The sequence below is a fragment of the Aythya fuligula genome, chromosome 1 (genome assembly GCF_009819795.1).
Source record: "Aythya fuligula isolate bAytFul2 chromosome 1, bAytFul2.pri, whole genome shotgun sequence".
NCBI lineage: Eukaryota > Metazoa > Chordata > Aves > Anseriformes > Anatidae > Aythya > Aythya fuligula.
In genome coordinates, this window is record NC_045559.1 from 82744608 (window position 1) to 82813301 (window position 68694).

At 49.5% G+C, this 68694-nt stretch overlaps 4 protein-coding genes across 6 annotated transcripts; 1 reads left to right on the forward strand and 3 right to left on the reverse strand.

The window, feature by feature from the left end:
* Window positions 1–818: 818 nt before the first annotated feature.
* CD4 (CD4 molecule) lies at window positions 819–5071 on the reverse strand. The gene is made up of 8 exons (XM_032190707.1): window positions 5011–5071; window positions 3147–3308; window positions 2918–3061; window positions 2403–2678; window positions 1698–2057; window positions 1340–1582; window positions 1131–1249; window positions 819–890 (listed from the first exon to the last, which is right to left on the reverse strand). Exons 1-8 carry the CDS (start codon window positions 5069–5071, stop codon window positions 819–821), a joined length of 1437 nt encoding a protein of 478 aa, XP_032046598.1.
* A 15248-nt stretch (window positions 5072–20319) lies between these two features.
* On the reverse strand, window positions 20320–25667 carry LAG3 (lymphocyte activating 3). Its single transcript, XM_032182900.1, has 8 exons — window positions 25613–25667; window positions 25250–25412; window positions 24916–25142; window positions 24436–24693; window positions 23963–24256; window positions 23250–23540; window positions 22865–22980; window positions 20320–20433 (listed from the first exon to the last, which is right to left on the reverse strand). Exons 1-8 carry the CDS (start codon window positions 25665–25667, stop codon window positions 20320–20322), a joined length of 1518 nt encoding a protein of 505 aa, XP_032038791.1.
* Window positions 25668–45979: 20312 nt separating this feature from the next.
* MLF2 (myeloid leukemia factor 2) lies at window positions 45980–53236 on the forward strand. 2 transcript variants are annotated; one of them, XM_032207064.1, is made up of 8 exons: window positions 45980–46287; window positions 47723–47849; window positions 48174–48209; window positions 50303–50356; window positions 51096–51221; window positions 51573–51732; window positions 51825–51990; window positions 52636–53236. In XM_032207064.1, exons 1-8 carry the CDS (start codon window positions 46238–46240, stop codon window positions 52646–52648), a joined length of 732 nt encoding a protein of 243 aa, XP_032062955.1. In that variant the 5' UTR covers window positions 45980–46237; the 3' UTR covers window positions 52649–53236. The 2 variants fall into 2 exon arrangements, with proteins under 2 accessions (XP_032062955.1, XP_032062945.1); XM_032207054.1 differs by having other exon boundaries at window positions 45981–46287; window positions 51825–52065.
* A 7620-nt stretch (window positions 53237–60856) lies between these two features.
* On the reverse strand, window positions 60857–63818 carry COPS7A (COP9 signalosome subunit 7A). Of its 2 annotated transcripts, XM_032190885.1 has the most exons (8): window positions 63554–63818; window positions 63365–63440; window positions 63029–63117; window positions 62750–62952; window positions 62162–62267; window positions 61754–61905; window positions 61374–61439; window positions 60857–61124 (listed from the first exon to the last, which is right to left on the reverse strand). In XM_032190885.1, exons 1-7 carry the CDS (start codon window positions 63713–63715, stop codon window positions 61400–61402), a joined length of 828 nt encoding a protein of 275 aa, XP_032046776.1. In that variant the 5' UTR covers window positions 63716–63818; the 3' UTR covers window positions 60857–61124; window positions 61374–61399. The 2 variants fall into 2 exon arrangements, with proteins under 2 accessions (XP_032046776.1, XP_032046767.1); XM_032190876.1 differs by having other exon boundaries at window positions 60857–61439.
* Window positions 63819–68694: the final 4876 nt, after the last annotated feature.

Consider the following 68694-nt stretch of genomic DNA (forward strand, 5'->3'; position numbering starts at 1 on the left):
GTCGAGCAGAAGTCAAGGTCTGTGTGTTTCCACCTCTTGAACTGGTTCATGCAATTATTTATACTGTCCTTAGTTCTCCACTTGCAGTGGTAAGGTAGCTGCCAATGTTTCTCCACAGCTGCTTCTGAGACCTGATATCACACAAGTTTAAAGACCTGAAAAGGGCAAACCTCTGCTGAGAAGTCCTTGCCCCCGTGAAAAGGGCTAGGACATGGTGATGTATTTCGTATCACCCAGTGTATTAGGGAGAGGGAATGGCTCACAGTGTTCTGTGAACTTCTCTTTCCTTGTTCCCAGGAGATTATTGGTGATTTTCACAGATTGCAGTTCAGCACTGTGATAGCACAACTGGAGCCATATTATGGGCATAATGGATTTTTAAATTAGTTTTTTTTCTTTTTTTTTTTTTTTTCTGTTTTTCTTTTTGTTTGTTTGTTTGTTTTGGTTTGTTTTGTTTTGTCCATGTGGTTGGTTGTGTGTCTTTCACCTTGATCTTTACAACCTTGATATCCAGGTCCCAGATTTACTGGGATTCTAGAGCTCCTGCTTGGGTTTGGCCAACATGTCTCAACATCAAACTCATTCAAGTGAAACTTCTGCTCAAAAGCTTGCCAGCACAATACCACCATGGGTTTGGGATATAACAGGAAATTCATTAAATGTAGCTCATAACTCATACACATAACATGAGAAAGAGCTGAGAGTACTGAAATGCAGCTGTAGTGTAGGCACCAAGCAAGCTTATGCTCCATTGCTCCCCACTTGACTTCCCGTCTCCCCTCTCTTGAAACCAGTCCGCCCATTCCAGGTGCCCTCACTTACTGCTGACATTGACACGTCTTCTTTTCCAGCAAGTACTGTCTTGCTCGTGCCATCCTTTTTGCCCGTTGCTGCCAGGAGAGAAGGGATAAATAACGATTGGATGTTTTCATGCTTAAATTATTTTCCACTGAAAAGGTACTTTCTGACATTGCCACTATCTGCAGACTGCCCATCTCTAACCATTCTCTTTCAGTGTAAGGATTGACCCTTTATCTATTCTGCCCTATCTCCAGGGAGAAAATCAGATTCCTCCTATGGTCTGGGGAGATTTTTCTTTCTTTATCCTTCACAGGAACCAGGGCACTCACCCTTCTCCGCTGCCAGCTCATCCCAGCCATTATGCCCAGGCATGCAAGGACAAACATCAACACACCAGCTCCAATAATCACTCCAATTACTGTATAGCTCATCCAAGCAGGAGCTTCTTCTGTGGAGGGAGAAAAGTCATCAGAGACAGATAGAAAGAGAACTTTAAGGCTTTTGGGTGGAGGTGGGGATACGATGCTCATTTCCATACCCACGGTGTAATTAAGGCTGAGTTTCATGTTATTGTCTTCCATCAGGTGACAGTTCCACATCCCTGCAGCAGTGACCTTCACCTCCACCTTTGTTTCACTCTGTTTTGACTTCTTGCTGTCCATCTTAGTCCCATTAACACGTTCCCAGAGCAAGTGGACATTAGGTGGGATGGGACTGGACACCTGGCAGAGCAGTGTCATCTCAGCCCCTTTAGGGAGTGGCCCAGGAGGGTTAGCAGACACTGGAAAGATAAGAAAATGGTGAGTGAGAGGATGGGAAGATTGGTCCATGCATACTCTTGCGGCTTCCAGGTTTCTTCATCTCCTCATCTCCTAATCCACTTCTGTTTCTCTCACCTTGCATCACCACCAGCTCTGTCTTGCTTTGTATGTATCTTCTGTTGTACAGCAGCTGGCACGTGTACTCCCCAGAGTGCCTCAGCTGGATTTTGAGGATTTTCACTTTTACAGCGCTGTCACGTTTCATTTCAGGTATCTCAAGCAAAGGCTGGCTATGTTTTTTAGTTTCACGCAGCTCTCCATCTGCTGTGGCGTTGAAATCAAGTAGCTCATGAGTGATTGCATTTCCCTGTTTCCAATTCAGTTGTCCTGTGAAAAATTCTTTCCACCCGATCTTCTGGAAGTTCAGATGCCATGACAAGGTCACGGTGCTGTCAACAGCTGCATACATTCTTTCCAAGAGTGTCTTCTCAAATCCTGAATGCAGAAGAGACAGGAATACAGAGGCAAGGAAAGACACAGCTGTCCTTCCCCATTCGCACCCTTGGCCTGGAGAGATGCACCCTGTGCTCAGCTGAAAGAGGACTCAGAGGAAAGCCACAGGATATCTCAGGGAGGGTAAGCAGTTAGTGTCTGAGAATAGGTTTAAAGAGCCAAAGCTGAGAACAGATCCCAAGCAGAGGAAGACCTTTTAGGCCAAGCCTGGAGAGGGAAATGGAAGGAAATGTAGGACAGAGCTGGAAAATGATGTCTTGGCGCAGGAACTGGAAGGAACACCATTTCCAGAGCCTGCATGTAGGTTACATTTTTGTTGTCACATACCTAGTACTTTCACGTTAAAGGAGATGTTCTCACTAATCGATGGAGAGTCTGAGCGCATGTTACATATCCAGGTCCCGCTGTCCGTAGGCTGCAGTTGATTTACCTTCAGGACGTATTTTTGAGGGACCTCATTTTGCACGACGTCGGGTGTCACTATGCTATTGTGACTGTTAAACAGTGTGATGCTAAAACGGGGCTGAGAATTGTGTGAGTTGTGCATTAAAGTCAGCTCGAGGTCATCACCTGGCAGGAAGTGCCCGTTTGAAGAGATGGTCACTGTAAAGAGAAAAGGCCCAGGCAGTGAATCAACTCCTCCTCATGCAGGTGAAGGACAGGCGTCACAGCAAAGAGAGCACTGAGACTTCGTGACCTGGCAATGGAGGGGAAGTGAGCTCTGATAGCCCAGACCTGAAGACGTGCATCTAGATAAAGAATGCCAGCAGAGATGTTTCTCAGGGCTTTGTGGTCTCCTCCCCCCTCACCTCCTTGCGGATACCGTCCCTGCAGTCACTCACATTTAACGACATGCAGTGAGATGCTGTCACTGTCGGAGCCATATTCACAGATGTAGGTGCCAGCATCAGAGATCCTCAAGTTTGACACCTTCAGATACTTGCTATTCTGGTTTATTTCAGATCGATCTGACATTGGAGCTCTGCCTTTTGGAAAAATAAGCTTGTTTAGGAGGGAAGAGATTTCTTAGCCACGTACTGGGGAGAATGGGTCTTGAATTGGAAGACTTACCTTTAAATACCTTCCTTGCTGAAAGCTTTATAATAGTAGTAGAAGATCCTGCATCATTCTTGTACTTCCAGGTCACATCTTTGTCATGCTTTTTACAGTTCAGGATCACCTCCTTTCCCTCAACCCCAATCAGTTGTTGATGAGCCATAATTTGGGTCAGACCTGAAAGCCAATATGCCCTAGAAATTAGCATACATTAGCTTTCTGAAGGATGGTTCAGTGAATACTTCCCATTGCTCCAGGAAGATGCAGATTTCTCTCCTCCCTTTTCCAGCTACTGAGAAGATTACCCTCAGTTTCTGACTTTTTCCTTTCTTTATCTCATCAACCAACCCCTTTCCTTTTCAGCTCCATAGCTTCCCTCCGCTCCACTTCAAGGTTTTTATCTGACTAATTGCTATTCTGTTTTACATATGTTAGAAACAGGGAAAATGCCAGTGGTTATGGTAGATTCACCAACACTCACAATTCTGAGACATCAACAGTTTTACTGAAACAATTGTTTCCCTCTGGACAAGATTAAGTTGTCATGCTGGCAGCGAAAGCAGGGCTGCATGTACCACCTCTCCTTCACTCCCTAGTCAAGATGAGGCAGTGCTGGAAAAGTTGGTCACCCCTTCTTCCAGTTTTTACATGGAGTAAGATTGGAAGCCCAGGAAAATGAAAGGAAGGAAAAAAGAGAGAGAGAGAGAGAGAGAGAGAGAGAGAGAGAGGAAGGAAGGAAGGAAGGAAGGAAGGAAGGAAGGAAGGAAGGAAGGAAGGAAGGAAGGAAGGAAGGAAGGAAGGAAGGAAGGAAGGAAGGAAGGAAGGAAGAGAAAATGATTTGTCTAACATCAGGTTCCTGTTCTAGGGTTGAGGGACATGTGAGAGTAAAAGAAGTAAGATGCCTAAGGCTGAAGAAATGTTAGGAATGATTTTGTGGAAGAACCAATTCCTTTCCTTCACTGGAAAGAAAATTTGGCAGGAGACTGCCAGAAGGAGTTGGGGTTGCCAGAGTTATGACTGGAAATGAGGGGGTTGTGGTCTCCTGCCCGACTGCTGGTGAGCTCTCAGAACTGCCTCGCCTGCATGGGGCTGCAAGTCTCTCAGTTGTTCTAGTGCTGGAGCACCCAAAAGTGTAAAAGGAAAAGTTTACATGAGTTTAAGTGAGGGGTTTCCACAAGTTACACGTTCCCCCAAGAACGTGGATAGTTTGCAGCATTGCCAATAGCAGTTGTTTCAGTAACCACACATTGGGTAATGGAAAATGATTAGTTGGTCTAAAATGGAGAAATTATAAACTTTATTAATACGAGTATCTTGATGTCTTTTGCCATACTTTTGGCTTTAGGGTGCATAAAAGAGTTTCAGACTTTTCACTGCTACCAGAAGAATCAAAGCTGAGTATTTTAGAAATGCAGATTTGGCCTTGTTCAGTCACCTTCCATTACGGGGAAAAGAGCACTAAAAAGTTCACCAATTGCAGTAACATTAGCAGTCAAACTGAGCAAGCTGGTAACATCAAATCTATGATCAGAAATGCACAAGTTTTTGCCCAGGCAGTGTTTTGCACCCTGTGCTCAGCATGTGGGACCTGGGCTGTTTTTGGCTCAGGAAATGGCTCTGCCCAGAGGACAAATTCCTTATCAAACATTTCTTCACATTTATACAGCTTCTGTGAACCTTGAATGGCACAACATCTTCCCCAGCTGGTGGTCTTGTCTTTTATGTCAACGTTGTCCCAGCTACATGTTGGGTTGCTACCACCCCTCCCTGCCTATGATGACAAATTGTGAGGAGCCTAAAAACACCCCAAATGCTGTGAGGCCTGTGGGAAGTCTGTAAGCATCAGCAGGGTGTTTTCCCAGAGCAGATGGGGACTTACCCAGCTGCAGAAGCACGAAGACAACGCGCATGCTGCTCGCTGCTGTACCACACAGCTCCATCCTCGAGGGAATGCTGCTCCCTGCTGCAAGCCAAAGGGCTGGAGATGCTGTCGGTACCAAGGAATGCTATCCTGGAAGACCCAAATGCTCTGTTAATAGTGGTTAATTTTCAGGCCTTGTGATATAGTTTTAGAGTCAGTCCAAATGTAAGCAGGAGGTTGGGCTGGAGACATGCAGAGGTCTCCTTCCATCTATCTCTTTGTGTGTGATTTTATGGCTGTATGATTAACGCCATCTTTAGGCTCTTATTTGTATGTTTTTTAATTGTTTTTGTCTACTTATTTCTTACCTTAAAAATCTTGATAGCCACCCAGTCTGATGTTCTTGGAAAGACGTGCTTGAATTCTCAGGTCTATTCAACAAGAGGTCTGAGGCAAAGGAAGGAATGAGGTCAGGAAGAAGAAATTGCATCGACGGTAACAAAACCTTAAGTGGAAAATCCTGGAACAACTTGTCCCTGGCATCCATGGTCCCTCAGACAGGACCAGATAGAGTGCAAGAGTTGCAGAGTGTAACGGAGAAAGTGGTGTACAGAAGTAGTGTAAATCAGGAACTGGGCAACTCAGAGAGCACCAGGGGGTTGCACAGGAAGCACAGGCTCCATCTAAAGCAAGAGAGGCTTAATACTAAAACAGAACCCGTATGCTGACATTAAAAGGAAGCACATTTTAAACAAAGACTGGGGAAAATCCAACAAATATAGATGAGCAAATTACGTGAGCTACAGCATCCAAAACATGAAAACTTTGTGTCCTCAAATGAAGGGCTGGACAGAAGCTGACAAAGCTCAGAGGACACACAGTGGGGAGCGACCTGAACAAACCAGATCCTGTTTTAATGGAGTATGGGAGAACACTCTGGCTGCTACCAAAGGAGAAATTCAGATACCAGAAGCAGGACTGGTGTGTAGTGGGGACATGAGGAGAGATCTAGACCCATAATGAAAAAAAAAATAAATCACAGCAGTTTTCACAGAACTCAGCAGAACAGCTGATGGGAAGGTCACTCAGCTATAGCTGGTAGCAGTGTGGTGGTTTTACCTTGCTGGGCAGCTAAACTCCACCACAACCATTTTCTCACTCCCCCTCCTTAGAAGAAGAGAGGAAGAAGAAAGTGTGCTGAAAAGACAGAAAGACAGAAAGAAAGAAAGAACGAAAAGAAAACGATAATTTTTTAATACTACATTTATGTGTACTATGTGCAATATTAAGTATAATATATTTCAGTAGAGGATAATTTAATATTGAAATTAATTTGAATGACCAGAACACATCAAACTATCAAAGAGAAGATGAAAACATCAATGTAATGTTTACACAGAGATCAGGTGACTGGCAATCTGACAGCTACATGGATGAACACAAAAAATACAGGTGCAAGAGTAAGACAGCAGCCATGTACACCATCAGAAGAGAAATAGAGGGCAAAGGCACAGACAGAGAAAATTTGCAGCTTCCCTTGTACAAAGTAAAATAAAATAAACATAAAAAAAAAAAAAATCCATCCCCGGGGAATATTTGCGTGAGCTATATCATCCTGAGACCATAGAGGAAACCTAGTCCTTGCTGCAAATAGTCACATCACCTTCTTCCACGCCGGCTTGTCTTTGGGCACGTGGGGACAGACCGCTCCTGCGCCATTAAGATTTCCTTCTTGAAGAGCACCCAGACTTCCTGGACTCCTCTGCCCTTCAGAATCGCCTCCCAAGGGACTCTACCAACCAGTGTCCTCAGCAGCACAAAGTCAGCCCTCCGGACCAGCCCAGCGGTTTTACTGGTCCCCTTCCTGGCCTCGCCAAGAACAGAGAACTCCACCATTTCGTGGTCACTCTGCCCAAGACAGCTTCCAACCACCACATCCTCCACCAGTCCTTCTCTGTTTGTGAAGAGAAGGTCTAGCGGGGCACTGCCCCTGGTAGGCTCACTAACCAGCTGCGTCAGGAAGCTATCTTCCACGCTCTCCAGAAACCTCCTAGACTGCTTTCTCTGGGCTGTGTTGTGCTTCCAGGATATGTCTGGGAAGTTGAAGTCTGCCACGAGAACAAGCGCTGACAATTTCGCAACTTTTGTCAGCTGCCTGTTGAACTCCTCATCCGTCTCCTCATCCTGGTTCGGTGGTCTATAACAGACCCCGACCAGGACGCTAGCCTTGTTGGCCTTCCCACTGATCCTAACCCAAAGGGACTCAACCTTGTCATTCCCAGCCTCAAGTTCCACGACATCAAAAGATTCTCTAACATAGAGAGCCACACCACCACCCCTTCTGTGCTGCCTGTCACTTCTGAAGAGCCTATAGCCAGTCATTGCAGCACTCCAGTTGTGAGAGTGGTCCCACCACGTCTCCGTGATGGCAACCAAGTCATAGCCTGCCTGCCACACGATGGCTTCCAGCTCCTCCTGTTTGTTACCCATGCTGCATGCATTAGTGTAGATGCACTTCAGTTGGGCCATTGCCTTCTCTCCCAGCCTTGCCATTGTTCCCCCCTGGCACAGCTCTAACAAGCCTTGTTTCAGCCCCATCCCCCTTCTTACCTAGTTTAAAGCCCTCTCAATGAGCCCCGCCAGCTCCTGGCCTAGGATCTGTTTTCCCCTTAGAGATAGGGACCCATCTGCGGCCATCAGGCCGGGTGCCGAGTAAAGCACCCCATGGTCAAAAAAAAAATAAATTCTATGTTTGCACCAGCCTCTGAGCCATGTGTTTATCAGGTGGGCTTTCCACGTCCTCTCTGTACCCCTCCCTGCCACCGTAGGGATGGACGAAAACACCACCTGTACGCCCACTCCCTCCACTAACCGTCCCAGCCCCCTAAAGTCCTGTTTGATAGCCTTCAGGCTTCTCTTTTCAACGTCGCCACTGCCAGCCTGGACTATCAAAAGAGGATAATAGTCAGAGGGGTGAACCAGGTTGGGAAGCTTCCTGGCAACGTCCCTGACCCTGGACTCAGGGAGGCACCAGTAGGAGAAGCAAGAACCCACCCTGCAGTGATATCTACAGAGGAAAACATGCCTCAGTGCTGGGTTTCAAATATTTTGAGGCATTAATCTTTATATAAAGCCTGGAGGTGATCAGGTAAAAAATAGCAAAATTGCTGAGTCACATGCCATCATTTTATGTTGTATCATAAATTATCATAATATTATGTTGTATGGGAATCTCCATTTTCCTGTCATCTTATGGCTTCAGTTTGTTCTTCACCTTCTTTCTCTCTGGTTGCTGAACAAAACCCCACAACCGAAGCACGTGCCATGGTACCACTGAACTGCTGACCTTGCGCAGCTCAGTAGATGCAGGTTGAGGCACCTTTCATACATCGTTCTGCTGTTTCTTCCCATGATTTCACATATATATATATATATCCATTCCTTTTCCATTCACACTAATCTCATCTGTGGCAGGTATCTACAACACGGTGATGACCACCTACATGTGATGAGTCAGTGGGGAAAATGGGTTGCCTCCAGCTAGCGTTTCTTTAATATGCCTTCTCTCTCCCTGTTTACTTCGGCTTCTCATTCACACCACTTCTCTTTTTTTTTTTTTTTTTCTGTCTTTCCACCTCCTTCTGTATCCCTCCATGTCTGAGTGTGGGCAGTGGCACTCAGGGGTTCGCAGATCTCAGCGAGTACACCCGCTATGCCAACTTAGCAAGCAGGTCTCATTAGCTGATGCCCGTAGCAGACCTGCAGCCTCCTTACAGGCAGCCCAGCTGTATCTCCTGGTGGCAGTCATAAATTAAGTGGTGTCAGGGAACGTCTCCAGGCCCTGGAACGTACCCACCAGCCCTGTTAAATCACTAGAACATTTCCTGATGCATTTTTGGTCCAGGACAGCTCTATCCCTCCCAAGCAAATCCCAGGACCCATTTAAGTGTTGAGATGGGCCAGCACCACTCCCATTAGGCAGCTGGCACGCAGCCAGTTCGTTTTGGAGGTTAAGTGAGTTTAATAGCCCAAACCATCTCATGCTAGTCAGACTCTGTGCCAGAAACAGCCTGCACACACCTGATTTATTAGCACGTCTAGGAAAGGAGGAGCAGGGCTCCCTCCCAAGTGAACATTGATTTCCATTTCATTTTAACTTCCCCCTCTTACTAAACTGCTTTAATTTCCTTCTTGACTTCTTTTAATGATCCCTGCCTCCCCAGGGGATGGGGAAAAAGAGAGCTGTGGAAGCAAGTGGATTCAGTGAGGGAGTGATGCCTGCTGGACCAAGCCTGGCCTGAAGAACATCTGCTCCAGAGGGCCTCACAGGGTGGTGGCTGCAGAGAGCTGTCCCCAGGCTGACACCAGCATGACACTGTAGGAAACTGAAATTAAAGAAAAAAAAAAAAAAAAAAAGAAAGAAAAAAAGAAAAAAAAAAGAAAGAAAGAAAAAAAAAAAAGAAAGAAAGAAAGAAAGAAAGAAAGAAAGAAAGAAAGAAAGAAAGAAAGAAAGAAAGAAAGAAAGAAAGAAAGAAAGAAAGAAAGAAAGAAAGAAAGAAAGAAAGAAAGAAAGAAAGAAAGAAAGAAAGAAAGAAAGAAAGAAAGAAAGAAAGGAAAAAAAAACAGAAACCACTCCTCCTGCAGAGTAGGCCGTCTCTTCCTCGGTACGTTTGTGAGCTGCTTTCAAGCCTTGTGGTTTCCTTGTTTTCTCCCCTCGCTCTTGCTTGTGGCTGTGCTTTTGATCTTGCAGCAGCAGCAGCAGCTCCACAGCAGGGCAGGGGCCTGCACCCAGGCTCCCACACCTCAGCCCCGGCTGCTGCAACCCGTTTCCCCTGGGGCTGCTGCCAGACAAGGGCTGAGGGATGCAGCTGCCTCTCACGACCGTGCCTCAGTTGGGTGTGAATTTGGGGCTGTGGGGTGCAGCTGCTCAGTAGGGAGCGTGTCACTTCTTCTCAGTTTGTACATCTAAAGCAAAGCTGATCTGGCTCTTTTGCTAATCAGTGGTTCCCTTGAAAATGCTCATTAACATTAAGGCATGTGTGAGCAGCAGAGAGGGTAACAGACCAAATGCTACAAAAACAGCCAGTGAAAGCAAAGAGACAACAGAATTGGAGGTCATTTCATGGGATTCGTGGTCCCACTAAGCCCTGGAGCATGAACCAGCCCAGCTGTCACACAGCACAGATGAGACCAGCTGTGACCCTGCCTTGATTTCTGCTCAAGTGCACTGCCATGTCAGACAAGCAGCGACCTTTCATAGCTGCTCCTAGGAGAATTTGATCGAGCAGGATCAGCTGCCTCCCCTCCCAAACCCCCCGAGGGAGAGGTCCCACCACCAGGATGGGACAGGGTGTCGAGGCCACCACGTGGGAACCACCTAAATTTCATTTGGCCACAAAGTCCTCATGCTCTGGCTGTGTGTCTGGGCCCACACGGAGACCACCAGAAATGGCTCCATATCTGCAGCCCAGAAGAAAGGAAAACAAGACCTCCCTCTACATCACAGACATTTCAGCGTGCAATTTCTGAGCTTTTCCCTTCTGCCTAGCCCCCTTTCTTTCCTTCTAGCCCTCCTCCTTTTGGCTTTGCATGCAGTTTTTTGTCCACAAGTTCACAATTAAAGCCCAGGGGTGACTTTCAAGGAGGCCGTTACTAGCAAACGGCACAAAGACATCCCCCAAAGGCAGGCCCTCCGTTGCCCTCCCAAGCCACGTGCACACACAGCATGTGGCCAGGTAGCACTGATGCAGCTGCCGAAATAGCAACATGGAGATCTTACAGGTAGGCTACTCGATGTGCAGCCTGGACTGGAAAAGGGTCTATATACAAACTGATAACAGCAGCGCAGCAAGGCTGCGTATACCAGCCCCTTCAGAGCAAAAATGTGCCACCTTATACATGGGGTGGCTAGGAGACGTGGTTCCCCCATTAATACACAGTCCCCGTGTGAGGCTGTGGCAGAAAGGGCATGTCTAAGAACAGCGAGTGGGAACGGGATGGTGATTTTGCCCTGTTTAGGTGAGAAAAGTGCTGCTGCATCGCAGGCAGTTTGGGCAGCCATGTTTGTGAAACGCTGGGGAGGATAAGGAAAAAGTTTGTGAGCTGAATTGAGGGTAACGACTTAAAAGGACTGCTTATTTTATAGTGGAGAACATTAAGCAATAACCTGAGCTCAACTTCAATGTACCAAGTAGCGGAATATTTTGGGGTGGCTGACAAAGCTTGAGCAGAATTCACCATCCGAAAGATGAAAAATTTACCCAGAAATGAAACTCCGGTTTTTAACAGTGCGGCAGCCCATGAAGGGATAAAGCTTTTCTGGTGTCCTTAAATTGAAAGGACTCCTCTTTCTGCATGAGATACTGCTCACCCAGCCCTGAGCTAGTGGGTTAGGCTGCATCTGCAGTCTGTGTTACGCAGTGAGCCAGGCAGATGAGATTATCAGAACAGACCTCCATCGTCTTGGTACGTACACATTTAAACAGGCTTCCCTAGTAAGCTAGATATTGGCATCCTTTTATTTTTCAGGGTTTTTTTTTTGTTTGTTTGTTTGTTTGTTTTAGAATAAAGTTCACCTTCCTGAAGGGCATATGGAGAAGGTGATAGCAAGTGGCAGCTGGTGGTGGAAGGCTGCTCCCTGGTGCATTTCCAACCCTTGGGGATATGTGGTCAATGTGGTCATCAGTGATGAGCCCTTCTGTAGGGCATTTCCCAGAACTGTCCCTATACATGTGTGTAAGAGATCTCTGAGATACCCAGTCTACAAAGCATGTTGATCTCTTCGTAGCTCCTTTTTTTTTTTTTTTTATCCCCCTCCTTCATGGAAAAATCCAGGCAGAAAAACACTTCTTAGTTAAAAATAAAAGGCCTTGAAGAATTGCACAGACAGAAGCATTATCAAGCCAAAGGTTCAAGAAGATTTTGCATCAGAACTTTAAGTGGGGCAAGACCTATCCCTTCCTCGTCCTGGCCGAAACAGCAACTCGTGTGAAATAGTAAAGTTTGTTACAACATAAAAAAAAACGAAAACAGATCAACCTCTCTTTTCAGAGAAAAAAAGAAAGAAAGAAAGTTTCCTTACCTCTTTTTCTCCCTCTCTGCCTGCGTGTTTCTGTCTCCTTCTGGTTGTCACCTGCCGTAAGTGATCTGACGCAGCTACAACTGAAAGAAGAGAAGAGTGAAGCTGATGTTCAGCAAGCTGCTCAGCAGATGTTGGCCTTTGTCTCCTCCTCTTCAGCCAGAGCATCAGCAAGGTCTCATCACCAGCCCCGGTTCTGCTGGCATCTGTGAGCTTCTCTAGGTGGATGGTGACTTTCCAAACGCATGTGATCTCGCTGCTGGGTGTGAGCAGAAATGCAGACCATAACGGAAGGCTATGTACTGCGATGCCTGGGGAGAATGAGTGTGTAAAACAGAGAGAGCCTATTGGTCATAGGGCAACTGGTGAGAGGCCATGACAGGGCTGAGACTGAAAAGTGAGCAGTTAGAAACCTGTCCGGCTCTATTGTCATAGAAAGCTTGCAGATTAATATGTTAGCTGAGTGGATCCAGACCTCACCCAGGCCTCTAATGACCTATGAAAGAAAGCTGACCCCTGTTTCCAGGCCTGTCGCTTGCATTGCTGCTAAGAGGAACCATGTCTGAGGAGTGGTCCAGGGGCCCACATCCCCAGGGGATGCTCAGAAAGATAACAAAGCCATGCCACCAGCCCAGCTGGGGCTTGGCCACCACGCCTAGCGGTTTAGAAATGGCCAGGGTTGGTTAGGGCAGAGATAAGGGGGACCCCTTGAGGGTGTGTGTGGGTCATCCGTCTGGAGTACAGCTGAGATTTGGGGTGAGTTTTTATTTCTTTATCTTTGTTGTCTTAGGTAATCTATACCACTACTGAATCTCAGCTGTTTCCCTTCCCTGTAGGGTGGAGGAGGGGGGCTTTTGTGGTTTCCCACCCACATTTGGTGTCTATCTCTCTGAATCCCAGCCTCAGCCAAGACGACGGAAACCCACTGAGCCCCAGACACAGCTGAGATTTCATCTCTGTGCCACCCACTCTTCTCCTCCAAGCCGTCACTTGCCCCTTTGTCTAGAGGATGGGGTTGAGAGGCAGAACCAAGGCTCTGGAGGAGCAGGGGCAGTGCTGAGGTTCTCAAAGTAACACCAGGTGTAAAGGGAACACCACCGATCAGGCCTCAAGTGCAACAGCTGGTCCATTCATCGTATCTTTGGAGAAATACAAAGTTGGCCCATCTCAGGAAAAAGCCCACCTGCAAGAGGCAGAAACTTCCCAGAGGCTGGATCGAAACTATGGGACAGGCTGGGATGGGGTGGGTGACAGCCTGGGCAGTGCCCAGAGCATCTGAGAGCCTCATTTGGATACATGGCTTTCCTGCGAGACCCTGCCACATCACTTCAGTATCTCCCAAATGCTCTCAGATACCCAGATGTGTCCCTTCTGGGCCTACCTGCCAGAGCAAGGCTGTCCTGGGGAAAATGGAGCTCAGCAAAGCCAGGCTGTGACTGTGGCACCTCAGGGCTTGGATAGGGCATCCCGGGGCACTGAGATGCTGCTGCAGCTCGCACGTATTCTGGTTTGCATTTTGTTTCTCCAGCATGCTGTCATGCAGAAACACCAGCTTGTTTTTAAGCAGTTGGTTTATGTCACTGCAAATACCAGCCAGTAATAGCATACCCAGAGGGGGTCAGGCTTCCAAAGCACACTTGAACTCGCTGCAGGGTGGCAAGGAGAAGTGGGGCTGTGGTTATGAGGTGACAGAGCTGCAGGCCTGCCCCCACATGGACCTGTTCTCGATGCAAGGGGAGTTCAGAGCTGATGCAGCAGTACGGTGAGCAGCCCTCCTCTGCCCTGCAGGTGCCTCTGGGACTGGGGGTCACAGCATGCGCCAACGTGTTTGTATCGCTTTCATCCAAGCATCTCAAAGCACTTTGCAAGCATTAATTAAACATCAGAATCCAGGAGGGATGAATAATATTAGTCAGCCTTTCTTCTGAATATAATATTTCTCATAAATATTTAACTTTTTTTTTTTTTTTTTTTTTTGATCCATGTTAGCCTGGTTCTCACCTCACTGGGGCAGTTGCTGTACTGCACCCACGGGGGAACTGGGGCCTATCCAGCATCACACATGGACCCAGTGGCTGAGCAGGATGTAGAGACCCAGCACCACACACTGCTCCCCCACAGACAGATCTGTGACTCTCATTTTCCACGTTTTCTCCTTTGCAGAGACACCCCCCACCCACCCCATGCTGTCTCCCTTTGTTCTAATCCCAACTCTAGCAGTATTTTTTCCAGGCTGGGGTTGGTGAGTAACAGATCCTTGTTGACCTCAGTGGAGAGAGAAGGCCTCCAGGTTATGCTAGGTGGAGGTCCCTGTCTGTAGGCATGTGAAATCTCTCCAAGAAGGTGCAAAAATAGGAAAAGGGGAAATAGGAAAGACAAGAAACCTCCAGAGGTGGTCATTGATACAAGCCAAATTACCTGCATGTTAGTGAGGGCTGGGAGTGTGCCTAGTAACTCTGTCAGGTAGTATATCAGATACCCAGATATACCAGAAAATTGATGATCTCTCAGTGAGTGGAGAGAGGGAAGGACACAGTGTGAAAATCGTACCTTCAAACACCTGAATGTCACAGTCTTCAAAGACCAGCATCCTTCTCTTTGCAACAGAATAGCTGACACCTGTTGAGTTGAAAAGCTCCTTGTTGAGTTGAAAAGCTCCTTGAGGGGCTTTTCTGCCACCAGACATGGGGAGCTAAAACACCCCAGCCATCTGGCAAGAAGGCCTGGTAGTTTGCCCCAACACAGCTAGAGGAAAGGAGGAAGGCTCCTGGGCTGTGTTGTGGGGAGATCCCTGTCTGCAGGCACTTGGGGACTCTCCGAGGAAGCTTAAGCTTGGAAGAGAGGATTCTCTAAACAGGTAGTATGGAAGTTAATTTGCTGATTGTAGTGGAAAATCAGGAGATCTCCAGAGGTATTCTTCACAAGCAAGAGGTCGCCAGTATTTTAGTGAGAGAATTATCAAATGTGTGCATCACCAAAAATGAGGGGGACTAAAGCGAGCCTAGACAAAAACAAGCTGGTGTTAAAGACATGCCAGAAACACCACCAGCAAGAAGGAGGTGGGGGTGGGAGATTTTAAGGACATGCATGGGGCTGCTCTTGCTTACTGCGTTCATGAATGAATTTGGGAAGAGGAAGAGGAGAGCAGCTGGTGACAGCAGCTGATCGGATGGATGCACAGCTGGAGGCATCTCATCAGTTTGGGGGGATCTGGAACCCTGCACTGAGAGTACCCTGAATTCAACAGCGTAAGCAATACGCTCATGCTTTTGAGGAGTAACTGCGAGAATTTTTGCTTTAACTTTCTTAGCCGAAACCAGATGGATGGAGGGACCTGGGTGAATGAACCGGTCACTGGGCAGCTGGGCCACCGACGGTCACGGCACAAAAAGAGCCGTACAGTGCAAGTCCCGTACAGAGGGGAGGGAAGAGGTGGGAGGCAGGGGAAGACATCCCCACCGTCTTTGGACACTAGATGTCAGCATAAACTCGGCCGAGGAGAGAAGGCGCGGGCTGGGCACGGAGCAGCGCTGCCCACCTCTGCGCGGCGCTCCCGTGGGATGCACACCCCAGGGATGCAGAAGGGATGGAGGGGTCTCTGTGTTGGTCAGGAAACCTGGGCTGTCTTCTGTGGAAAAAAGGTAGGTGCTATCTTGTGACAAGAGAGGAAGACACGCAGTGTTCATAAAAGAAGAGGAGCATGAAAAAAAAAAATAAATTATAATGAGAAATAACAAGGGCTTCCAAAAGCAACCCTTGTGCATCCCCTGTCGTTTTTCATAGACACCCCTGTGTCCTATGTTCTCCTACCAAGACCCATGAAAACCCATTCCTTTAGGTGGGAGTGATGACCATTTCAGAGCACATTGTACAGCAGCTTTTGAAAACTGAAGAACGACTTGCACCAAACTGACATGTCATCAAAACAGAAATCTAGGGGTAGAAATTCTGCAACGAAATAGCATTAACAACCATGTAACAACCATCCCAGATGCCTTGGATATCAGTGTGTGGCACAAGAAACAAGCTGAGGTAGTTACAACAGCACTCCTGTAGGTAGACTGGTTTGAAGGAACCTTGGAGGGTAGCATGAATGACCCCAGATGTCTTGGCTTTATTCACCACTTCACTGAAGTGCTGATGAAATTCAAGCAAAGCAGCAATACGTGGTTTTCTTTTGCAGAATTGCTGCTGATATTGCTTCTACCCATTTGCCAGGCAGATATAAAACTCGGTGTACTTTAGTGTCATGGACCATTTGAGATCTGATTCTAATGTTTTATTGTTTTTAAAAGTCTGTGCAGAATATAGCAAGATGAAAATGGACTTGTTCATAGAATTGTTGAACGGTTTGGGTTGGAAGGGACCTTAAAGACCATCTAGTTCCAGCCCCCCTGCCATGGGCAGAGACATCTCCCACTATACCAGGTTGCTCAAAGCCCCATCCAGCCTGGCCTTGCACACCTCCAGGGATGGGGCATCCACAGCTTCTCTGGGCAACCTGTCCTCACCACCCCCATATTAAATTCCTTCCTAATATCTCATTTAATTCTCATCTCTTCTTGTTTAAAACCATTACTCCTTGTCATATAATTACACTCCCTGACAAAGAGTTCCTCTCCTTTCCTGTAGGCCCCCTGTAGGTACTGGAAGGCCACTTTAAGGTCTCCCTGGAGCCTTCTCTTCTCCAGGCTGAACAACCCCAACTCCCTCAGCCTGTCTTCCTAGGAGAGGTGCTCCAGCCCTTTGATCATCCTTGTGGCCCTCCTTTGGACTCATTTTAATACATCCATATCCTTCTAGTGTGGGGGCCCCAGAGCTGAACACAGTACTCCTGGTGCAGTCTCACGAGCACAGAACAGGGAGTATCACCTCCCTCACCCTGCTGGCCATGCTCCTTTTCATGCAGCCCAGGATACAGTTGGCTTTCTGGGCTTCAAGAGCACATTGCCAGCTCATGTTAAGCTTCTCATCAACCAACAATCCCAGGTCCTTCTCCTCAGGGCTGCTTTAATCCATTCTCCACTCAGCCTGTGTTTGTGCTTGGGATCACCTCAGCCCAGGTGCAGGACTTTTCACTTGGCCTTGTTGAACTTCATGAAGTTTGTGCAGGACCACCTCTCTCAAGGTGGACTTGTTGTTTCCAGTTATTGTTGCTCTGCTTGTAATTTCTAGTTATTTCTTTGTCAGATTGTACTATTTGCCAGCAATTTTTTAGCCTGCTACTTGAAGTATCTCAAAAACAATGGATGTAGAACATCTGGACCTATTTTTTTTTTGTTGTTGTTTGCTTGGTTGTTTTGTTTTTGTTTGTTTTGTTTTGTTTTGTCTGTTTTGTTGTTGTTGTTGTTTCTAACAGTGCTGGTCTTTCTTTTCAGAAAAGCTCAGAGAAGATTATTTTGGGATTAATGACCCATTCTTTTTGGAGGAGTCAGATGCAAATTAATCAGAGCACTGGAACAGGCTGCCCAGAGAGATTGTGGAGTCTCCTTCTCTGGAGATATTCAAGACCTGCCTGGATGCTTTCCTGCTCAACCTACTTACTGTAGTGCTTTTAGCAGAGGGCTTGGATTTTATGATCTCCAGAAGCCCCTTCGAATTTCAGATTATGTGATTCTGTTATTTGTAAGCATACTACTTTATTTGCCTTCCTTAGTTTTTCCCCTCTGCTACAAGGAAATCCAGTGGATTTCCTGTGTTTTTCTGAAGATTTCTACCTCTGGTACATTGAAAATACTTTTCTGTACACCTGTAGCTATATCCTTGTGGAAAGCCGTCATTTTTCTTTCCATATTACATTTGCTTTATTTGCTGCTCATGCATTTTGACTCCGCTTGGGGCAGATTTCCAGATGTGTTTGCTTTCCTCTATAGACTTGATCCTTCTGCTCCATTTGTACCAATTTGCCTTGTGCCATCTTGATTCCCTCAGCATTCAGACATATTTTCCTACTTCCTAGTGTTTCACTGATCTTTTTTACTGCAGCATTTGGGAGGGAGAGTTTCCAGTGGCCACAGAGTTATTTCTGCCTTGGTGTCAGCTGGCTTTTGGGTATTTTTCCTTGGTCTGTCAAACACAGCAGCTCAATGGCCACACTTGTCACTTCTGTTGGTACCTGTATTTTGTCAGTAATGCTTAAGGTTGCAACATCTGTGAAGCTTCAGGTGTCATTGTTGGCACCCCAGAGCTGGTGGAATTTATATTTGGCATAAATACAACCATGTCTGAGGCCTTGTAGCTTTTGCAGATGGTGTCACCTTAACCCACACAGACTATACATCTCAGCCACCATAGTCCTGCTCTCTACTATAAAGTCTTTGCAAGATGGGTATTATAATCATTATAGTGATTATAATGATTATTATGACTACTGCATGCTCAGGTCTTGGAGCGTAACCACGTATGACTGTGTATGTACACATAATTACACATAACTGTACGTAATTGTGTATCTGGTCACACTGGCTCCAGGCATCAGTTCTCGGCGAAGATTCATGAGGCAAGAGTAACTGAGTTGTTGTAGATAATCCAGTGCTTGGCTTGAGTTTTGCATCTTTGAAGAGTTCTCACCTGTGGAGCCACAGGGCTAACCAGGGCCATGGACTGACCTTGCAGGGGTGCAGGTAAGAAAGCCCTGCTCTGCTCCTGATGCCAGCTCAGCGGTGGGAAGCAAGGAGTAACCAAACCCAGCTGTCAAAGGCAGCAAGGGGGCCAGCAGTTCCTGACTTAAGGTGTGATTTACTAGTGTTAAGGAGGTAAGCAGGGAAGGACTAAGTGTATAGATGACGTGAAGCTATTTAAATTCATCACAAGGCAAGAGAATGACAAAAGCTTTGGAGACACTTCAGAAAACTGTTCTCATCAGTAACATGAAGGCAAATGAAATTCAGCATCACTGCTCCCAAAGTCATGTAGCTGGAGGGAAAATATAAACTAGGCTTTGGCTTACTCTTAACTTCTGGTGGAAGGTGAGGACCACAGCAAGAAGGCCTCCTCAGTTGCCTGCTTAAATACCAAAAAGATGGCCTGGTAGTGAAGCCCTCTATTGAAATCAAGAAAATAATCCTTTCCTAAACAGAGAGCTTAATTTCTGTACCAATGCCTCCTTGCTTGAGCAACCACATACGGGTAACCCATATGGGAGAAGATATTTGTGTAACTTTTTGCTAGTGAGCCTTTCCTCTAGGTTAGCATTCATCCAACGGCTGTTCGAGAGCAATATTCCAGTCCTCCGTGGCCGTTCAGACTAGAGGCGAGGAAAATCCTCCAATCAGATGAAACCTAAACATATTGAGGGACATGGGAGATGGGATCTGGTGGACTCATGTTAGTAAGTGCATCCTGAGCCTGAGGAGAATGACAGAGCTCTAACATCAATGAGGAAAAAGTGAGTACTGAGAGAAGGAATAAATGAATGAAAGAACAGGGAGAGTCAGACAGGAAAACCAGAACAAAACAAAGCAATGAAGCACAGCAAAAAGGAGAGGCTGAGTCTTCGATCCTTTCTTCTCCGGTAGCATATAATTTCCCCTTCCCCACCATTAAAATGTCAGAAATTAACAGTCAACTTCAGTTAAGCCAAACTGAAAGAGAAAGAGAAGGCAGCAAAGTCCTTAGAAGCTGCTTCACACAGACAGAGGTTCGCCCCACACCGTCAGTAGGCATCCTCCACAAGCACACACAGGGCCCAGAGAGTTTTTTGACCGACGTTTATTTTATGTTCCTGAATGAGTTTCTAATAAAATAAAACGCTCAAAATGTGCAACGAGTACAGTCCTCTGTGGGGTCCCCTCTACCGCTGAATGAATGCTGGAGCAGGGCAGGCAGGGGAGAGGGAGAAGGAAGTGGGCATGGGGAGAAAACACCAGCTGGCTGCCAGGGATCTGGGCTCCGGCCACCTCCTGTGTGTGAGCGTCCCAGCTGTGAAATGCTGTGGGAGAGGGCATGAAGGAGGAGCAAAGGCTGGGAGAGAGAAGTGAAACTGAAGCAGATGATAGCTACTGGCTTGAATACTTCCCACAGCTCCAAAGCGTCTGTGCTGCCGGCCCCATTACTGCAGCAGTGACTCTCATCTTGCCTTGGTATGCAGCTTCCAGCCCCTCTGAAGGTGCAAAGCTCCCGTGGCCTCCTGCAATGTTCATGCCATCCCTAGACCCTCCTCAGAGGTCTGCGTGGTGCTCATCTCTCTGCAGCGTGGCACACAGAGTTTCATCTTCCCATGCAGACCAGGCCTGGTGTCCCTGCTCCCATCAGCACTCAGTTTGCTGGATTGTCTCTTTCTGGCTCTCCTCCACATCCTTCTTATTTGGCACAGTGACTGCAACTATCCCTTCCAGTGCTGGGTAGGAAGCGGGAAGGCGTGCCTGGAAGAGAAGAAAGGGACAATATTAGGTGTTGGAGGAACACAGATTGGCACAAGGCTGGGCTTCCCCCTGCCATGGAAAACACAGTCCTACTGCTGTCACCCACGAGGCTCCCATTCACACCTTGAGTCAGGGAAGAGCCCCATTCCTGCTCTGAAAATATGCAGCTTCTTCTGGGGAAGACTGGCTCAATCCTATCATCTCTGTGGTGTCACAGGCATACGGAATAGCAAAGGCAGGACATCTAAGAATGATCTGGGCAATGGTCTGGCTGTTGTCAGGTTCAACATTAAGCCTGATTTTACAGTACCTTTTCCGAGAGAATAATTAGAGGCATGAAGGTCTGTGCAAAATGAGGTAAGAAACAATTTAAGACAGACCCTCTTTCACATCTTGCTTTAACAAGAGACTTTTTAGACATGGGAAAGCAAGTGGATCTACAAGACCCACTTGTTCCTGGTGGTGATAAAGTATATAGTGCCACACAGACAATTAATACAACTGGAAAATGAGATTAGAAGAATGGCATTGTAGGTGCTATCTCATCTAAGAGGAAGGAACTGGGATTTTGCTGGTAAGTTTCTACCAGGCTTTATAGAAATGGTAAATATGGGTCTTCAAAGCTTGGTTGTGGCAGCAATCATTAATGGCACAGAGAGTGTGAAAGCACTGATAATGAATTCTGTAGATGATACAAAGATGAGGAGCCTCATTTGGAAGAAGGAAGATGAAAATGTTACCGAAAACCAGGTATTTTAGGAGAATGCAACAGTAAGATGAATGATGGTGAATGAAATGAAACAGTACCAACTGCGTGTTGGTAGGCTCAGGAGCTCAGAACAGGAATGCCTGCTGTGTTGGCAAAAGCTGATGAAGGCATATCTGCAAGCCACCGCTGTACAACCAGTGCAAGAAGAGCAAATGTAGCCTTAGAAGATGCCAGCAAAGACAGGGAGAAAAAGAGATAAGAGCTTTTTTTTTTTTTTTTTCCTCAACCTTATCTGCATTCTCACAAAGGATGAGCTGAGTAGGGAGTATGTGCAGAGAAGTGCCTGAGGGCTATCAGTGGATGGAGGACCTGTGCTGCAACAGAGAAGGCTTGCTTACTTGTCAAAGAAAGGCCATCAGGGCATGTACCAATGCTCTGAGGCAGTGAATACCCTGGCTGGATTAGAGCTGTTAAAGCTAACTGAGCTGGACACCCAGGTATCCTATTTTCTGCTGGCTGAGGATTTACATTTACACTGTAAAAAGGTTCCTGTCCAAGGTTTTAGGCCAGAAAGAGGGGTTTTGATCATCTTGTCCCACCTTGCACAGTCTAAAGAGTCACCCAGGGACCTGCAGAAACTGGATTTCTCCCTCAGACTCCCCTTTAACATCAGTGCTGATTAAGAATGGGTGACAAAGAACCAGTCACGAGTCGCGCTGGCACTGCTCGTGGTGTTTTTTCAAAGCCCATCTTGCTTCTGTTCTGATGCTGCATGCTTCAGCTTCCAGCCACAGGGATTTGCTGGAAATCTGCGTCACTGCTGTTATGTCCCTCCTCTAGCTCGGGGCAGGCTCGAGTCACCCAGCCTCCTCACTGGGGCGAGCGCCCCCACTTGAGATCGCTCCGAGCCCTGGGCTTCCCTCAGCACTGGAAGGGGATTTTCACAGTGGGCCCTTTCCAAGAAGCTAGGTGAAAGGCAGCTACATCACAGCTGCTCACGAGAGGTGTTCCTTGTCAGCAAAGGGAAACACAGATGTGAGAATTTGCCATGTAATTCATTTGCAGAGAAACGGTATGAAAAATGCAGAGAAACTGCATGATTTGTTTGCACATTTTTTTTTTTTTTCAGTCGTGTGCAGGGAAGGTATCAGTTCTGGACTGGTCAATAAAGGCAGGGCAGTTTTCTGAAGAGGAGAACTGGAACAAGCTGAACAAATGAAGGGCAGTAAGTTGCCGGAAGCGCACAGCTGAGAAGAAGTGCTGAGCCAGCAACAACAGACCTGCGTCGAATCAGCGTCTGGGTACCAGCAGGCATTTGTATGGGTCAGGAGACTGCTGCATCAAAGCATCCAGACAAAGAACAAGAGAGAGGACACCTACGAAAGCCTGGAAATTAGCCCTTCTTTGTTACAGTGTGGCTTCATCTCTGCAAGAGTAAACAAGGAGCTTTTTGAGGCTGGGCTCCTACCACTCCTCAGAGGTACCTAACCCGCACCACACGAACCCTGGGATTAGCCAGATCTGGTGATGCACAGGATACAACCACACATCCATGCATGCTCAGTAGGCTGCCCGAGTCCCATTCCTTCTACATTTCCCAATTGATCCTCCTGCTGTCTTGTCCTTAAGATGCTCCATCGCTGGCTCTAGAGTACCCAGGGGAAGGTCAACCAAGGGGTGATATACAGAAAAAGTAACAGAAATGGGATGATGAACACTTACCCTTTTCTGTAGGGCCAGAGCCAGAATACAGACCATAAGCAGGAAGAAGAGGGTGACTGTGAGCCCAAAAGTAACTTGCCCACTGAAGATGGTGGGAGGGCTGGAGACCTGGGCACCTATGAGGAGGAAGCACAGTTAGGAAGGAGGGAAAGGTTGATTTTTCACCGGAGCAAGACTGGGACTGCACAAAGAGAGACAAAATGGAAAAGGATGCAAGGAAATGGAAGGAGCAGCAGGAGGAACTGAGAGATAGATAGGATGACACTAAGATGGGATATAAGCAGCCAAATTGGAGAAGGATGGGGTGAGACAGAGAGAAGAAATGACAAGGCAGTTGAACAGGGTGAGAAGAAGGGATTGGTTACAGATGTGCAGGAGGTGGTACCTGTGATCTGCAGCCCATATTCCACTGCTCCCAGTCTGCCTTCTGGGCCATACACACTGCATTCCCAGATGCCCACATCTTTTTGTGACACCTGGGGTATGTCCAAGGTGGGGCCAGTTTGGGATCTGTGGTCCTTCAGGTTGTGGGAGGTGAACGTAACCCCCTTCTTGTTAGTAGGGGCTGAGCTGAGGAGCTCCCACTGGAAACGTTCATGCCCCTGGAGGTGTGTGACACCGCACATGACCAGCAAGTGAGACCCCTCAGAAATTGGTCCAGGGATACTTGGGGTAACTGCAGAAAAGGAAAAAGCTACTGTCAGGAAAGGCAGCAGGCAGGTCCACTTGTCTTCCTCATTCCTCCTATAACAACCCTCCTTCATTACCTCTTCTAATTTATTTTCTTTTTCTTCCTCAGTCTTCAAGAAGAATAATGGAGTTACCCAAGAAAAAAACAAAACAAAACAAAACAAAACAAACAAACAAACAAAAAACAAACAAACAAAACCAAACCAAACCAAACCAAACCAAAACAACAACAACAAAAAAACCACACCTGCTTTCAGCAGAGTGCAGTGCAATGCAATGCCCTTCTTAGCCACCCTGGGGCTGGAACCCACGAGCAGGAACAACCCACACTCAGAGCACTGATGCACAGGAAGACTTATCAGAGAAGGACCCCAGAGAGATGATGCACACCCCTGTCTCTCTTCTCACCTCTAACCACTGCCAAGGTCACATCCCTCCTCATTGTCTTGCTGCCAACAGGGACTGCACAACTGTACCGCCCTGCATCGTCTGGCCCCACTGCAGGGAGATGAAGGGGGAAGCTTCTGCTGCTCTGGTTCTGGGAGATGACCCAGTCTTGTAAGTGTCCTCCTGCGAGGTGGCTCCAGTGAGCTGCCACCACATTGATCCCAAAAGCACTGGGCAGGTAGCTCAGGGTGCATGGCAGATCGGCTGCAGAGCCAGCTGCAGCATAAACCACAGGGTTGGCAGGGCCATCGAAACCTGAGTGAGAAAGACCACAATGCTGAAATGCTCTTTCCAGTGGTGGTTGGAAAGAGCTCCACCTATGAAACGAGGGCAGGATGAGAGCTGGCAAGCTGAAGCTGCTGGTGTTGGCCAGTGGCCACACCAGAGGAAGCAACCTGGGGATGCTGGAGTTGCAACGTCGAGGCTAAGCTTACCTAGAATTTGCAGGTCGTGCGTGGCAGAGACGACCACATTATCGGAGTATCTGAGCTGGCAGTGCCAGGACCCTGAGTCACTCATGGAGGGCTGGAGGATGGAGAGGGCCCCATGCAAGGAGTAGAAATTCTTGGTGGTGGGGACCGGGCGCCCGTTGTGGAACCAGCGTGTCTCCACCAGGCGGGCCCGGTGGCTGGAGTTGCAGCTCATCAGGAGAGGCTCACCTTCCACCACAGGGCCGGGTGGACTGAGGGTTACTTCAACAAAGAGAAAGGAGGAGGTGGAAACTGATCAGAAGAGGGCCACCAAGCCTTCTTTGGTGCCCCTCCTGTCCTAGCGTTGTCCCTCTCTCCAGAGCCAAGAGCAGACAGCAGGACGCTGTGTGCTTTAGGGAGGCTGCTGCCCGTATTTTAACCCCCTCCCTTACAGCCTCCCTGGTACTAAAACCAAGGTTCTCCGTGGTTTCCATCTTCTCCTACCTGTAACAATCCCCAGCTCCACCTGGCAGCTCTGGACCTCCGTGCTGTACGCCACCTGTGCCTCGTAGAGGCCGGCGTCCCCGCTCCTGACGGGGTCGATCCTCAGCGAGAAGTTGCCGCTGCGTAAGGCAGAGTCCTGGACCGAAACCCGGGGCCTCATGGGCAGCGCCGTCTTCCTGAGGCCAGTGTACTCCACCTCCAGCACCACGTGCGGCTCCTGGTGGGCGCTGCAAGAGGGACCAGAGGGTCGAAGGCCAGCCGAGGGGATGTGGAGGCAGCGCAAGGGGGCTCAGAGGGGCTCCCACCCTCCCCAGTCCCCACGATGAGTTTTTACCTTCCCCCATGGCGCTTCCACAGCACCGATGTCCAGTCAGACGGCTGTTTCCAGATCCTCCCCTGTTTCCTGGGGCTCAGGTAGCAAGGCAGCACGGCCGAGCTCCCCTCTCTGGCCCACACCTTCTGCTCCCCGGCCGCTGCTCCCGGGAGGATGTTGCCAGCTGTAACGAGACAGGGGGTCTGAGCAAAGGGTGGCAGGCACGGAGCAGGGGGTGATATCCAACCATCGACGGTGGGCGTAGAAATAAATAAATAAATAAATAAATATAAAGGATAAAAAATACAGGTGTGTCAGGGACAAACATCCAGACTGAGCTCACCCAGCTACTCTGCCCTCCCTTCTACCTTCAGCCCCTCTTACCACTGAAAACCAGCAGGGTGAAGGTGAGGAGCAGCACCAGGGACACCAGCCTCATGATGGCCCCCAGGAGAAGCGAGAGGCAACGTCTTCCCCCTCGGATCCGTGCTCAATGGGGTCCGAAGCTTTAAGGGGTCAGCAAAAAACGAGGCATGGACAAATGGCGAGGTGCTGGCGTGGGCGGATGAACCGAGTGGGGGGCAGCTGGGCTTGCTTGCTCTTGTGATCTCCGTCTCTTTCTGATCAAGGTATTTCCCTAGATGCCCTTATATTGCGAGTGGGCAGCTAACTTCCTTGTATCACTAAGAAGATGCGTCACGACTAAGAAACCAGTGCAAGTCTGAGGCACGTGAAGGCAGAGATAAAGCCAGTGAGAAAGGGGAGGGAGGGACCAGAGACACTGCTCTAAGCATCTTTTAGTGGAAATTCTTTTGGTCGCTGTTGTTTTTCTTACAAGTTTTGCTTCTACACAGACAGTGGAAAAAGTGTAGAAGGCACTTCCCAGCAAGTGCCCTTCATGTTTTTCTTTTATCTCTTACCTTTTTTGGTTTGATCTTTCCGCCTCTCACAGCTTCTCTCTAATTGTTTCAGGGCTTTTCAGAACATGTTGGTCTTTTCTTTTTTTTTTTTGTCTTTTTTTTTTTTTTTTTTTTTCTAGTGGTTTCCTCCCTTCTCTGCTCTCTTTCATCCCACAGATGTGCTGATTTCTTGGCTTTTTCTTGTTGGTCAGTTTGCAGGCAGCATCAGGGAAGGGTCTATGGTGATTTACATGCCACTCATCAGCCCAGAGCCTAGGGGGCTGATGGAGCTGAGGTGGTCTGAGAAGACAGGGTAGGGTCATCCACATGTAAGTGACCATGGTGGGAGCATGCAGGAGAAGTCAACACCATCAAGGAGGGGCTGCATGCTGTGACACTGCGAGGGGTGGGAGGAGGAGATCCTTCTCCTCCAGTGGATTTGGGGAAAACCCACCTGAACTTGTGCAGTGAGGGGGCTTGTTCTAGCTCCCACCTAGCTCACAACCGGGCTTTGCACAGGCTAGTATGTTTCCACTCCTATGCCTCATCTCGGGGCCCCTTTTGCCTGAGAACCCCCATTGCTGTGGCTCACACTTTCCAGCAACCCACTGGCTCTGACTCTTTCAGGCTTAATCAACCTTTTGTGACAGGTGTCAGACACCCAAGCCCCTCAGCTGCTCGTCCCCGAGGGCCGGGCTGGGGCTTTTCCAGGGGGTGAGGGAAGGGAGGTGACTCAGTGTGGCCGCTTTGCTGCTGAAGGATCCTTGCTCACTCTCTAGCTTCCCTCAGCTGGGTGGAGGATAAAAGAGACCAAACCATGTGCCTCACTTCAGCAGCTCCCTGTTGTGGTGACGGCTCTTTGTTATCACACGCGGCTCTTTGGTCTTCTGAGGAATGGGGTCAGTGTATGGCAACCTGGCACAACCACACCATTCGTGATGTTCCCTGGGGGGGGGGAAACTTCTCAGCACCCTTTCGTGCCCCCTGAGTCACACAGCCCATGGGGTCGCACAAGAGAGGAAGGGAGGAGAGAAGATGGGGGAGAAATTGAGGCGGTTGGCGGGAGGGGTGTTTTTTCCTCCTGCTTATGAAAAAACAGTTTGTGGTGCCCAGTCCAAGCAGAAAACATCAACTTCTCTTTCCTCTGAATCAGCAGTGTGAAGATGGTGTGAGTGTGTGGGTGAAGACGAAAGAGAGCAGGGAGATGGAAGCATGGTGGGGCGACACGTACGGCTCCGCAGCATGCTGCCACTTGCTGCCCTTCCCCTGCCGCTGCCCTGGGGACACACAGCTCCCTGCAAGCTGCTCCTAGAAGCATCTTCCTGCTACAATTCCCACCAGTTCCCCAAACCATCCTTAGCTGAAGCCATGCCTGTGCTCGAGGAAAGGCTTCTTTCTCGTAGGAACCAGCAAAGGAGAGAGACAACATGCTCTTGCTGCTGTCGCTTCCCAAGAGAGGCGGTCACGGGGGGCTGGTGGGGAGCCCCAGGCATTGTCCGGATCCGTCTGGCACCAAGGGGTGTTTAGGGCTAAGGGATTGTTATGCTGAGCGAGCATGTTGTGAAATGAAGGTTTTGGAGGCACTTTTTTACTCAGCAGCAGGCTATCTTTAGCAGACACCTGTGACGTCTTCGCCTAACGACACACTTTAAATGCTGACTGCCTTGACTGGCATTTTCATCATCTCCCAGAACAGGACCCCGCTGCAGAAACAACAGTGGAGAGAGCAAGATCAGCACGGGGACACCTTCTCACGGGTGTTCTCCAGCCTGACTGGCAAAGTGGCTGATAGAAAGGGTGTGAGACTCGGGCAGAGCTGTGGGAGGCAAGGGGCAGGCTACGACTGGCGTAACCCAAAGCTGGGGCACAGAAGCCCAGCTCACTAAATCCTCCTTCATCTATCTTAGACGTTAAATGACTTCAGCCAGGTTCCAGATTTACCGGCAGTGACCTCACTCAGAGCCTTTACATATCTCTTTTCTCGTCTTGCTTGGCATGCTGCATGGCTGCAAACTCCCCATGTGAAGAAGAAGAGAAATAGAAAACAATATTCTGCAGTATCATTGAGTTAATCTTGCTGAAGGAATTTTCCGTTGCATTTCCAGATTTCTGTGATATCATGTTTTTCTCTGAGTGATTCCACTTTCATGTTTTGGTCCTTGTAGCGCCAACTCTAAGGCTGGTCGCAATTTTCTGCTTTGTGTTGACTTTTTAAGGTGGTTTATGGTTTATCTGCAGACTTTAATTGACCTAAGAAGCTGTGCTGTGACTTGAAGATTGCGATATCAGCTGCACGACTTGAGATCAGCTGGTCTGAGTGTTCACCAAAAAGGAGCTCATTTAACGTGTCCTGATTACTGTTTACCCAGAGCTAACAGCAACAGCTAGCAGCTAGCACCTCGTATCTGGTCAGCATTAATTGTGGAGAAGTGTGGAAATCTGTGGTTTTTCAAAAGCACTCCAGATCCCTCCTAGAAGAGAGATGGGATGCTGCTGGATCCCCTTTGGACATTCACAGCTACCTATAGAGATGGTGATGGGTATCGGCACCTTGGCCAATGCCTAGTTAAAGGATATCTATAATGCCACAGGATGTGGTTTTGTAACCCAGAGGGTAATGCTGACAGTGGAGCTGGGTGATGGAATAGCAGCGATGGTGCCATGGGTGCCAAAAGAGAGAGAGGCTGATCCAGATATGCCAGGCACAGATCCCCAAAGTTGCTGTTGCTTTCAACTGACCATGCAGTGACTGTGCTCCTCAAAGCAACGCTGCTACAGAAGGATGTGCCTTCTGCTCACAGGGCTCAAATCCTCTCTCTGTCTTACTCCAGGCAGTAGTGTGGGTCTCTCTGACACAGAAGAGGCACCTTGAAAATGTTTCAGATGCTGAGGGATGGGCATTGCATGGGTCACAGGGGGCATCTGGCTATAGACTTAGTCACATGTGTCCCGAGGAACTGTGAAAAAGCAGATTTGGTCCATGTGCTGTGTTTCGACAGAGCATCATGCCAGGAGAACATGAGTTTGTAGTTTATGGTACACTGGAGCTCTGAAAGCTACAGGCAAATTCCACTTATTAATAAAAAACAAGCTTTTTTTTTTTTTTTTTTTTTTTTTTTTTTTTTTCATTAATAGGAAAGCTAGGAATGAGATAGAAAAAGATGGGTAACTAAAGGAACATGCGATGCTATGAAAAATTATTTGCAGAAGAATGCAGCCTCTGGGAAGGTTCACGTGGATGATGGCTCAGCAGAGAAGGGGAGCAGAGCAGTGCTTCAGAATACTGAGAAAGAGAATAAAGTTTTTCTGCTTTGATGATCTCCAACCACTTTGCTTTGAACAATGCGAGGGAGGGAGATGGTGCATTTTTAAACTGAGAGGGTTAATTGTAAATCAAAATGGATTTTTTTTTTAATGTTTTAGTTTTCAATTCTCTGATGTTTATCAGTGTTGACAAAATGGAGGCAGCAGGAAAGAGATGAAAGGAAAGATGGGTTCACCCCTTTCTGCGACGCTGCATTTACACTGGATTAACATGGTTGTGTGATAGACTGAAATTCGGAGTGTGGTGGCAGCTGAGCTGGTTTTTCAATTTCTTCTCCATTTGACACCTCATGGCTGGTAGCAGCCTGCATCATTTGATAAGATTGCCTCAACTGCCCCACTAAATAAAAATACAAAATCAAATAAGCCCACCTGTTAGTCACAGAATCACAGAAGGATTCATACGGAAGGGACCTCAATGGGTCTCCACTCCAACCTTCTGCTCCCAGCAGGCTAACTCCAAAACAAGATCAGATTGCTCGGGGCATTGCCCAGGCAAATCCCGAACATCTCCAAGCACAGAGATTCTGCAGCATCTCTGAAAGCCTGTTCCATTGCTGAAACACACTTACAAGAGAGGCTTTTCCTTGTGAAGTCTGAAGTTCTTTTTTTGTTGGAGATAGAACTGGCTCTTAGTTATCTTCAAAGGAGGCTGCGACAAAAAAAAGGCTGTAGTTAAATATCTATGTAAAGGGGCTTCAAAATTCACAACAAGGGGTGGGACTTCCCATGTCACAACGAGGTCTGGGAGAGATCTAAGTTCTCCAGACGTAGCTCCAACAAACTAAATTCATAAAAATAAAGGATGTTCTGTCAGGAGTTAGTCAATGGGATTTAGCAATTTACCAATTAAGGTCACATGGGGAAAACATGTCTTTAAGCTCATTTTTTGGGGGGGTGGTGTAGCTTATCATTTTTCCTAGTTCTAGGAATTTTTTCTTTGTAGATGTTAGCTCCTGTTCTCCAGGAGGTGAATGACCCATGCTGAGCACCATTCACTCTGCTGGCTTCTCTGTCCGGCTTTTCTCAGAAAGCCACAAGAGACCAAAGGACCCTCCCTGGCTGTACAGTGTGCGTGAGAGTATAAGACAAAGTGGCTAATGTTTTTGTGTCATGTGTAGATACTTTAGACCCTTTGCTGGTGAAATGAAAGTGGCCCTGAAGTTCAGACTCTCTGTGCTTCCAGTGCTAGGCTGCCACATGATTTGATCAACATCCAAATGATTTCTGATGTCCATGGCCGTTGCATGCTGCCAAAATGTGGTTAGGAGGGCTTCACAGCTCTGCAGGTGTGACTGTCTCTCCTGGCATGGTGTACACTTCATGTTTGGCAAGGTTAATGGGAAGCAACTACCTCGTAGGACCCCTGGTAAAATCACACTTGGCATTAAAACGTAAGGTTACATGTGGGGGAACAAAGTATGGGGATCACACTTCCAGAACAAGATGCTGAATCCTGGGAAGCAAAGACTCCAGGGAGGAAGGCACTTGACGACATGGTGTATAAAATGGGATCTCCAAGAACGAACAGATTGTGTTACCTCTGTTTACAGCACAAGCTACTGGAACATGTCCATAATTCAAAAAGGATGTGGAAAAATGGAAAAGGATTTAGCAGAGTGATACGAAAATAAAACCTGACTTGGGGACTAGAAATCTTGCTTTCAGATGTACAAGGCTTGAGGAGTTTGATGGATTTTGCCTAATCCAAAAGAACTACTGGTGAGCTCAGGCAAGTTTAGTGCAAACAAGCAGAAATCCATTTTACAAATCATATAGATGGTAGAAATATTTCCAGAGGTGCCATAAAGGCCAGGAGTATAAATGAGTTCAAACAGAGACTAGGTAATTTGCGGAGGATCAATTCTTCACTGGCTTTTGAATATAACGGCCTGGGTATGACTGCCAGCTCAGGATATCTTTAACTCTGGTTTACAGGAAGCTCCTATATGTGTCTTGTCTCTCATTGCCTCTTCTTCAGGACTGTACATCAGGATTGTACATTATAGCAGAGTACCAGACCAGAGAGACCACGAGTCTGATCCAATACAACCATCTTCATGCTCTTACATTTGCGATCTACCATCCATATTTTCTCCCCATGAATGAGAAGATGTAAAATACCGGCAGGTTCTCTGCTCTGGTAGATGAGCACTAGGACAACCAGTGGCTCGAAGTTAAAAACAAAATCTGGCTGGAAATGAGGTTCATGTTTTTCACAGCAAGGCTCTGACATGGGAATAACTCTTGTGGTGGCCTCTTCACCACCTGCAGACTGATAACATGAAAAATGATTGAAGCATCCTCTTGCTCAGCCCTAGGATATGGGATTCCCTGCTGAAACACGGAAGCCAAGCAAGGTGATCACCATCATGAGCATAAAACACTATCTATTCATATTTCTCCAGGCTTCTCCCTTATTCACAGCCCTGACTGGAGGTCCTCTCTGGTGGTGCATGCAGGCCCTTTTTAAGCCTAAAAAAAAAAAGCCAGCTGGTCTTGCTCCACAAGAAAACACCAAGCACTGGGCTTGGAATCTGCAGAGGAGCGTGATTGCTGAGCTGAGGCACATAACCCAGGGGGAGAAGGAAGGGTGAGGGATCATGGACTCAAATGAACTGAGGTAGTGGTATGTGGGTGTGGGGACTTTCCCCCCGAGTTTAGAAGGGAGATGCTGTTTTTTCCCTAGCTACAGGTGGTCACAGGGCTCACTTGTTCCAGACCTGAAGAAGTTTTAGGGGTTTCTTTCTTTCTTTCTTTCTTTCTTTCTTTCTTTCTTTCTTTCTTTCTTAATTGCTATTACTGCAGTTTTCTTCTGTCTGTTCCTTACTAATTTAAGATAAATGCACTCTGAAAGACTGGTATACCCAAGGGTTCTCTGTGCCCACTGTAAGAGCAGATCAATTTGTGCAGAGGGGGAAATATGGACAACATTGTCCAGTCAAGAGGCAAGGGAAAGCTCAGTATCTTTAACAGGAAAGGGTGCTACAGTCAAAATAGCTGTGAAGTCTGAAGTTCTTTTATTTACACTGGCACAAGAATTAGGGAGGGGAAAAAAAAAAAAAAAAAAAAGTGAAAAAAAAATAGCGCACCAAGACTAACAGCATTTCCTGCCCTGGTTTGTGAAAAACAAATGTTTGGGTGGGTGTACAAATATGACCTAGAAACCTCCCCATGTGCTTGAAGGTGGGAATCCAATCTAAGACACTCTCTTCCAAGTTTGCCTTCCCATCCCAACACCACTGGGAATGACTGCCCCTGCTTTACATACTCACCCAAGCATGCGGTGAGTGTACTCTAAGACTCTAAGACTCTACACAGGGGATCCAATGTGGGAGGGAATGCTCCTGGGTAAGAGTCTAATACCAGCTACAGATGAGGAGACTGCAAGTGACTTGAATGTATACATGTCTTTCGGGTGGAGGGACTTTTGGACTTGCGTGGGTCCCTCCCTGGCTGCAGAAGAAGAGGTGTGAGTCCTGGGATTACTAGAGCCTTCCCACAAAGTCTTTTAAGGCTCCTGAACTTGTGCAAGAGGCTCACAGGAGCTGTTCTGTTCAGCCTTATCTTCCAGACAACCTTCCTCTGACAGCAAAAAACGAAACAGATGAAAGAAGGGTATAGTTACACTGCGCCTGATGCACCTGATAGTATGGTACAACCCCAAAGAGATTGTTTTTTGAGAAAGGACACACTGAATGAAACGTCCCTTTTCTGACCCAGAATTGTTCTCATTCCAAACAAAAAGCTTAGTAAGAGCTGTGCTGGGCCAGGAGAAAGCTCTTGGAGCAGATGTTAGGAAAGTAACACACTGTCTCATTTAATAGAAATAGATCCGAGTGAGGATGAGTCTCCTTCCAGATTCCCTAGACCTTCCTTGGGCTCTCTAGGCAAAGGACTGTTCCTCCTGGAAGCCCGAGAGCAGCCTCTGTGCATCCAAATCACTCTGTGGACAACTGGCCAAGACAAATCTGATGTTAATTGACCACACGGGAACTTCTCAGTTACTCAAGTTTGACTTAGGCATGATCAGAGTCGTTCTTGGTTCCTCCAGCAAGTGAAACTTAGCTGGCCGTTCATAATTTTTTGTACCAAACATCCCAAATTCGCTGCCACCAGGGGGCACCTTAGGCAGGAAAGATGTAGCCGCGTGCTTACAGGACTCCAATTCGCCTCCCACTAATGAATCTCTTTGAAAGGCTTAAGAAAAACAACGTAAAGTGTACCCTCCAAGCTCTCAGTTTAAGCTCCATGTGGCTGAGCTGCCTGTTGTCTTGGAATGGCGCTCTGTTTCAAGGAGCATGGATCCTGAAAGAAGAGTTGGAGGCTTAGCCTTTGCGTGCCAGATAAAGCAGGAAGAGCTGAGCACTGAAGACTCCCCTGCCACAAATGGGAGACGGTAGGTCAGGGTTTGTTCTGGAAACCCTTTAAAACAGAAAAACTGAGATGGAGTGGGTTCCTCTCCCAGCAAGAAACTGCAGTCAACACCGTTAGCAGTGCCGTACAACAACACTTATTTCTGCAGCTATGAAAGGGGATCTGCAGAAGACCCTGAACTATTTCTTATGAGCAAAACCTCAGGGGTCATTTGAATTACAAGGCTAGATCTCACAAATTTCTCCAGTGAATCTTCTGTGAAATCTGCCTTATGGAGAACCGGCAAATTCCAGCTCAAATTTTAGTCCGTATCTACCAAGCTGGTATCTCAGAAGATCGGGAGGTTTGTTGGAGCCACATTCTACAGCCTCAGATGGTTTTGAGACTTTGGGTATGACGTAGGAAAAAAAAATGAAATGACATTTTAGAAACTGTCCTTCACAAAGGAAAACAGCAAATAGCTGTAAGTTGCTGTATATGTTTTCTGGTGTGCTTATGGATGAGCCTAACAGAGTGCTGCCTAAATTCGTGATCTGGGGTGCTGACCAGCAGACACCCTTTTGTGAAATCATTTGGATGTGCAGTAACAGAAAAGCTGCTGAAAGATGTTTCAGGTAAGGGTCTTTGAAGATTTTCATAACAAATCATATACCGTCATTGTGTTTAGTTTCAAAGTCTGATCATTGTGTTTGCCTTTGTACTGAGGCAGTGCCTAAGCTTCCGAAAAAAAAAAAAAAAAAAAAAAAAAAAGTTTCTGATATTTTCCTACACTTTTGGTACCTGAAAAAATGGATGAATTGCTGGAAGTTGCTGGAAGACCTTGGAAGTCTAAGCCATGACTCTACCTGAGCTGACAAAGAGTTATTAGGAGACACTTAATCACAGAGCTCTGGAAACTGACTATTTCTTGATACATATTATAGCCTTTTCTGGTTTTAGGATCTCCAGTCTGGGATATATGAAGCCTCAGCAACGTTTAGCAACAAGATTCTTCATTGCAGGACGTGTGACCTATCACCCTTCTGACATTATGACACCACTTCATGGATTAAGCAACTAAATAGAGAAGAAAGCCTCCCAAACCTCATTAGGACATTGGAAATGTTGGACTGGACTTTTTGAGGAAAAAAACTAATGTGCACGGTAGATAATGTGAACCATAAATGTCATTACAAAGAAGTTTGGAGGTCTGTAGATTGTGCAGCTCCTACGGCCTCCCCGTGACAAATAAGATCAGCCCCATGCTTATTTCTGCAGCTATGTAAAGGGATCCACAACAGACCCTGAAGTATCACCTACAGCTCATATGTGGTTTGCGTGCTCGTCTGTCATCTTTAATGGGTGATGTGCAGCAAGTCACCTAAGCATCTGCTGTAGCCTGCCTGCAGCGGTACACCTGACGAGGCCGACAAGGCGAAGCTTATCTGCTCTGATATCGCAGCTCACCGAGGCTCAGCTAAGGAACGACTGTTGTGCATAGAGACTTCCAGCTGGGATGCAGGGCCTGTTCTTCCTGAACAGCCTGAGATGGGAATGCATCCTCTTCCCTGCCTGATTGCAAATGCCTCCCACAAGAGCAAAACTATACTTGGTGACACCAAGCTTGGCCTATAATCCATACCGTGTGGCTAGGACCTTTGCATACTGACACCCTGGGTCTTCCCTCACCCCTGTGATTGTCCATGTTTTGCTACGACAGTGAAAGCTCACCAGGGAACAAACCCCGGACTCATTCACTGGTGGGCAGCGCTCCAGCCCTGTCCATCTGTGACATGTCCCCAGTCTGAGCCCACACACGTAAACACAGACTCCTTCCCTGAGGAAACACACAGCCATGAGTGTGTCTGTCTTTGACTCCATTCTTGAAATAAGGGAGAGAGGTGGGAGGGAAAAGTACATGGGCTTCTTAAGGATCTGGGAAGGCAAGTTCTTTTAGTTTCCCATATGGCGTACGGGAATGGGCTGAGAGATGAGACTCCTAAGCAGAGGGCCTAAAAATGCCCTTAGCCCAGAGAAGTGGTGGGAAGAGAAGTAATTTTATTTACTTATTTATTTTTAAAGCTAATACAACGGTGTGGTTACGGGCTTTCCTAAAGCAAGGAAGGTTTTTTTTTCCTCCCAGACCAGCAGTGGCTGGAGGACTTCAGGTCCAAAGCAGAGTTCACCGTTCTGTCCGTGTGATGGTTTTGATTACGCCAGTCTTGTTTCATTTATTGACTCCAGCAGAGCCTGCAGGTGTGTGACCTCAACAACTCCCTCAAAGCAAGCAGTCCTGAAGGAGAGCTATGAAGAAGGAGGTCTTCGGTTTGCTGTTTCTGCTCTCCTGGTGGGAGCAGAGCTTCTGGAAGCCGGGGGCAGCTCCTACTCGAAGGGGCTGTGAACACCACACATCTCCTTGAGAGCTGTGACGACACCGAGATCAGGGCAAGAAAGCTGAGAAATTTGCCTCCTGGCAGCAAAACCTCTCTCAGACAAAACCACTGAGGGCTTTGACTGAAAGCTGAGGTCCGGCCTACAGCTGGTGAGGCCTGACCAAACGGCAAGTCCAGCCCGTGCACATTCCTGTGCAGACAGCCTCCTGCGTTTCATCCCAGCATGCGCCGACTTCTGGTGTGACCTTTGGACAGCGCCGAGGGAGCCCTGTCCCCAGCTGATGAGGCTGGCAGATGGTCGCAGGAATTACATGAAATGAGTGGAGGATTAGCACAGGGCTGAGAGAGGTGAGCAAGGCTCCTGCATAGTGCCGCCGCTTCTGAGCAGGCACCGGTGAAGGCGGACTTTGTTCTTGCCTTGTTGACTTCATTGATTTCCCCCTTGGAAATAAAATTAGGCTCAACAGTAGAAGACTTCTTTGCGGGTCTAAGGAAAGGGAAGAAACTGTAATATCCCATTGTTATCTGCTATCTGTAGCCCTCAGCTCAGGTCAGCAATGATGTCCCACGGGACACGGAGGTGACCAAATGTGAAAACAGATATTCTCCTAACTACTTCCATATCTGTAGCTCTATCTTCTAACTATCCATAGGCAGTGACAAAGGTGTTTATTAAAACCGAATAAGGTGGAAGAACCAGTAGAAGCTGTGGAGTTGAGGACTCCATAGAGACGTGCAGAAACCGGCTGGCGGCCCTTCATGCCGGCAGCCCTCTGTCCTGCAGCATTTCCCTCGGAGGAAATGGGGAACGGCTGCTCACAGGGCTAGTGCTCACACAGCTAGTGCTGCCCTGACTTGCAGCTGCTGCCTCACTCCCTTCTGGACGATCAGATGGATAGAGCCAGGAGTACTGGTGGTGTACCTACACAGAAAGCAGAGAACTCTCCACGCTTTCTCATCTGCAAGTGCATTCTTCACTACTCATAGTATGGCACTGCTGCAGTGGTGGGGAAGATAAATGAAAACTGGAATAGGCCTCTGTAGAAACCGGATTATCCTCTAGTAATTTATCTTTGGTACCAAACATTAAAAGGTGATTGGTCAGCAAAAATTTGGGGGGAATCCTGAGGACTTACTCCAATGTATTAAAGTATTCCAAAAATATTTTGAAATGATCAGGGACTGGAATCCATCAATTTTTAAAATGGAGCAATAGTAGGAATATAAAATTGCACAAGTGCAGTTAGACGATACGTGCAGGTTGAATCAGCACATTCATCATCATGCCCAAGGCGAGCGGGAGCAGGGAGAGGCGTTGCAGGTCGGTCTGATGCAAGAGCTACCTGCTTTTGAAATGCTGCTCACCGGGGAGATGGCCCAAATGGCTGTGGCTGCAGCCGCCAGGGGAGCTTTGTGGAAGCAGGACGGAGCTGTGGTGAGCACGGCCTTTGGACAGGAGCACCAGGGCTGAGACGGGTCCAGACCCAGCAGAGCAGCAAGTGGGGGCAGTGGGAGCAGTGCTCCTCCACCCCGGGGTGCTGCCAGATCCCACCAGGCAGGCACGCGCCTCCCTGAGACCTGCACACGTGCGAAGGGGCTTGGCAGTAGCTGTGCCCTTTGCACCATGCTCGTGTCCCTCTGCACCCTGAGCCATCCTGCAGCCAAAAACGGCCGTTTGGATAAAACAACGATCGAGGCTTTGCATCTCCGGAGACTAGCAACTGTTTGTGCTGCCAACATCTCATCTGTTGCCGCTGTTGGACATGCACAAAGCCGCTGATGCTCAGACAAAAGTTGGTATTATTTACAGCTCCCAGTCCCGGCTGCTCATTGTGTGATTGCCAAAACAGTTTAAAAAGGAAGAAGCACTAACGGCAACTCTAAAGGTCTCCCAAGATAAAAGACAAATATTTGACAGATCTCTCCCAGGCAGCTGGTGGGACAAAGCAGCGAAGCTCTTGCCTCTCTAAACACTTTCCTTTCATTCTGTGACTGATGCTGCATGGGTCATGCTTGATGCCTGCCAGGGCAGGGATGCTGAAGAGGAGCACTTGCCTGTATGCAGCAGCCACAGCTTAGGTTCCCTTTCAGAACCTCCGTTGTCTGGTGAGGAAGCCTGATTTTGGTTTCAAGAGCTTCACAATAGCCCTGGAGCTTTACATGTGTGGCATGTCCTCGCTCAAGCACCTGGCAGATGGAGCAGCATAAGAGGGAGGAAGCAGAACCCATGCACGCTGGTCTCCAGCATGCGGGGGCCATTCGAAGAATTATCACAGGTCTTTCAACTGGCATAGGGCTCTCCTCACCACCAGCTCCTGTCCAAACCATCATTTTTCTGCCAACCAACTTCCAGGGATCGGATCAGAACACAACCCAAGACATACAGACACAACCACCCACACGAGCTGTTTGAAATATTTTTAAACGCTTTTATTTACAGTGCTAGTTGAAAACAATATATATATTTATATCTATCATCCTCGTGATGTCTGTGCCATAGAAAATGCTGTGGCTATATTGCCTTTAATTTACAAAAAATGGTCACAAGAGAATCTAAAGGGAAAAAATGGAAATCAGTTTGGTCCCCAATTTACGTATCTCTTGATGTTTTAAAAAAGCCTCCAAATTAAAAAAATATGCAGTTATGATGAAATTCATATATAAAAACAACCCTTATCTTCTGAAAAATTCACGAGGGCCAGCTTGCTGTCTGTCATGTAAACTTGAAAAAAAGAAAACCTAAGATAAATCCCATCTCTGCGTATGGTTTAATAGAACCGTTATTTGCTTGTAATACTTTGTCTCTCAGGGTTCAGTGAGAAAGCAGATGAGAGGAGGCCTAGGACTGGAAAATGCACCATGAGATCTGTGCCTGCAGCCTCCTGGACTCAGGGAGAGTTATCTGACAGCAGGTCCCGGGAGCAGAAGCTGCCAAGAATCTCACTCATACTAGTGAAAAAAAAGGGAGGGCGAGTGAACAGGAATGATAGGTGCTTGCCACGTGAAAAGCCTGGCATATGGGCCTGGTAAGGTTATGCACTGGGTCACAATGGGAAACAATGAGATTCTTGAGGGAAGAGGTTCGTTTCTGAGTGGGGCACAGCTGGAAGGACGTGGGGGATTGGAATAACTCCAGGTGGGGAATGTTGTGGATGGGCTGGGATCTTCGGGTGGGAAGGAAACTGCTGTCTTCCCTGTTTGAGAGCATTTGTAACCTTTCCTCATCTGAGATTGTGTGAAGCCAGAGGCTAATGGACAGTGCAAGCACAGGCTGGAATGGAGGAGGAGAGATGGACGGAACAGAGGAGATGGAAGGGGAGGAGGACTCAAGCTGAAGACCCGTTCTCTGTCTTCTGTCTCTTTGGATCCACTTCATCCTGTGCATCACAAAGAGAAGGAAAAAAGAAGGAGTTACTGCCAGTTATACCAAGACACATAATTTCTCCACAGAACTCTTACTGCTGTTCTTTTCTCCGTATGGAAATCTCTGCCTGGCCCACACTAAAGCCACTCCTCCTTACAACATCTTTGAATGCCTAACAACTGTTCTGTTGGTGGCCACAGTTAAGACGTGGACAGCTCCATTTGCAGGAATACCTGCACATTCCTTCTTACAGACCCTGATATCCACCCCTGCAAATCCATCTTCTGGCCGGAAGCCCAAGAATCACAGGTCTTTGAGGGGTCATTATCCAGCACCTTAACTGGACCTGGTCTCTACAACAAGCCCACCAAGTTCTGTTGTCCCCCTGCCACATCAGATTTGTTGACCCATCTGCTACCGAAGCAGCAATGAGACCCGAGGCTGATTCAGGACACTCAGCAACAGCATCCACGTGGATTTCATCAGCACACAGCTGGCAACCTCGAACTTCTCAATGCCATTACTCTCACGCGATCACTCACCTCTTCCTCCTCTGCAGATCGTTTTTCTGCATGCCCATCCTGCTCTTGCCCATTCTCGTCTCCTTCTAAGCACAAAGAAGAGAGGAATCACGGGTTAGCTGAAGTAGCATTTAAGGCAATGTAATCTCAGTCAGAGGGCGCAGAGGAGGAATTTCCCTTTGCGATCTTTCATTCCCCACAGCCTGATTACCCGCCCACATATTCTCCCTGTATTAATTATACGTACCGTCATCCTCATCGCCACCTTCCTCTTCATCCACATCCTCAGGATTCTCTTCCTCATCCTCTTCAGCTCCGTTTTCCTCATCCTGAATTAAGCAAATTGGTCAGAGCAGGAATTGGCATCAGGACAACATTTCCACGAGCTCCTTGCTGCAAGCGTCATCTCCACACCTCCAGCCACTTCAGGCTCCGGTCTCAGGCATGCATCAAGTGGGTGACCTCTGCACTGTTATTCAGACAACATCCTTCCCACCGTCCCAGTTGCCCCATGCAGCCAGAACCCTCCTCCCACCCTGCCTCCTTTACAAAGCCAGTCCCCCCAGTCCCTCCCCACCCGTATGAAGCTGTGACGCCCACCAGCTCGCATCCTGACAGGCTGCTGCTGTCCCAAACCAGCAACCCAAGCATCCCCCTGGCGTGCTTGTAATACATCTGTTATCACACTGATTTGGACCTTCACCAGTCAGTGCTTTTCCTTGCTGGTCCTCCCTCCAGCCGTATGTTCCTTATGGACCTCAGGATGCCCGAGTGGGCGCAGCACCACGTCCCCTGTCACCTCCTCCCGACTCCTGCTTGTCTCTGCTCTCCCCTTTGATCCTTTTCCAAGCTCACGGGGCCGTGCTGACGACGCTAAGTCCTTCAAGGCTCATTCTCCACAATTACCCACCAGCTGGCTCTTCATTCACCCCCCCTTCCTTCACGCGTTCCTCCTGCATCGCCCACGCTCCCTTGGCGTTCCAAGCCCGCAGCGACCCGGGGCTCCCGGCGCTGTGCCCTCACCTCCACCACCTCCTTCTTCTTCTCCTTGTGCACCGCCTTCTCCTCCACCTTCTCCTTCTTCTCCTTCATCTCCTGCATGCCAACCGAGACAAAACCATCCTGGCGCGCTCAGCACCGACCCACAAAGCCGGGAGGGGGGGTGGTGGTGTTGCATTTTGGGCGGGTTTGGGTTTTGTGGTGTGCTCGTGGGACGCGGGACACGCGTGGCAGCACCCCGTGTGTGTGTGTGTGTGTGTGCACGGGGGGGGTGCTGCGGGCGCTCTTTCACCCAGATTCCCGCCACCTCCACCCCCCCCCCCCCCACGATTCCCGCCCGCGCCAAGCAGCGCGCGCAGCCTCCCGCGCGCGCGGGCCCTCGCGCCCCCCGCCCCGCCCCGCCCCAGCCCCCCCATTGGCGGAGGCCCTCGCGCGCCCCCCTGCCGGCCGCCCGCGCGCGCGCAGTGGGGGGGGGGTTGAGGGGGGGGGGGTTCCGGAGCGCGGGGCGGGCGAGCCGCAGTCCTCGCCCGGCGCGGGCCGGGGGAGGACGCGGGGCAGGGGGGGTGCGCGCTCGGCGCGGCCTCACCTTGGCGCTCAGCTCCGCCGGCGCCTCCTCGACGCGTTTCTCCGACATGCTGGCGCTGAGGCGGGGAGGGAGGGAGGGAGGGAAGGAAGGAAGGGGGCTAAGGGGTGGGGGTGCGCGGTGAGGAGCGGCGAGTCCCGGCGGCTCCCGGCTCCGAGTCGCGTCCCGGCTGCGCCTCCCCGCCCCGCCGGCCAAAGTACTCAAAGGGTCTGCCGCGAGCGGGGGGGAGCCCGGCGGCGGAGGGGATTTATACAGCGCCGGCTGACGGGGAAAGGAGGGACCTGGCGAAGGGAGGGGAGAGGGGACGGCCGGGAGGCGGAGGAGGGACGGAGGGCGGAGGCCCGGCGGAGCGGGGCCGCCAGAACAATGCGCGGCGGGCCCCCTCCCCGGGCACCCCCCCTTCCCCTTCCCCTTCCCCTCCGCTCCCCCTCCCTCCCGCGGAGCCCTCGCCGCCCGGCCCGGCCCCTCCCCGCCCGCAGGTGCCCCGGAGGTGCCAGGGCGGGGCGGGAGCGGCGCTGGCGCCGTGCCCGGGGGGAGCCGCGAGGCCGCGCGCGCGCTGCCGCCTGGCCCCGCCCCCCCCCCCCTACGCGCGCGTGCCGCGCTCCCGCCTGGAATTTTCCACTCGCGCCCCCCCCCCCCTCATGGTCCCTCCCAACGGCCGGGGCCCCGCGCGGGAACGGCCGGGGTGGTGGTGGGGGGGCGGGCTGTTTTTCCCGCTTGCCCATATAAGGAGGGGCGGCGGGGCGGGAGCCCCCATTGGGCTATTCAAATGAGCCGTCTGCCTGGCAACAGGGCTCCCATTGGCTGACGGGCGGCCCTGTGGTGGTGGGGGGGCGGTTGGCGCAGCGAGCTGAGGGGGTTGCGGGGCGGCGGCGCTGGGAGGGAGGCCGGCCCCGGGGCCGTGTGGCGGAGCCGCCCGCTGGGAGCCGCTCGGCCGGCCGGGGCTGCCCCCTGCTGCCCGGCCCCGGCACCGCGCCCCGCCGGCTGCCGGCTCGCAGCCGCCCGGCCCCCGAGGGGCGGTGTGAGGAGGGCGAGGGGGAAGAGGTGTGAGGAAGAGGAGGCTGAGGAGGTGTGGGGTGAGGCTGAAGAGGTCCCCGCCTCGTTGTCTCCTCCGCAGCCACCCCTCCGAGCCACACACAGCGCGTACTGCCCCCAAAGAACCCGTAACATAACCCAGACGCACACATTAACGCAGAACAAACAGCAAAAACAATAAAAACACGTTAATTACTTTCTCTCCTACTTCATAAACCCTCCTAGCCAGCTTCTTGGGTCTAGCTATCCGCATCCAAGCCCTGATACTCAGTTCAAGCACCCTCTCTCATCCCTCCTTCCTGCCACAACAACAAAAATTAATACTTTCTGGAGCTACACCCCAAAATCGACGAGGTGGCTGGAGGTGCTGGGCTGCCGTGTGCCATGAGCAGCGTGACCCGTGGCTCCGCCGCTCTTTGCGCCAGCCCGGATTTTCTGCCCTTATCTTTGCAGAGCTGCACCCCCGCACGGCCCTTAGCGGGACGTTCCCGTGCTGTGCCGTGTACCAAATTCAGCTCAGACACCCGCTCACGTTTTTCACCCGTCCAGTTTTTCCCTGTATCAATTACATTTGCGCACTCACATCCCGTGTAAACCCCTCCTCGTGCCTTGCAACACGCCTGCTTCTGCTTCAGCTCCTGCTGGTGGGGCTCTCCAGGCTGCTGGCATGCGGTTGCTTCACTCAGCTCCTGAGGGCATCCCCTCACAGCCTCACCTACCTGTGCCTTCTCTTCTCCCATCACATCTATACTGCTCCACATCTCATCTGCTGGATCGGTTCACAGCTTTTCTCTGCTCCTCTCTCCCGCCTGAATTTTTTGTTGTTGCGTACGCAGCGATACTCAGCATGCGGCGTGCAGATGCACGACCCAATCTGTGCTCCAAGTTGCTCTGCAACCTCAGCAGAGTATATTCATTCCACCCTTTTTGGAGTCTTATGCCCTTAGACAAGATGAAGGAGGTACAGAAGTTACACGATACATAGTTGTTTGGGAATATCGACAGTATGCATGTCTGCAGCCCGGAGAACAATATGAATGTAATTTTCTCTGTACAATAAATTAAAATTTTTATGGTGTGTGCTGTTTGTGCTTTGTGTTTACATAGGTGTGTGCATCTCTACACACACACATTTGTGTGCAGTGGTGGTGTTTTCTCTATCTTCACATGCACTTACTTTTGTGAGTTTATAGTATGTATGTATGTATAGTATGTATGTAATAAAAATATGGTATTTTTCTACAGATGTGTTCTAGGCTCGCATGTATGTCTTCATACGTGGCCACATGGCTGTTTATTTCTGTGGGCTTTCATCTGCGATAAGTATTTTTCTGCTTCTAGCTTATGCAGGGTGCATGCTCCTAAAGTAAATATTTATACATTTTGTTTTAATAGTTCTTCCTAGTCCTGTCACTGTATCGTTTCACTGGGGGAGGGGAGTTTAGCATTTATGCTGAAGGCTGAAGGAACTCCGAGCAAGCCCAAAACACACCAGATATTTTAAGAGTTTTATTCTGTGAACTAACTCATAAGTGTCATATACGAACATAACTCATAAACCCCCTCCAAACTGTGTGCTGAACAACAGAGCAGAAGGCCATGTATTTGCATTTGCTTTCCTTATATTTACATAAATTCAGACGCAGGGCTTGTACCCTTTCACGTAAAGTGAAACCAGCAAAATCTCAGTGTGAGGAGGGGATGTGCACTTTTACTTGTTTGATACGCACTGCTCATCTTTCTGTCCTGTTCCCATTAAAAATCAGGGAGATTAATACTTCTGTTCATCTTCCACGATGCCGTATCCAAAAGCCAGGAGGACACTTCCAAGAATTCAACCCCTGGACGAGCTTTGCATTGGGAAATGGCTTCCTGAGAGGCGATGTCAATGGGCGCTGCTGCGGGCTGGGAAGCAGCGCGTGTAACACAGCAAGAGGAAACCCGAGGAGTAAAAGGGAGTGATTAAGGATGCGACCAAGCCTGCGAGAAGACTGGCAAGGGGAGGGAGGTTTCAAATCGCTGTTCTTGTGAACCTAACGTAGCACAGATGGAGGTCGTGGTGCTCACTCAGGGTGACAGACGCACTCTCAATACGAGCACAATATTCCGAAAGCATCCCAAATCTGAGCTGTCACACTTGGGGATCCTTCACTCGGGACACCCTCCATCAGAATTAGGGGTTGGGTGAAGGTTTCTTAAAGGGCATGGGCGAAGGGAACCAAGGAGGAGATGGCCGTGCGTGGCTCTGCTTTTGTACAACGAGGATTTCTCTGTCTTACAGGGGCTCTGGGATATTTGGGTTTACTGAGAACCTGCCTTCTTGGCCCGAACGGCCTGTAAGAAGCGGGTAAAAAGGCAGGCTTTATTTACCTGCGCCGCGTGACGCTCGGTTTGCTTTCGGAGCGCTTTGCCGGGTGGCTGCCCCTTTGGCTGGGGTGTTCGGGGGGAGGGAAGCAAGGCAGCCAGGCAAGGCAGGGAGGACGTGGGGTCGGGGGCAGCGGCGTGGCTCAGCACTGCCTTTTTGCCCTTGGCTCACCTCCTGCCTGCTGCCTGAGCTCCTTCCTCCTCCCCTTGCCCCCCATCCTCCTCCTCCTCCTCCTCGGGCAGGACCTGGGCGGCTCAAAAAAAAGGACGGAAACGGAGGGACGGGGCTGGCCGCTGTTATTCACGGCCGAGGACGGAAACGGGGAGCGTGACAGAAGCGAGACGGGAGGCCTGCTTTTCGTGCCCCTCCTCTCCCCTTGGTGCGTGGCGGTTATGCCCCAGCGCTTGGAGCGCGTTAGATGTCGTGCAGTGTGTGCCGTGCAGAAACATTGCATGCAAAAAAATGCAGATTCTGCATTTCTCAGAAATGAAAACAAAAAAAAAAAAGGGGGGGGGGGGGGGGGTTTGCATTTCCAGTTCATCCGTCCAGGGTTTTGCTCAGTGCTACCCATACACGTTTGCAAGCTCCCTCAGGGTGTGCTGGAGGGGCAATACCGCTGGTAACGCGCTCTTTGCCAACACGGGTTACGCTTACACCATTAATCGCAAGGACAGCTAGAGGAGTGCCCTGCAGGGCTCAGCCTCGGCCCCCAGTTTCGGGATCTGACCCCAAACCGGGAGGCGCAGCCCTCAGCGCCCCCCTTCCCCCTGCCCTGCCATTCCGCTGCCCGCCGCTAGGGGGCGCTGCCGCCGCTGGGGGCCGCCGCTTCCCGCCCTCCCCCCGTCCCCGTCCCCCCCCCCCCTCACGGCCCTGCGCATGCGCGCGGGGCGAGCCGGCGGCCGCGGGCGGGGCTGCGGGCGGACATGGCAGCCGGGCCGTGAGCCGCCCCCTCCTGCCCTCCGCCTCCTCCTCCTCCTCCTCCTCCTCCTCACGGGCAGGGGAAGGGGCACGGGGCCGGCCCCGGTCTGCTCCGGGCTCCGGGGGGCGGCCGCGGCGGGGTGAAGCCGCCTGTGAGGAGCGCCGGCCTGCTGCTGCTGCCCCCCCCCCTCCCCTCCCCTCAGTTCCCCTCAGCTCACCTCAGCTCAGCGCCCGGCGGCGGGCTCGGGCAGCATGTTCCGGCTGATGAGGGATGGGGAGCCCGAGGACCCCCTCTTCGCCATGTGAGTCGTGCTGGGGGGCTCGGGCAGGCTTGGGGGGGGTCTGCTGCGGCACTGCGGGGGCTCCGGGGGGCAGCGCAGGAGGCGTCGTGAGGGAAAGTAGGCCAGCGTGCCTCGTAGCTGGCTGGGGAGGAGAGGGGTAGGGTGCTTAACACATCTCCTGGCTTCAGGGCTTCTTCCTAGGAAGGTTCCAGTTCAAACGGGGGACGTCGGCTCTCCTGCTTGTTAGGCGCTGCTCTGCGGAAGGTGAAGAAGGCTTGTAAAGGAGTTGTCACGCTGCACGAAACTAAATAAGCAGGAAATTAGTGGCTCTGAAATATAAATCTTGAAATCCGCCAAAAGTGCCAAGCGCTGTTCGTGTGTTCTCTCTCACTTCGGTATTTTTGTCTGTCCGCAGACTGGTTGCTCTTGATAAAGCTCGCTAGTTCTTAACCGAAGCAGAGATAAGGATAAGACTGTACCGCAGTAAGAGTTTGTTTTCATTAAATATGGAGGAATTTGTGCAGGAGGAAAAAAGTCAGTTTTTTCTTTACAAAAGTGATGATAATCACCAACTTTATCAGCTGTAAACAAATTAGCAGGAGGGGAGACCTTGATGTCTCAGTTAATCACAGAATGAGTGTGTGTGCTTATTGATGTGGCGGGGATGAGTCTGGCTTTTATTATGCAAAGCATTTCCAGTAGAGACAGAAAAGTATTGGTTTGTGCTGGGTGCTTTTGTGATCTCAGGAAGCTCTGTGCCGCTCAGGTTATTCATGCTGAGGAAGGATAAATGCAGACTGTAAAATGGGCAGGGAAATGCTATGGTATTTCTCAGCCTCTTTGCTGTGGCTGCTGTCTTTTGTGACAGTTTGTGCCTGCTCTTTCTCTCTCCTTGCTTCTCCAGCATGTGTCAGTGTATACAGCCATCAAAGTGGAGGCTACAGAAGAAAGAAAGGAAAAGCATTTAGGGACCCTAATTATTGTTTTCTTTCATTCTGACTCTGAGACTTTGACCTGCAAAAGCTTTGTGATCTCGGCCTTGCAGGTGTACACGTAACATCACAGGAAAATAGCAGGTGGAGATGGTTTGGGGCAGGGGAATATCAGTGTCAGGCCATACAGGTTTCGGTCCTTGTATTTGAATGTGTTTGTGCACAGGTATGTGAAAGGATAAAAAAAAAAAATTACAATTGGAATGGCTTTAGCCATGCTTAGCCCAAAAGGAGCAGAACACTAACCTGCTGCTGAACAGACATCAGTTAGCACATGAGAAACAAGAAAAGAATGAGATCCAGAATTGTTTTTTTCCAGCCACAGGGATTACCACTCGTAATTTTCATTTTAAAAAGTACAGTCACAGTTACATAAGAGAAACTCTGTCAGAACAGGTCTATTATGCAGGGCTTTGTCTTCTGTCATCCCTTCCTCACCGCTGTTCTCCCAACCTTCTCAAAAGGGACCCTTTTGCTATCCACCGGCAGCACATGAACCGCATGTTTTCTGGAAGTTTTGGGTTCGGCCCGCTGCTCGGCATCACCGATGGGACCACTCCTGGGGCGCGCCAGGCCGGCCGCAGGATGCAGGTAAAAGAGGGGCTGAGTGCGGGGGCTCAGACACTGACAAGGCAGTGTCTTGGGTTGGGCATGCCCCTTGCCTTCTTGTGTTAGATGGAAGGAAGGGAAGGCATATGTGTTACTTCTAAAGGCCATAAATCAATAAAACTGGGAGTAATTTAGAAGCATTACTTCCATCTGATTTGTTAGCAGTGATACGATTTGAACCATTGTGGGTCTGTGGGACACTTCCTTAACTTACTTGTTGGGTCTGGGTGTGGGTGATCTGAGGAGGATGTAGTATTTGTCTGTTGCGAGATCATCCTCTATTCTGTTTTTCTGTTGTCCTGACAGGCAGGAGCTATCTCACCCTTTGGGATGCTGGGCATGGTAAGTACTCGTTTTTTCTGTGTCAAGTTTGAAGCTTCACGAATAATGGCTTCATGCAGAGATACATTAGCACTCTGTTAGCTAGTAGCTAAAATGTGACCAAGACCGTGTGTATCTCGTATGTAGTAGATGGTGAGGACGAACAGTGAGGGTGGGATGGTTTGAGGAGACCAGGATGAGCTCTGTTTGTCTTCAGATTTATAGTAAATGGAATACAGAAGAGGGTATTGAAGTGAAGCTGAATGTAGCTGGCTTTTCTTGGACCGCTTGCAATGAATTGCTGTATGACTTTAGGCCTTTTGGTTGTTCCCCTCTGATGTTTTAACCCGGCCTGTGAGCTGTTTTAGAGGGGAGAATCTGTTTATATGGATGGGCTGGATCTGAACCTTGAACAGGGAAGAGCTCTAAAGCTGTTATAGCACAACAGTTAGTAGGAACTGGGAGAGTTAATACCCAGGAAGAGCAGAAAGTCTCTTAATAACCTCATACGTCTAAAAAGAAGCAACAGATACATTTTAGAGGTCACGGAGGAGCTATGACAATGTAAGGAAAAGACTTGGCCTTCGTTAGGCTGAGGTGATTATTAAACCTCCTTTGCCAATGGTGTCGGACGGAAGAGCCAACAGAGTCATTGAGGGGAACAGGACTGGAGTGAGAAGGGTGTTCTCACGTACGTACAGCATGCTGATCTGTCATCTGCTGAAATAATACGGTGGAAATAGGTTATTACAGATGCAGCAACTTCAGCTGCCTTGTGGGATTGCCTCAGCGAGAGAGGCTAGCGTCCCAAAGTTGTTCTAGCTCGGAGAAGGATTAATAATACAAATAGATAGACTTCAAAGGATTATAACGTTGCATGTGAGTACTGGTCTGCTGAAAGCGAGAACAAGAATGTACTCGAGGAAGCAAAAAATAAAAACAAAAAATCAGCACATTTAAACTGACACAGTAATTCTGTTTACGTATTGCACAATTAACCTGTGAGACCTGCTGGCCCGGTACGTTACTGCAGCCTGTAGGTTTACGAGAATAAAAAACGAGGTGTTTATTGGGGAAAATAAGAAAAGCTATTATGTTAGGAAGAATATAATCTATGGAAACTCCCATGTGGTTTAAATTAATTGCTGATAGTGATGAGGCAAAAACATCCCTGAGGATGACTGTCTCATGGCTAAGTCCACTGTTAGTGCACATCCTGAGATTTCATCTCTTAACTTTGTTGAGTGCCTGGATTCACAAACCCCAGTTCTTCAGGAGTCAGGCTGGTCTCAGTTAGGACAGAGTTAATTTCCCTCCTGGTAGCTGGTAGGATGCTATGTTTTGGCTTAGGATGAGGAGAGTGCTGGTAACGTGCTGATGTGTTAATTGTTGCAGAGCAGTGCTTACACCAAGCCAAGGACATTTCAGCTTCTCGCTCTGTCCTGCCAGCGGGCAGGCTGGGGGAGCAGCAGGAGCTGGGAGGGGACAGACCCAGGGCAGCTGACCCAAACTGGCCAAATGGGGTCACGCTAAACAATATATAGGGGTGGCTAACCAGGGCAAGGAGGGTTGGACTGCTCGGGGTTAGGCTGGGCATCGGTCAGTGGGTGGTGAGCAATTGCATTGTGCATCACTTGTTTTGTACACGTTATTAGTAGTAGTACTATTATCATCATTAATGTTGTTATTATTTTTTTTTTCTGTTTTAATAAACTGTCTTTATCTCAACTCACAGGCTTCACTTTCCCGTTTCTCTCCACCATCCCAGAGAGGGAGGGGGGAGGGTGAGCGAACGGCTGTGTGGTGTTTAGCCGCCGGCTGGGTGAAACCACAACGAGGAGTCAGACTCCCACTAAAAGAACACCCTTTGTCCTCTCTGGGGATCTGGAGAACTAGAACATCTGTGCAATGCACCCTGAGAGACCAGAGAGAACAGCAACTATAAATCCTCTCTTTTTTTCTGAACTACTGATAGAAAGGGAAAATTACAAATTTACTTATTTATTTATCTTCTTGGACATCAGTTTTATGGCCTTTGCAGACAGCTTATTGTAGTTCTTTTCTCCTGTATCCGTCCAAGCTAACTGTTCCTGTGCTCTCTTCTTTTTTCTCAGGCAGGTGGCTTTATGGATATGTTTGGCATGATGAATGACATGATTGGGAACATGGTAAGAACCCTCAATGAATCCCTCTGTATGAAGGGGGGAGTACTGGAGGTGCTCCTACCGTCCTCTCTTGTCTCCCACCTTATTGTGCTGCTTTTGTGTTGGCTGCTCTCAAGCTGCTAGGGTGGCAGAGGCTTTCTCTCTTGTGTGCTGGCCAGGGTGAAATGACAGAGCTTTTTCTTGGGGCATACCTGCTGTGAGTGCAGCAAGGAGAAATAGGGGAGGAAGGAAGTGTGTGGGTAGGCTTGTTCAGAAAGAAACAAGAAGAGCTGCTCTCCAGAAAGATGGACCCACGGGAACTACGCTCACAGAATCCCAGAATGGTTGGGGTTGGAAGGGACCTCTGCAGGTCATCTGGGCCGCCCCCCAGTTCAAGCAGGGACACCTGGAGCAGGTTGTCCAGGACCATCTCCAGGTGGCTTTTGAACATTTCCAAGGAGGGAGACCACGCAACCTCTGTGGGCAGCCTCTCTGTTAGAGTGCTCAGTCACCCACGCAGTACAGAAGTGCTTCCTGATGTTTAAACAGAACCTCCCGTGTTCCAGTGCGTGCCCACTGCCTCTTGTCCTGGCGCTGGGCACCACTGAGAAGAGCCTGGCTCCATCTTCGTTGCATCGCTGGAAGAGCTGGACAGTCTTCCTTTTGTAATTCCCTCTTGCTTAATTGTACAGAGAGAGACGTAACCGCAATCTCTTCCTCCCTCCCTTTTCTGCTTTACACCACTGCTCATTTCCCCTTGCAGGAACATATGACAAACGGTGCTAACTGCCAGACGTTTACCTCCTCAACTGTCATCTCCTATTCCAACCTGGGTGACGGGCCCAAAGTCTATCAGGAGACCTCAGAGATGCGTTCAGCACCTGGCGGGGTAAGAGAGAGGCTGCAGTGTGTCTTCCCAGCACGAGGCTGCTGGCTTTGCTGACAGCGAATAGATCTCACTTGGTGCCTCGGTGTTGGCCACCCACAGCAGTTCTGTTTTGCAGTCAGCTGTGGTTTGAGGAACGCATTGTGAGTCACTGAACCATGCTGAGGGCCACTGGGAAGGGATGGTGGGGAGGGAATCCTTTTGGTTTTTTTTTTCCTCATTATTATGTTGCATCTGACATACGGGGAATGGTGGCAGTGCAACGTGCCTGAAGTTCTGTAGGCAAGAATCGGAGCGCCTTCTGGGGCTGGGAGAGTGATTTAAAACATTGATCCTGCACACATCTGCCCTCAGATCCGTGAGACGAGGCGGACTGTAAGGGACTCAGACAGTGGCTTGGAACAAATGTCTATTGGGCACCACATCAGGGAGAGAGCCCACATCATGCAGCGGTCCCGGAACCACCGCACAGGCGACCAGGAAGAAAGGCAGGACTACATCAACATGGACGAGAGTGAGTGCTGGCCACGTCCTCCTCCCCAGCAAACCCAGAAACCACTTCCTCCCTTTTTCCCCAGCTGAGCCTGTTTTCGTTTCCTTCCCTAGGTGATGCGGCTGCGTTTGACGACGAGTGGCGGCGAGAGACCTCCCGTTTTCGGCCACAGCGGGGCCTGGAGTACCGACGCCACGAGGGCACCGCTGGCCGCCGGGCCGAAGGGACTCGCCTCGCCATCCAGGGCCCTGAGGATTCTCCCTCCAGACAGTCCCGTCGGTATGACTGGTGAACCCAGAGCAGACCTTGTGGGGGGTGCAGCGTGCTCACCCCCAAATCTATCCACACACTATTGTAAGTCTTAACAAGGCTTGACTTCTCTTTTCCATCTTCCACTGCACGGTTGCTTCTTAGCCGTATGGGCTTTCTTTTCGTTGCCCCAGTCCTGTAGTATTTCGAAGCGTTGGAATCAGGTGTGTTTTCCCAGATACTGTGAAGAGCAGGGGAAGGTGGGAGTTCTGAGAAAATCACGTTCTGAGTGGAAAAGTGGAAACTGTCGAAGTTAGTTTTGTCATCAAGAAATGAAGATGCTGTCAGCCATAAGTGGTGGTTGAAGTGGTATGAGATCATGCAGGACCACAATCCACAGAGTGTTTATATTGTCATTGTGTAGAACTCCGAGAATGTTTACTGTCAAAACAGGTTGAAATACAAATAAGTGCTAAACTCTGTTGTCCTGTGTTTTGAGGGTTCACTAGCACGTGATCTAGTGCTTGAAAATCAGTGAATTGTTTGTTTTTTGTTTTTTTTTTTTTTTTTTATCTTTAACCATCACCCTTAAGATTGCCTTTATCTGTCTTCTGTGCTGCTTTCTAATCACCACTTACTCTTTTTATGTTCTCTCTTTGTTTCCCTTCCTCCCAGGTACAGACAGTGAAACTCTGAAGCCCCTTCAAAGCTCCACTTGGACCCTCCTCAAATTTAGTATTAACCTCCTTCCCACTTAAGAATTGAAACAAAGCAACTAATCTTCTGCGTTGCTCTTTTTTGCCCCATTTGGGTGCTGCCGTGGGTCACGGAGAATCTCACTGATGTGCAAGGAACGTGTTAATTGCCCATTCCCTTTCTGCTCTCCCTTGGTTCTTTTCTGCCAGTAGTGGTGGGCACGAGGAGCTGCCACCTTGCCTCTTCCATCCTTTCCACTCTTCCTCTGCTGGGTTGGGCTGGTTCTGGAGTTTGTGTTTAGTCCCCTGTGAAAGAAAGATGAGGGAATCCTGCTAGACCCCTGTGTTAGTCCCCTCACTGGGACAAAGGCTTCTCTTCCCCTCCTGGTCCTTGGTGCAGCTCTGGAGAAGCAGAAGGATGTGTGTTTTAGAGAGGTGATGAGCAGAACAAAAGCTGGATTACCTGTGGGCCCCCCGACCTTTCTTCGATTGGCTCCCCCACTTTTTTAATTTGTGGAACTTGTAACTAGATGTTTACTGAATAAAGAAACAAACTAAAGAATTCTCGGATGGTTTTTTTACTTCCTGCTAATCTAATTGTTCCTGATGTGGAATTAGGTAACCTCTTTCATATCCTTAGGAAGCAGCTGAGTAGAAATTCAGTGTCTAAGGCTTTTTTTCCTATAAAACCTTCTCGCATCGTTAAAGTGAGATAATGCTCAGTGACAACATGGAAATTGTAAGGGACCCAACCACCCGCCACTTGCAAAAAGACACTCTAATTGCTGTAGCTTCACTGCATGTTCAAGGGGAACTGTGGAGGCTTTTTCTTGCTGCCTGGTCATCTGTGCAGCCCTAAACGAGGCCTCTAGGGTTCCTGGATAGCTGGGGAGTATTTCCATGATTTGCTCATTATTTCTCTGCAACCCAGGCTGACAACGTTTGACATTTCTACCAGTGATCTCTTAACTTCGGTATTAGGTGAAGCTTGAAAAGCATTGGGAATACAGGACCAAGAAAGATCTCCTGGGCTTCTGGGCCAATTTCTTGCTCTGGCGTGTCCTGTTATGTAAACTATTTCATAAATTAATTTGGAACAGAACAGAGGAAATTAATGCTTGACTTGTGCTTGAGAATGGTGTGCCGGGGTTTTACCGTGTCTTACCGTGTTGTACCCTAACAGAGGGACAGACACCTCGTGGAGTACTGATTGCTTTGCCCCAAAAAATAGGATGCAGAATCTGGTGTGTTAAAGGTTGGGGCAGAGTTTACGCATGTTCCGCCCTCCAAGGAAGCACAGGGAAGAGCCTTATCTGATGGCAGGCTCTGTCCCCACTTCTATCCCCCATAGTAAACCCCAGCAGGAGTCCTGCACTTCAGGTGGTGGCTCAGCAAGGCCTCCACCTCTGGGGTGCGTTTGGAGAAGGCCTCATGAGTACGGAGGGGAAGAATCACTTAACAGGGTGTTAAACCCTGGCTTCAGGCAGATTGCTTTCAAAGGGGGAACAGTACACCTCTGACTCTCAGTCCCAGGAGGCAGTTTTTCACCTCAAGCTTTGGGGTCTGCTGAAATGTTTTCACCTGCTTTGGGCTGACATTGATCCGGGCCTGGCAGTGCCTTTCGATCGGTGGCTTGAGGGACTGCAGAAAAGAGGAAAGAACGCGAAGGAAAGGAGAAAGGGCGGATCTGTACCTCAGTGGGAATAGATTTACTGCCTTCACTGCCTTCTGCTGAGTGAGTGCGAGTTGTGCTTGGGGCTTGTGCTTTCACCAGAACCCTGGTTTGATGAAAATTCACTTACTGATTACAGATGTAGGCTATTAATCAAAAGGAAGAGAGTGCAGAGAATTGCATGGAGGCAAAAAAAGAGAAAGGTGTGTGTGTGTGCACAACCATTTATTTACTCCTGTTCCTGCCTTTAGACAAGATGTGAGAAGCCTGAAGTTGTTTTAAGAACGCAGGTGAAGTCTGCGTGCAGAGAAGGTGCGCTGCTGTAATTGGAGTGCCTGAAAACAAGAACGCAAACACACGATCAGAAAGCCCCCTTCTGATTAAACCACTACAACTTTGGCATTTAGACTGCACCTAAGTGTTTTTTTTGTTTGTTTGTTTTTTTAAACACATTAACTACAGTTTCAGGTGAAAAGAGTTTCCTGTTTCAAAGTAATCGATGGTTGTGTCAGGGCATGCTGAAGGCCTGGGATGTCTTTTTGTGGCTCCTGAAATTGTAAAAGGTCAGTTTTATCAGCTGAATGTTCATAAGTCCATGTGGCCTGATGGGATTCACCCCAGAGTACTGAACTGTGTGTGTTATAACTGGACCCCCCCCCAACAGTTTACCTAAGGTCTTGGGAGTCTGGGAAAGCACAGGGTGGCTGGGGGTGAGCCAGCGTGATATCACTGTACAAGACATACATGAGAGGAAATGACAGCCCTATCAGTTTAACCTCAGTCCCTGGAAAAGGTAGGGAGAAGGTCACCTCCTGTTAAATCAGGTTGCCCAAAGCTCCATCCAGCCTGGCCTTGAGCACCTCTAGGGATGGGGCATCCACGGCTGCTCTGAGCAACCAGTGCCTCACCACCCGCACAGTAAAGAATTTCTTCCTAATATCTCATCTAAATCTCACCTCTTTTAGTTTAAAACCATTCCCCCTTGTCCCATCACTACACCCCCTGACAAAGAGTCCCTCCCCAGCTTTCCTGCAGGCCCCCTTTAGGTACTGGAAGGCTGCTCTAAGATCCCTCCTCAGCCTCCTCTTCTCCCTGGCTCCCTCAGCCTGTTTTCTTCCGCTACGTTCAGCGTAAGAAAGGTGAGAATGGATGTTCCCTATATGAAAGTCAAACGTTTAAGTTGCAAGGGGCATACTTCCAAGCCATTTTTATCCATCCGAAGGAGACAAAATCAGTTCTCAGTCTTTATCTGGTATCTATCACCTTCAGATGAGGCTTGTTGGAGCACCAAAGCCAGGCAATTTGGCGATGCTTCTGGTTCTGGCTAAGGAGCAAGTAGAGCACCTGGAGCTGAGATAGAGGAGCCTGCCAGGACTACTAAAATAAAACATAAGTTTTGAAGCTTTCCATATATAAACATTTATCATGAAAATGGGAGCTATTAGAGCTACTGGGAAACTTCTCCTTGAACAGTTCTGTCGGTAGCCCTGAGGCTCTGCACCTTTCACTGCACTTTTTAAAGCCGTAAAGTATTGGGGAAGTAAGATGAACACGGGAAAATTAACCTTGTGCCCATATTTATAAACAGTAAATGAGGTGATATCCTAGCTGTAAATCAGTTAAACCGGCATTAAGTTAAGATAAGAGAGTGAAAACGCAATTGGTTTAAAAATTAAGAAGGATGTATCGATGTTCCCATGCTGGCTTCCCCTCAGTTGTTCCTAAAAACTGTCATCTTTTCTGATGCAGTTGTGGGCTGGGCTAACAAAGGCACTACAGGAACCTAAAGTCACACCAGCACATGACATCTAACTTGGCCATGCAGGCCTATTCTCTGATTTTTGTTTTTATTTTTATTTTTAACAACAAAAGGGTCTATAATATAAATTCTAGCTTACTGGGAGATTTCAAGTAACTAGGAGGGAAAGAGTCCCCAGAATACTGAAATATTTCTAACAGGATGCTGTTCTGAAACGAATGCTCATTAGCAGTTTGATTAATGATCTGAAAGAAGAAATTAAACCAGTGCTGATGAAGCTTTTGCGGGACACAAGGAAAGAGGGAGGTAATAAATTCTGGGAAGCGATGAGATACGCAGTGCAGCCCGTACCCACTGGCACAGGGTTTGTTTGTCACTGGTGAGTGGTTGTGGCTGCACTGACAGCAGAAAGGCATTCATCTCGGAGCATAAAGGTGTTCGAGATGGAAGACTTTTTGGAAACTCTGAAGGGACTCTAAAAAGAATTAGGGGGCTGGGAGACAACCCTGTAAATTAATTTTAAATGCATAATTATTCAGTTGTACAAACGGGGTGGACTTGGATACATTAGTCTGGCATCATCAAGAACAGAGGAGAAATTTCTTCCCTATACCACAGCAGTGAAACCATTGCTTGAAGCGTTTTGTCTGAGATTCCTGCTCTGAGAAAGACACCAAAGATTCGAAGGAGTCCAGAAGGGAGGAGCAAGGATGACTCGAAGCCTGGAAGCGATGAGAGGCACCACAAAATGAAATGAACTGGAAGTCCAGCTTGAGCCTGGGCTGGCGTTACTTTATGGGAAGGAAGTTTCTGACAGTAGAGGGCTCTTTAACCCAGCAGAAAACCTGCAGCTCCCTGATGAGGAGGCTGGAAATGAGGTGCAGGCTTTCACTGGGGAGAGCAATCATTAGAAGACACCTGGACTGTCCAGATCTTGCTACACCAAAACCTGGATGGGGATGCCTCAGACAGAAGTTGGGGAGCAGACGCAGGAACGGGGGTAGGTAGTTTTCGGGAAGCCTCATGGGAAGCCAAACGCCGTGATTATATTGTTCCCATCAGACTTTAAAAATCCATGAATCAGAGAAGAAAAGCAGGCTGGCGCAGTACTAGACTGCAGGGAAGGGTGGGAAAGGGAGGAAGAAAACTGGTGACCTGACAGATACTTCAAAGCAGAGAGGACAAAAGAGAGTTGCAGGAAACAGAGCCGTCTGTAGGCATGATGCTCTGTTTGGGAAATAAATGCACATTGTGAGCCTGGAGTGCGAAATCCCCCAAATAGCTGTCCCACAGCACAGGCTGGATATGGGAGAACAACAAGATTTAAAATAGAGCTCAGTATGCAGTCTAGCTTAAAAGCACTGGTGTGATTTTGCCACGTTTATCTATTTTCCAAACCATTCTGAAAAATAACTTATTTTTCACCCCTGATTTAAATGTAACTTTTTTTTTTTTTTTTTTCCTCCTGGCGATTTTCTTTTTTAAAGACATCACTTCACAAGATATCCCCATGAGGAAACTCTGCTCAGATGATTATTACTTCCACCGTTTCCTTGCATCTGGCAGTTTTGGCTGGCTGGGTTTATAAATCCTGAGGGCACTTAATACAAGCCGACGGGGGTGAAGGGAGATACACAGGGACAATCATGGGATCAACACTGCCTATCTCCACCTGCTGCTGCCGTAAGCTGGAAGCAGAGATACCAGCCTCATGATATCCATCCCCTGTTATTGGCAGGGAAAAGGAAAAAAACAAACAAAACAAAAACCAGCAGACGCATTGCCAGACTGCGTCAGAGTGTCACACAGGAAGAAGTAGATGGTCTTAAAGGTGTCAATAACAGCAAAAGGGACTAAAGTTAGTAGAGCAAAAGAAAAGGCACATACAAACTGAAGTCAAGACTGACTTAGCTGTAAACTCTTAGCTTTAAATTGGAGCCTCTTTGATTGTAAGCAGTGAAAAAAGAAAGACTTGGGATCACCAGTAAATCATATAACAACTGTGAGCACTTACTGCAGCATCAGGAAAAAGACAAATGCAATCCTGAAGGCATTTACAGTAGCTACAGGTATGTATTGCTGCTGCTGTGCAAGATGTTGATAAGACTTGATCAGTGGATGAGAACTGTGCTTGTTTCTAGCCAAGAAAGCTTAATTTGAAGTGCAGGTAAGAGCTTGTAGGATACGACCTATGAAGAGCTCATAATATCTGAGGAGACAGGTTAGGCAAAGTGGAGTCTATACACAAGGGAGAGAGGTACCGGGGAGGAAAAACAGTTTAATCTAAAGCCACATTGGCACGGGAACAAGAGAATATAAACTAGCTGTGAATACATTTAAGCTGGAAATTAGACAAACTTCCTAACCACGGCGGCAGGCAGGTTCTGGGGCAGCCTTCCAAGAGGACTACCGGGGACGATAAAATTAACCAGCTTTTGGTTGGCGCTGGAGAAGCTCACACAAGGGGCTACGACGCAGTACCAGCAGTGGGAAGAGATCACACCCGGTCACTGGGAGTCTCCATCCCCATCCTGCCCCTTCCAAAGGGATGGTTCATCTTTCTGCCTGCACCCTTGAAGCCATTGCTAAATGCCTCAGAGGTCAGGGCAAGGAATCCCACAAGGAGACAGGGCAAGGGCTTCCCAGAATTATATTGTCCTGATCCGAAGGGGATGGGGCTTTGCTTGTGCTTTGGAGCAGCTTTTTACACACACATAAATGCTACAATAATTCTGGACGTTCGTGTTATCCATGTGAGGTTCATAGCTCGAGGATCCAGCTGGCATTTTGGTGCTAAATGAATTGCTAACCAGCGATTTCTGGCAGCTACTTTGAGACGCACCGGCCCATCCCTTCTCCAAAAGACAAACACGAGTAACCTTTCCTATGTCTCATCTGGGGAGCAGGGACAAGGACAGCCTCAGCAACCCCAGCAAACAGCCCGGAGCCCTTCTGGGAGCTGCTGAACAAAGAGCCCACCGCTGCTGCTGGAGCTCCTGGAGCTCAGGGCCGAGGCTGCTGTGTCCCAGAGCTGCTGCAGAGACTTCCCTGCAGCTGTGCTCCTAATAAAAACCCACGGTTGCTGCTCGCCCTAGGAGGTGGAGGTGTCTGGCAAAATCCTGACATCGCTCCACACACTCAGGTGTAAACTGGGAGGAGGAGGGACGGAGCAACTCAGCCCCTGGCCGCATCGCTGCCCTCTCCCCTTGTCTGAACCCAGATGTGTGAGTCCTGCGTATAATGCACAAAGAGGGCCGCAGTGAATGACTGCTCAGCCGTGCCAGGGCTGGCAGGGCTCCTGCTCCCAGAGCTGGGACTAGCACATCTCGTCACGCCCTCCCCTCTACAGCCCACTGAACCTCTCATTCTTTCGCCCCTGCTTTGGCTGCCGTGTCTCCAGATACTTCTGCTCTGCTTGGGGCCTCGCTCTGCTTTGGGAGAAAGCAGGGTTAAAAACACAAAGAGGACATTTAAAATTAAAATGAAAACTTGCAATAATAATGCTCGGTACTTATCTCACTCTTGCCATCTTCAAAGTGATTTACAAATGTTAACTAATTAATTAATCTCCGCAGCCTCCCTGACTGAAATTCAAAGTCAAGGCTGAAGCGAACAGGAAAACAAGCAGCGTGGTTTTCAGGTGAAGGGCAAAGCGAAACCCCTGCTCCTGCCTGCTATTTGCCATCAGGCAAGGCAATTTGCAGCGACGTTTTCCTCTCAGTTATTTTTCAGACGTACAAAAGGTCTAAAGTAATTTTATCTGTCACTGCCTGCTTCCTTTTTCTTAATCTCCCCCGTTAGCCCCTCGGTCCATGACCAGCCCTTCCCAGGGAGCAGGAGATTTGGATGCCCACAGACATCGCTGCCTCTCGCCGACGTGTGGAAATGTGGAGAGCACGGTGACCTTCCCCACCGAGAAAAACAGCTGAAGGTGACGCGATGCAGAGGGAGGAAGGCTCAAAATAATTCCAACAAAAGCCGAAGGTGTAGTCGCAACCCCTCGCTGCGCTTTATGGAAAGCAGGACTCATCAAGTGAACTCACTACTTCTGCCAATTAGTCAGCCCAAATCGGAGAGCCGGGACCAAGCTCTGCGCTCCTGCAGGCAGATTCACGCTTCCTGCCTGGGCAAAGTTCAGGGCCTTCTGTTGTCCCATTAATATTTTTTTTTTGGTGGTTTGCTCACGCACAGAAACGCCGGGTCAGGGAATGCAATGTTAGTGTTGGCACACAGCGAGAGGCAGAGCTGAGTGGGGGCAGCAGTCACAGTGTCAGCGTACATCAGCTGCCACAGAGCCACCACGCAGCGTGGCGCCCGCAGCTGCCTGACTGCTCCAAGGCAGTTTCAAGGATGCATCCTCCGAAGAACCCGACAGCTTCTTCAGGGCACCTCACAGCAGCCAATTTCACCTCCTTTTTTTTTTTTTTTTTTTTTTTTAACCTCTAAGGATCCCCGAAAAGCACCTCCTTCAAATGCTCTGGATGCAAAGCAGTTACACAAGAAACTCTTTAAATAAGAATTACGTTTCATCCCTGCATTACAGATGTGTTCATAGAATCACAGAATGGTTTGTGTTGGAAGGGACCTTGAAGCCCATCCAGTTCCAGCCCCCTGCCATGGGCAGGGACGCCTCCCACCAGCCCAGGTTGCCCAAAGCCCCATCCAGCCTGGCCTTGAGCACTGCCAGGGCTGTCATGGTTTATACAGGAATATCCAAAATCAGTATATGAGGCAAAGAGACACCGTCACAGGAACACAAGTCTGTATAGATATGTCCATAGATCTATATTTTTATTGTTTTATATATATTTATAATATATTTATATATTTTTAAAAGAATCCCTTCAAAAACTACCCTCCCACCTAGCAAAACAAAGTTTAAACAACCAAAGATGGCAGCTGCATCCTGGAACAAAGTGTCCCAGGGGTCTCATAGAGCCAAAATGATTGCTGAGCACCAGTGCACTCGTTCCAAGCTTCTGTGATGCCCTACGGATGCAAAGGTGACTGACGGACTTTTATGGCTCTTTAAATTTACCTGTCAGAAGACAGGGAGAGAGAAAGAAACACATGATCGTGATGATGGGAGCCTGAGGGGCAGGGGAAACAGCAACACATTCAACTGGAAGCTTAGTGTGTGAAATGCCTGGAAAAGAAGTGAAGGAGATAGGAAAGAGAACAAACATGCAGAAGAATTAGTTGGCAAGATGGATCTCAGAGATGAGCTCAGAAGCATCACACTTGGGACCCTCGCTACCCCTCCATCCCCCAAGTCTCTTCCTCCTACCCTCCCAGCTGTGAAGGGCGATCCAACTAGTTTGACTTAGACCAAATCTTCGCGCTGCCCCGGAGCCTGTGGAGAGAGGGAAAAAAAGAAATCAAACTGAACACTAAATTTCGTGCCTGACTTCCTCTGCAAAATGTGCACAGAGAAGAGCAGCTGACATTCTTTGTGAGAGAAGAGAACACAAGGAAGGCTTGTGAACTCAGCTTCAGTTAAGGAGCTGCAGAGACTCCCCTCCAAATCAGCAGGAGGCAGAAGTCTGCTGGGACCATCCCACCTCCAGGGAACACAGACCCCTGCAGCCCCTGACCTTACTGCTTTGTCACAGCACTCCCCTGAATGCGCACAGACAGTGGCAGTATTTGTTTGCCACCACTCCTCACCCTTTGGCTTTGGAAGTTTTCTTGCTGGCCTGGCGCTGGTTGGTGCCAGGCGCTGGCTCCCTGAGCTCTGTTAGGTGCTGTTCTGGGTCTTGGGACGTAGCTGCTGCGGCAGCTGCTGTTGTCACTTTAATTGTCTTCTTCAGATTTGCTACCTGAAACAACAATAAAGCAAGAACCGAGGAATTTCCCCATTTTTATGTTTTAAGAGCTGCAAACACAGGTCAAAGTGCTAACAGCTGCCCAGACCTTGGCACTGCAGAGGAGTGTTTAGCTGATTTAGGGTTCTTCAGGCACAACCACGCAGGGGGTTGCAACCTTACTTAAGCAAAGACTGCGACAATGACCAAATACTGGTTCCAGTCATTTTTAAGTGAGGGGTACTAGCAGCTCCCTCCTCAGCCCACTCACCTCGCTCTCTATCTGCTGCTTGAGTGCCAGCTGTTGCTCTTTGTGTTGGTTGGCTCGGCTAACCTGTTCTTCGATGCCAGACAAGACAACTTCACAGCCCTGGCACCTGCAGAGAAGAGGTAAAGCTGAACAGGACAGGTAATTTATACTGCACAGAACAAACAAACAAACAAACAAACATGAAGGATGACAAGTTTAACTCTACAGAGACCAAACAGCCTTGAAGGTGAGGGCTACACCAGGCAGGAAAGGCACAGGAACAGCAGTCCAATGTAATAATATAGTGCCATTATTATCTGGGAGGGAGGGGGGGGCAAATAACAAAGTCACACTAAGTTGGGCACTACAGATGGATACTCAGAAAGCCTCCTGCTGCCAGCCAGGACTGGTTGCAAAGGTTGCTGCAGTTATCTCACTCCTCCAGCATGGAGGAATTTGGAAAATTGTTTTCCACTGTGCAAAGGGAAAGGGGGTAGAGGAGGCCACCTCACTACACTACCCCCCAACAACACACAGGGGACCTGGTGAAGCCCCTGCCCACTCCTGCGACTTTTTTTTAGGTGTTAGTACGGGGGGCTTCCTCCTCACCACTCCTGCAATGTGCGGGTGATGGTGCTTAGCTCCTCCCTCCGGATGTCCCTCCCAATGCTGTAATCCACCTCCAGGCGCTGGTTCCGCTGATCCAAGCTCCCTCGCAGCACATCTGCGTACACAGCCTCAATCACAAGGTCCTCCAGCTGCCGCACGTTCTTCAGCTGCAGCTGCTCCAGCAGCACCGAGTAGGGGATGCACTGCGGAAAGACGGCAGCGCCTAGCACGAGGCCAACCCCAGAGGGAGGAGGGCTCGGGGTAACAGAGGGGCATTACCTTGATCTTGGCGGCCAGGGTGACGACTGACAGGTGCCTCAGTTTATTCTTCTGGGCCTCTGTCAAGGGAGGGAGGTTTGCTGCTTCAGCTGTCGCAAAGGGAAGAGCAGATATTAGAATTTATGCCCCAATCTCCATTCCCCAGTGGTGTGACTGAAGTATATGCACCGTGCCTGTTTCTTACAGCCTCTGCGCAACCCCCTGAGCAGCACCTTGCCTCGGGGACCCCCAAAACCACCTCACAGCCCCCAAAACCTTATATTACGGCATCCTCCCCACCGCAGCGTGCTCCCCAGCCTCCCCCCTCCCTCCAGCACAGGCAGAGGCAGGGCTCACCCAGGTAATCGGCGTAGGTGCCGTAGGCGAAGATGGTCAGGAGGCGAAAGACGGGCGAGAACTCGCTGTCGGCCAGCTGCGGGACAGAGGGCTCGGGTCAGGGCACGGCGCCGGGCTGCGGGCGCTGCGTGGTGGGGTCGGTGCCGGTGCCGGTGCCGGTGCCGGTGCCGGTGCCGGGTCCGGGCTCACCTCCCGCACGGCCGGCATGTCCAGCAGCTCCCCGAAGACGTAGATGCCCGGCGCCTCCAGCACCTGGTGGATCAGGCTGGCCAGGGCGGCGCCGCGGGCGGCCTTGGCGAGCAGCAGGAACTGCTCCTGGCTCTGCCCCGTCACCTTCCCCTCGGCCGCCATGGCACCGACACCGCCACCGCCACCGGCAGCCGCGGCGCTGGGCACGGCCCCGCCGCGATCGCTCCCCACAACGCAGGCCCCGGCCCCGCCGCCCTCACCAGCGGCCCCTTCCGGGTGTGGCGCCTCCTCCTCCTCCTCCTCCTCCTCCTTCTCCTCCTCCTCCTCCTCGTCCTGCGCCCCCTGCGGGTCCTCTCCGCACCTGAGGCATAGCGACGGGGCTTTGCCTCGTCCCTCGGTCAAAGGAATGGGTTTTGGGGTTAAACTCCGGGCTCCCGGAGTCATTATATCCCAAGTTTCCATCTCGCCTTGCTAAAAACAGCCCGCGAGTGCCCGTCTTTGTGGTTACAGGGAAGTTTTGAAATTTGAGGACTTGGTGTAGCCTCACAAAGCTTGCCCACGAGGTGAGCGGGCTGAGGAGGGAGCTGCTAGTGCCCCTCACTGAAAAACGACTGGAAGCCAAGGGTGCGGGTGGATGTCAGCCTTCACTGCGTTTCAAACTTTTCAAATAAAAAAAAATCTCATAATACCACGAGGTTGTGCGTTATTATTTATGAGTGTTTGGGATTTCTGCTCCTCTAGCATCACCCTTCTCTTTCCCCCAGAAAGAAAGCCCCGCTCTCTCCTTGCTGCAGACCCACCTTCTCCCCTCTCCCCTCTGCCCCACTTTAAGGCCCGCAGCGCCGTACTGTGTCATTTTGGGTTGTTTCTCTCTTCACCACTGCAGAATCCAAATAACTTGTCGACACGCTGATGGTATTTTTTCACCAGCCCTTCTCCAAACATATCCAGGGTCGCGTCTTCTGAGAGGATTTTTCACACCTCTGTGCAGACTCCACAAGCTCCTAGGCAAAAGCCTTGTAAGGACGAGGGAGTGAATCTCTTTGGGCAGCGACATGACTCGGAAGGGTTTTAACCCCATAACTTGTACTAGGTTAATGCACACAGGGTCGTAAGACCTGTATCTGGTTACACACAGGGCAGCGCAACACCAGGTGCCTACAGAGGAATATAAGAGGAGGAAAACTGCATGGTAGCTCTGCTGTCTGTTTGCTCTCACAGCCTGCAGGGCTTTGCAGAGCAGGAACTCCCTTCCAGACAGGCTTCCAGTCATGACTCAAAGACTCCAGAAGCGAGAGGACCTCTCACTTCACGTGGTAGGCTGTTTCTGTGATTATTAGTCACTCTTTGGTGGCTGTCTCTTGTCATTCTCTTCCAGAATACCTGGTATACTTTTCCTTGGGGAAGAAATCATACTGCAGTCAGGTCGTGTCTCTTTTTGCCTTTTGATAAATTAAACAGGTTGACCTCTTTAAATTACTGAGATCCCCAGCCTTCAAATCATGTCTGATTCAAAGTTATTTTTAAAACACAGACCATGAAGCAGTGAATAGTTTCCCAGCATGGGGTCCACCCAAGTCACAAAGAGAGGTCTCCTCACTTCTGCTGCTTAGTCCTGTCATTGCATGGTCAGGCACCAGGTCAGATCCATTGCTGTGGCCTGTCCCACTGGGATTTTCTGCCTGATATGACCCCTAAATCCTTTTCAGATCGCCTCTTTTGGGGATTGAAAGACGCTCCCTGCTGACGTGGACATATCTACCTTGTGGACATCTTTCCCTGTTCCCGTACAATTTGCTTTCAGTTGTCTTACAAGAAGTTTTCTGAGAATGACCACCTTACTGAACACAGCAGATCATGCCGTGCTGGTCTTAACCTCATTATTTTTAACACCCTAACAATATTTGTGTCCTCAGAAAACTGTGTCAGAATAAACTGTACCCATTCACCAAGCGCTGAATAAAGTGTTGACTCATACCTGACCCAGGGCTCATTCCTGGGCATCCACAGAATAAACACCTCCATTCAGTGGTGGACTTCCCTTTGCATGTGGTAAAACATGGTTAATCAGTTCACTTAATCTCCTGCTCTGTTAATATTGCGTAATGCTATTTTTTTTCTCACCAGAACGCTTTGGGATATTAATGCCTCCAGGAACCTAGATAGATCTAAGCCATCACCTTTTCCAAAAAAAACCCATAGTCACATCAAAGACTGACACGAACAAAACAAGTTTATGCAGCAAGATCAGTTTCCTCCAAATCAGACTGATTGGCATTAGCTGAGAATCTCATATCAGCTCCCCTCTTGCCTAGAAATGTTCAGGTCTTCTGTTTGCTCTTTACAAACACCGGTGCAGTGCTGCTCTTCTCCAGCCTTCTGGGAAGTCTCTGGTGTTCCAGAGCTTATTAGAACCGGTGGTTTTGTGAGCAACAGGACCGAGGAGCCTGGCTTCTGTTTGGATGTGTTGCCTATATTTTCTATACTTCCCACCGCCCTGCCTTCGACCAGGGTATCGTGATGACACCCTTTCAGTCTGCCACAGCTGCGTGTCCTTTCCCCTTGCCTGCAGTCTGTGTCACTGGGCTATTTGTCCAGTGCTCTCTAACACACACAGCTTTCTCCATATTTTCTGCTTAATTTATTTTGGCCTGCTGGCTGGACTTCTCTGACCGGTGGGGCTTTGCCCAGCGGCGTGGCTACGGGCTCTCCTCCAGCACAGTCACTGACAGCATCTCTCCTCTGTCAGGCTGCCAGCTTCCATACAACTTACTGGAGCTTATTTACCTTTCAGACTCTGCTTCTTTTGTCAAACCTGGCTGAACACGGCCTGTGGCGACTGACAGACAAGCAGATGGACAGACAGATAGCAGGGCAGCCGTAGGGGCCTCACTGCCCTCAGGACACAATGCTAAATAAGAACAGCAGTGGTCCTCTTGGCCTCAGGACTCTGGTGGGAATGATCTGTACACAATGACTGTGCCAGGCAGAAATAACAGCCTTGTGCCCTTCCCAGTTACAACGGGGCAGGAAGGTGCTTCACGGTCCTCACCGATCCTTGTACAACTCCTGGCCAAATACACAGCAGAGAGAATTTTTATATCTCCATCTTTTTTCCATCACTACACCACCTTAGCATGAACACCCTGAGAGTAGTACTTCATGCTTAACATCGCTCTCGTTATCCTCTTCCCACAGCTATCCACCTGCACCTCCACCAGCCCACTTGACTCCATCTCTTCACTCGGATTTCCCTGTAGTTTCTCGCTAGCTTTCCTTTGAGCCCACCCCCTCCAGAGTACCTCCTTTCACCGCTCTGCTTGTCCAAACCTGTGCTCTGAAACAAGCACACCTTTCCCTTCATGTCCTGATGTAAGTGCCACATCAGCCCTTGTGCTCGCCGTTCCTGTCACCTCGATGGCTTTCCTGACTTCCCTCACGCCTCCCAGGGTCTCCTTGGTCCCTACAGCACCTTCCTCCTCCTCATTCTCTCCCCTGTCTCCGTCTCCTTTTGCTTCCTCCTGCAGTTCTGCTCTTCAGGGGGATTTTCAGTGTTTGCGTCATTTGGATTTTCGCCCTTTAACTGACCTTTCCCCGCTTGAATTTTCTCGTCTGTTTTGTGCCTCCCAATTATACTAAACACATTCGTCATAATTTGAAAAGGTCAGAAAGAGCCCGCGTGGCTGAGGTAGCCCCTTCCAGAGCTTTCCACCCTCAGCTACCCCACGACGAGCGGCAGGAGGGTGCAGGGGGCTGGACAGAGCTTGCAGAGCACGAGGGCACAGACGGAGGCACGCCTGCCTCGCTTGTGCCAGGGGCTTCCCCGACCACGTCTCTACAGGTGGTTGTGGACAAGCGTGCAAGGATTAGCTGGGCGAGCCTCGTACGGATCCCTTGTACAAGTCCCAGGAGGGTGAAAGATGAAAAGGCTGGCGAATGCGACGGAAGCCCAGATAATCTCTGACATAAAGCCCTGTGTGCGTGAGGGGGACAAAAGCCGAGGCGCTCAGACACGTATATGCCTGGGGACACACAATGGCATTTGTCTCGCCCAGCCACGGGCTGTGAGAGCTCCCTGGGCAGCACCGTCCTCCCATGCCCTGAGCACTGTGCCGATACCTCCAGCCGCACACAGACACGTGCAAATCCCATTGACTCCCCAAAATACTTGCAAAAGCTCCCTCCAAACAAGGACAAGGTGAGTTCAGCCTGGTTTGCTGTCAGGGGAGCTCGTGGAAGGCCTGAAGAGCGACCGAGCACCCTCAGGAGCTGCCACGCGTTGGCACGCTCTGTTCCAGGCGCCCGTTGTGGCTGTGACCAGCGTCCGTCCCTGATGGAGTGGCGGTGGCTTTATAGATCGGCGCTGTCTCTGCTATTCCCCTCTGTTTTGCCAGGGTCAGACACGGTCTTCCCTCATCACTGCATGATGAAAAGTTTGATCGTTTCTGAGGAGCTGAGGAAATTACTTCCTCATCGCTCGGCCCCGGCAGTGGCAGCCGTCCTTCTTCTCCCTCTGACTTTCTTCTCTCACCCGCGGGCTGCTCGGCAGCCACCTCCCCGTTTGGGCTGCGCCTCCTGCCTGCTCCTTGGCGGCTGGGAGAGGGTGGGGGGGGGGCAGATTCTCGATTCTCCCGGCGAAGCCCCCGTCCCCTCGGGGGCTCTGCTCCCGCTGCCACATCCCCGCCGCTCCCAGACGCACCGCATCGATCCGCGGCGGAGCGACGCGCCCGGGGATGCGCTCAGCCGGGCGGGGAGGACCCCCAGGCCGGGCAGAACCCCCCCGGACCCCCGGGACGGCCGCGGGGCGTCCCCCTCGAGGGGTGCCCGGCGGCGGGGGCGAGCCCGGGGGGGTTTGGGGGCGTCGCGGGGCGGGGGGATGCCGGGGGACGGAGCCGTCCGGGGGTAGGCGTGCGGCGGGGAGCGGGGGGGAGCGGGGGGGAGCGGCGGGTCCCTTGGAGACACCTCTCTCTCCATGGCAACCTAATCGCTTCCTGCGGGGAGCCCGAAATAACCGGCACGACGGGAGAGGCGCCGAGCGGGCAGCGGCGGCGGGGAGCAGGTCCGGGGGATGGATGGGGAAGGGGAGCCGGGGGCGGGGGGGAGGCAGCGGGGAGCCCTCGCCCCCTCCCCATCCATCCCCT

What these genes read in the sequence shown, in the direction of transcription:
- CD4 (XM_032190707.1), bottom strand. Translation starts at nt 5,071, where the DNA reads ATGGAGCTGTGTGGTACAGCAGCGAGCAGCATGCGCGTTGTCTTCGTG. An exon ending in CTTCGTGCTTCTGCAGCTGG is followed by an intron (nt 3,309 to 5,010) that starts GTAAGTCCCCAT and finishes ATTGGCTTTCAG; the next exon opens with GTCTGACCCAAATTATGGCT. An exon ending in TGAGCTGGCAGCGGAGAAGG is followed by an intron (nt 891 to 1,130) that starts GTGAGTGCCCTG and finishes CTCTCCTGGCAG; the next exon opens with CAACGGGCAAAAAGGATGGC.
- LAG3 (XM_032182900.1), bottom strand. Translation starts at nt 25,667, where the DNA reads ATGAGGCTGGTGTCCCTGGTGCTGCTCCTCACCTTCACCCTGCTGGTT. An exon ending in GGAGCTGGGGATTGTTACAG is followed by an intron (nt 24,694 to 24,915) that starts GTAGGAGAAGAT and finishes TCTTTGTTGAAG; the next exon opens with TAACCCTCAGTCCACCCGGC. An exon ending in CTCTGGCCCTACAGAAAAGG is followed by an intron (nt 20,434 to 22,864) that starts GTAAGTGTTCAT and finishes CTTCTCTTCCAG; the next exon opens with GCACGCCTTCCCGCTTCCTA.
- MLF2 (XM_032207064.1), top strand. Translation starts at nt 46,238, where the DNA reads ATGTTCCGGCTGATGAGGGATGGGGAGCCCGAGGACCCCCTCTTCGCC. An exon ending in GAGGACCCCCTCTTCGCCAT is followed by an intron (nt 46,288 to 47,722) that starts GTGAGTCGTGCT and finishes CCTTCTCAAAAG; the next exon opens with GGACCCTTTTGCTATCCACC. An exon ending in TGCGTTCAGCACCTGGCGGG is followed by an intron (nt 51,222 to 51,572) that starts GTAAGAGAGAGG and finishes ATCTGCCCTCAG; the next exon opens with ATCCGTGAGACGAGGCGGAC.
- COPS7A (XM_032190885.1), bottom strand. Translation starts at nt 63,715, where the DNA reads ATGGCGGCCGAGGGGAAGGTGACGGGGCAGAGCCAGGAGCAGTTCCTG. An exon ending in ACATGCCGGCCGTGCGGGAG is followed by an intron (nt 63,441 to 63,553) that starts GTGAGCCCGGAC and finishes TCTGTCCCGCAG; the next exon opens with CTGGCCGACAGCGAGTTCTC. An exon ending in AGCAGCAGATAGAGAGCGAG is followed by an intron (nt 61,906 to 62,161) that starts GTGAGTGGGCTG and finishes TTGTTGTTTCAG; the next exon opens with GTAGCAAATCTGAAGAAGAC.